This window comes from Pinus tabuliformis, chromosome 9 (genome assembly GCF_031772625.1).
Source record: "Pinus tabuliformis cultivar Carrire ecotype Pingquan chromosome 9, CPIR1, whole genome shotgun sequence".
NCBI classification, from domain to species: Eukaryota; Viridiplantae; Streptophyta; class Pinopsida; order Pinales; family Pinaceae; genus Pinus; species Pinus tabuliformis.
Genome location: NC_142307.1, coordinates 929,192,645 through 929,264,733, shown reverse-complemented (window position 1 = coordinate 929,264,733; position 72,089 = coordinate 929,192,645).

Below are 72,089 nucleotides of genomic sequence, written 5' to 3'. Positions count from 1 at the left end.
TATAAATACCACGGATGAATAAACCCAAATCATTATTAATATTTTAAACCCAATGCATTAATATTATAGAAACAAATGATTATTAAACTCAAGAGATAAAAAAACCGAAGGAATAAATAAACCCAACAAACTAATATTAAAAACCTAAACAGTTAGTAAACCCTAGCAGTTAATGTTTTAAAATCAAGGGATTAATAAACCCAAGGGATAAATTGATAAACCAAAGTAATTATTAATATTATAAACTTAAAGATCAAATAAACTCAAGCATTTAATATTATAAACCCAAGAGAAAAATATTATAAACCTAAGAGATAAAAAAATGCAAGGTATCAATATTAAAAATGAAAAGGATTGATATTATAAACCGAAGTTGTTTAAACCCCAAGATAAATATTAAAAAAAAAAAAAAAAAAAAAAAAAAAACATCAATGATCATGCTTAAGCATCGTTGATTTTCCTATTGAGACAATCTTTGTTACAGTGTGACTTTGGAGCAAAGCTATAAACCAAAGGAATTAATAAACCCAAGGCTCTAATAATATTATCAACCCAAAATATTAAAAAACCTAGGATTAATATTATAAATCTTACAATAAAAAACCTTAAGATTGTAGAACCTAAACCCAATATTATGAACCAAAATAAACCCTAAACCCTAAACCAAATATTATAAAACAAAATATTAAACCCTAATTTATTCAATGTTGCAGTTCGACATTGAATAAATTGCAATGTGATGTATCATTGTGAGAATGATCGTCACAGTACCCTAATATTAAACCAAATATCATAAACACTAACATTATTAAGCCCAACATTATAAATCCTAAGAATAATATTATAATCCTTAAGTTTAATATAATAAACCCTAAAGATTTTAAGGGATTACTACTTAATCCATACTTAATCGTGGGTTTTTATTACTATAGTTGACCAAGTCAACAATAGTTAATCATAGTCAACATGTGTTATCTATAGATTTATTTAAAGTTAAAACATTATGAATGTGTAGATTAATGACCAATGTGTTAATTTATAGATTAATATATTAATATATAGTTATTAATATATTATTATGAATTTGTTAAGAATTAAATAATATTATTAAAATATTAATATTATTAATCAAATTATTAAAGTTTATTATTTAATTTTAATATTTACCCTAATAAATATTTTATAATATTGTTATTATTATTGAGCTTAAGGAGTTTAATATTATTAACCTTAACCATCCACTATAGGCTTTTATGGTCGACCATGGCCAATCACCGTAGCTCAATATAGTTAATTATGGTTCACTATAGATCACCTTTAGTAACTATGACTCACCACAAAAGTAATGTTGACTATTGTTCACTATGAAGACCATGTTAGCTATAATTAATGATGTCAACAATACTCAAGCATACTTAAATGAGTTAATATATAAATTGATTTATAGTTAAGAGATTATAAATATGTATATTAATATATTATTAATGTATATTAAACTCTAATTAATGTTATTTAAATATTATAGTAATGTTATTCATGTAATAATAATAATATTATATATGTCTTAATATTATTTTAATGTTATAATTAAATATAAATAATATATTAAAAATGTAATAGTTTATATTAATTAATTAACTCATATTAATAATGAATTAATATTACCTTTTATATTTAATTAATAATTAATTTATCAATACAATCCTTCTTTAATGGTTAATTAATATGCATTTATTTTATATTTAGCACAAAATAATTATATATTAATTAACATTAAAGAAATATGGTATTAATAAATTAATTATTAAAAAATATCAAAGCTAATATTGATTAATTATTAATTAATATTAGTATTAATAAATCTAATTATTAATAAACATAATATTGGTTAATTATTAATATTGATAATAAAATTATTTAATCGCCTAACTTTACTTTATTAATAAACAAATTATTAATACAATCTAAAATTATTTCATATTTTAGGTTTTTGCGATCTTCATACTTGTGTAGATTATCTTCCAGATTCATCTCGCATTAGGTTTTTGTTATGATCAACGTTTCGAACCAACAATGGTGGTTCATCTTCAGGATGTGAAAGATTTATAGAAGACTAGTCTTATTATTCAGTTCAATAAATAGATGTTTGAGATGCATTGCCGACAGTGATCTTAGGGATTATTAATTTATTAAATTATTGTTAATTATAATTTATTAGGGTCATAATTATTCTAATTATATTTTATTATTCATTTATTTATTTATTTATGATTTATTAGGGTCATAATTATTTTAATTATATTTCATTTTAATTATTATGGGGTTAGTAAGATATGTATATTTCATAATTGTTTTAATTATATTTCATTTTATGGTCGAAAAGATATGTCGATGACACATTTATCATATGGCCTCATCGAAGAGAAACCCTGGAAACTTTCAGACAAGACCTAAATAGTTTATCCTTTTTCCATAAAATTCACTATGGAAGTCGAGGTCAATAATAGCCTCCCCTTCATTGATATCCTCAACCTAAATTGTGGAAAAGATATGTCAATGACACATTTATCATATGGCCTCATGGAAGAGAAACCTAGAAACCTTCAAACAACACCTAAATAGTTTATCCTCTTCCATAAAATTCACTATGGAAGTTGAGGTCAACAATAGCCTCCCCTTCCTTCATATCCTTAACCTAAATTGTGGAAAAGATATGTCGATGACACATTTATCATATGCCCTCATGGAAGAGAAACCCCATAAGCCTTCAAACAACACCTAAATAGTGTATCCTCTTCCATAAAATTCACTATGGAAGTCAAGGTCAACAAAAGCCTCCCCTTCCTTGATATCCTCAATCTAAATTGTGGAAAAGATATGTCGATGACACATTTATCATATGGCCTCATGGAAGAGAAACCCTAGAAACCTTCAAACAACACCTAAATAGTTTATCCTCTTCCATAAAATTCACTATGGAAGTCAAGGTCAACAATAGTCTCCCCTTCCTTGATATCCTCAACCTAAATTGTGGAAAAGATATGTCGATGACACATTTATCATATGGCCTCATGGAAGAGAAACCCTAGAAACCTTTAAAGAACACCTAAATAGTTTATCCTCTTCCATAAAATTCACTATGGAAGTCGAGGTCAACAACACCCTCCCATTCCTTGATATCCTCAACATAAATTGTGGAAAAGATATGTCGATGACACATTTATCATATGGCGTCATGGAAGAGAAACCCTAGAAACCTTCAAACGCCACCTCAATAGTTTATCCTCTTCCATAAAATTCACTATGGAAGTCTAGGTCAACAATAGCCTCCCCTTCCTTGATATCCTCAACCTAAATTGTGGAAAAGATACGTCAATGACACATTTATCATATGGCCTCATGGAAGAGAAACCCTAGAAACCTTCAAACAACACCTAAGTAGTTTATCCTCTTCCATAAAATTCACTATGGTAGTCGAGGTCAACAATAGCCTCCCCTTCCTTGATATCCTCATCACTGGGAATGATGATGGCTCCATATCTCACTAGGTATATAGAAAAAGGACTCACACCGAATAATATTTACATGCCTCCTCACATCATCGCCCAACCCACAAACTAGGAGTCCTCAACACATTAGCTACCAGGGCCCTCAGAATCTCTGACAAGGAACACCTAGAAAAATAAAAAGAACACCTTATTAAAGTTTTCCTAAAAAACGGATACAAAAAACATCAAGCTGTTAAAGCCATAAATAAAGCAAACACTCGACCAAATAAGAATAAAAATTTTGATAATATTATAGGAAAATTTAACCTCCCTTACATTCTAGGGACTACTGATAAAATCTTCTGCATCCTAAAAAAGAATAGGGTTCTAACCACCTTCAAACCTTTAAGCACCAGGCGAAGCTGCCTTAATCCGATTAAAGACAAAATTGATCCAAAATGTCATAAGCGTGTCTACTTAATTCCTTGCTCGTGCGGTAAGCCCTATGTAGGTGAAACTGGGAGATCCTTTAACACAAGAATCTAGGAACACTCAGCTGACATTAAACATAATCGATCCAAATCATCAGCTTTAGAAAAACATTCTAACAAAACCAAGAACCAAATTTGGATAGAAGATACCCACATCTTAGCTAGAAGTGATCACTACTTCATAAGGAAATTCAAAGAAGCCATAGAAATTAGTAAGCACCCTAATTAGTAAGCACCCTAATAACCTCAATAGAGACGACGGGTGGACCATAAGTGAAAACTGGATTCCAACTTTATCATCCAATCTAACCACTCCCTAATTACAATTCTCCTTTAATTAACCAAGGATAATATATTTTTTTTACAAAACATCTAATGAGCATATTATTAATTAAATGAATCTTAATACAATAATCCATTATAATTAAAACATCAATTCTAAACAAATATTAAATCATACAATTTTCCCTCTAAAAACCTTTAATGACAATAGAAAACTTTAATCATAATAAAAAACTTTAATCATATTATAAATCAATTAAAAATTTTAATCAAACTTTAATTTAATTATAAAAAATTGATCTAATAATAAAAAACATATAAATTTAAAACCACAACCACTAATTTCATAACAGGTATTAAAAGAATTTTAATTTGAATATTATTTTAAGAACCATATTTATAATTATTCAAGATAAATAATTGGAATAAAAATAATAGAAAATAAAGTATAATTGAAATAATTATAAGCCTAATAAATTATAATTTAACAACAATTTAACAAATTGACAATAAAAACTTTAAACTAACTTTAATTTAATTATAAAAGATATCCAAATCATATAAATTTCAAAACTAAAATAGCTAATTCCATAGCAAGTATTAATAGAATTTTAATATCATTTTACGGAACCATATTTATAATTAATCTTAATAAATAATTGAAACAAAACAATTAAAATGAAATATAATTAAAATAACTATGACTCTAATAAATCATAAATTAACATATATATATAATTAGAACAACTATGATCCTAATAAAAAATAATTTAATAAATTAATAATCCCTAAGATTACTGTCGGCAATGCATCTCAAACATCTATTTATTGAACTAAATAATAAGACCAGTCTTCCATAAATCTTTCACATTTTAAAGATGAACCACCGTTGGTGGTTCGAAACGTTGATCATAACAAAAACCTAATGCGAGATGAATCTAGAAGATAATCTACACAAATCTAAAATTAATTAATCATTGATATGAATTATAATTTCTATTAATATTAATATTAAGCATAAGATCTATTAATCACTAAACTTATTATTATTATTATTATTTGATTATAGGGGAATCAGCAACTGGAGTAGTCTCGCAACTCATGTAACATGGGGTCAATTCTGATAGCTACCACTATAACCCCTGGGAATTGTGCCCGCCCCTCTCCACAACTCTGGGCTAGTCCAAGGGATTTGAACTCGTGACCTTCATTATGAAGCCCGCCTTTCTAACGAAATTCACCGCATTGTGATTACCAACTCACCTACCATGTGGGGTTAATCACTAAACTTATTATTAATTATCAAAAGATAATATTAACTAATTATCCATATTAATTAGAAAACCTTTTATATTAATATTAGTTATTAATAACTATTGATATTAATAAATCTAATTATTAATAAACATAATATTAATTATTAATTTAAATAATATAACTTTTTAATCATCTAATGATGCTCTATTAATAAACAAATTATTAATATTAATATTAAGCATAAGATCTACTAAACTTATCATTAATTAACATAACTAAGATTTATTCATATTAATTATAAAACCTTTTAATAAATCTAATTATTAATAAACATAATATTACTTAATTATTAATATAAATAATAAAACATTTAATCACCCAAGCGTCCTAAATTAATAAAAAATTTATTAATACAATCTAATATTCATTAATACATAAATTATAATGTCTATTAATTTTAATACTAAGTGTGGTATTAACAATTTAATTATTAAAAACTATCAAAATTGATATTAATTAATTATCAATAAATATTAATATTAATAAATGTAATAATCAATAAAAATAATATTGGTTAATTATTAATATTGATAATAAAATTATTTAAGCACATAACCTTACTTTATTACTAAACAAATTATTAATACAATCTAAATTTTTTTAATTATTGATATGAATTATAACTTCTATTAATATTAATATTAAGCATAAGATTTATTAATCACTAAACTTATTATTAATTATCAAAAATTATATTAATTAATTATTAATAATAATTAGAAAACCTTTTAATATTAAGATTAGTTATTAATGATTATTTCTAGAAGAGAGATTGGGAGCGATGGCCTTCGCTGCGTTTTCAACCTGCGAAACCCTCGAAAAGTTGATCGACGGAGGCGGCGTGGGGGGCAAGGATGCAGTCCTCCACAGGATCGGAAGCAAGAAAGCATTGCGGGAGTATTATGGTCCTCCTCAAACCCCTGAAGCAGGCTTGATTAAGTGGCCAAATACCTGGAAGGTACCGGAGATCGTGGGTACAGTGCTTACTGTTCACCCATACCGCCAAATGTATGAAGGACCAAACGATTCCAGGGCCGATATGCAGGAGAAGCAAACAATTTCGCCCGAGACCAGAGATTGGCAGCTGGTCTTCGATTTTGGGCTCAGATTTCAGTTTGGGGGCGGATTCTTATCAGAAATAAGCCTGGAATTCCCCGGATCTGCCAACCCTGGACACGCATGCAAAGCTGTAGGGTTGCATGGGGCAGATCCGACTATGGCACCTTTTGCATGGCCCTTTTCTGGTAGATCCAGGACGGATAGCACAAAAATAAACTAGATGCAAGACCTCCACAATATACGAGCATAGCGCGACCCCAGGCAGCAGATCGAGGTCACAAATCATAGATCGATCAGAGTTTTAGCAGATCCAGACAAGTTCAAGGAAAAGCAAACAAAAACAGGGCCAGATCTGGAGGTCTGCTTACAGCCAAAATAGGTAAAAAGCTCTTGTTTTCAGATTCTGATTAAACCCCCTCAGGGAAAAACTCGTTTAGTATGGCTTCATGCAGGAAGCACCTCCCTGCAGCTAAAACAACAGATTTGGGCTGAAATGGGTTACCCAGTTCAGATCCAACATCTGGTCAGTGGCAGGCGGACTCTCCAGGACTTCAGATCGATTGATAGCTATGAGATTGGGCCAGGATCAATCATTACATTAAACTTCAGATGGAGAGGAGGGGCTCTGCCTCAGGGACAGCCAAGCTCCTTAGGGGGGGACAAGGGGAAAAAATCTACACCCCAGCACCAACCCAAAGGAGGTTTATCATACAAAAACATTCTTCAGGGCAGCAGAGACATAGGGTCTTCTTCAGATCAAGGCGGACACATACCCAGGCCATACATAGTAGATCAGTCAGAACAAACCCCAGCCTTAAATTTAGATTCCTCAGGGCTTGACGATTTTGTAAAGTCCTACGAAACGCAAGCTCTAATATGCCGCTTCAACAGCTTTTGGCCCAAACCTTTGGATTTATTCCATTGGATCTTCACCAGCTGGACCATGGAATGTGATATTCACCTATGCTCAAAGGGGTTCTTTATAGTTAAATTTACATCCAAGGAGGTCAGAGATACAGTCATCAGTACAGGGCCATGGTTTTGGGGAACATCGGGGCTATTTATGACCCCATGGTTTCCAGATTTTGACCCAAACAAAATGACTGTCACCAAAATGCCGGTCTGGGTCAGACTATACAATCTTCCTCTGCACTTTTGGAATGAAAAAGTCTTGGAAGGCATTGGGAACAGTTTAGGGAAATATATCAAAACGGACCTGGAAAGGATTGATGAAAGGATCTACACTTTCGCACGTATTTGTGTGGAAGTAGATTTAAGCAAAGGGCTGCCGGACAATATAAGGCTGATCTACAAACAAAAAAACTGGTTACAAGTACTAGATTATGAAAACACTGCTTTCACATGCAGGCTCTGTAGACAGACAGGACACCTGCAAAGTTCATGTCCAGGAGACAAGAAAGTAAACAATAAAAAGAAGCAGAAAGGGAAGCAGAAGAAAGGGTGGAAATTTTCACCCCCAGACTCAGAGGAAGAAGGATCTGAAGCAGAGGTGGAAGAGGCCCCTGCAGAGAAGACTGAGACATCTCAAGAAATGGAGAATCAGAAGGGAGTCACACCGAACAACAAGACAGAGATGACAAGAGTGGATCCAAGCATGGGAGGCATCAAACGGCAACACCACTCTAATACTTCAGACTCAGACAAAGAAACTGGCCCATAGAATGTAGAAACACAGATAGTCATTGCTTCGATCGAGCCCACTCCAGGAGAGTGGCGTAAGGTCGAAAAGAAAAAGGGGAGAAAAACATGAAGTGAGAGTTTTTACTCTCTTTCAGTTTTTTGCCTCTTTCTTTCTCTCTCCTCTCTTTCTCTTTCTTTCTTTTTCTTTGTGCATGTTAGCCTACTAACGTTGCGTTGGGTGCCATAGCACTCGGGCCCTTGTGGCAGCTTACAGAATGTTTCAGTGCATATGCAAGTGTAACTTTTCATTATCTTTTTAATAAAAAGTTACTGTTTTTTCCTTTGGAAAAAAATATTAGTTATTAATAAATATTGATATTAATAAATCTAATTATTAATAAACATAATATTAATTAATTATTAATATAAATAATATAATTTTTTAATTACCTAATGGTACTTTATCAATAAACAAATTATTAATATTAATATTAAGCATAAAATCTATTAATTGTTTAGTGATTAAGAAAACTAATATTAATTAATTATAAAAAAAATTAATATTGATATTAATTATTAATAAACGTTGATATTAATAAATCTAACTATTAATAAACATAATATTCCTTAATTATTAGTATAAATAATAAAACTTTTAATCACCTAAAAGTACTATATTAATAAACAAATTATTAATACAATCTAATATTCATTATTGATATAAATTATAATGTTTATTAATATTAATATTAAGTATAAGATTTGTTAATTACTAAATTTATTATTATTAATTTAACTATTAAGTGTAATAAATAAAATAATTAATAAAATTTAATATCAATTAATTATTATATGACCTATTAATAGCTTAATAAAAATTATTGGTGGCATTACTAGGGGAGAGCTACTAGTGCTTGAACGGGTCCATGTCAAATAGCCTGTTGGCCACGCTGGCACCTCACCCTTCATACGAGACGTTCCCACAACATGTAGTGACCTGTTGACTTGATATAGCCACCGGTTCGACAGGTGTAGGTGGGGCTTAGGGTTTGTAACGCCATCAACCTTGCAGCTTGTTTTGTGCTACATTAATTTTTGTTTGGGTCATGTTCTTGTCTGTTTGCTCTGTCAAGTAGTTGCACATCACTGCTCCAATGGTGATTACCACCATTACAATCATCAGTGATGCGGGTAGTGGTTTATGGACCAATAGAGATGGTCGTGCTCGAGGTTGTTTGGTTGTTTTTGTTCGTTTTGTCTCGTCTTTTTTACTGGTTTTTCTTCCTTGTCTGGTGGTATGGGCTCGTTATTCATCTGCATTTCTCCCTATGGAGGATTTAGCTCGGCTCAATGTTGGACATGGCCGTTTTGCGCTCCGAACGGATTTTTCAAGTTTGTAGTTAAATTTATGAGCTTGAATTTCATATTTTCTTTGCATTTTTGGGGATATCTAACCATGTTTGATGTTGTCTTGCAGGTTGTTGCAGGTTGCTGTAGTTTGAGCTACTATTTTGGAGCATCTAGGGTTCCTGTGGCTTTCTCACATGGAGAAAAAACAACAACTAGACATAGAAGGTAGGACATTGTCCTATCAGCCCGAATACCATGTTTTTTAACACATTTAGCTGAAATTGGATTATTGTGCCTTTGTTATGATTATGTATGCTTTTTTAAACGCCTTCACTTGGCTTTGGCTAATTTATGGGTTTTTATTTTTGTGGGTTTTGTGTGGGTTTTCAGTTTTGAGGGTTTTGGGTTGTGCGTTTTGTGTGGGTTTTAATTATTGTAGCACTATTGGCCTTGTGGGTTTTAATTATTGTAGCACTGTTGGCATTTTGTGTGGGTTTTAATTATTGTAGCACTGTCGGCCTTGTGGGTTTTAATTATTGTAGCATTGTTGGCATTTTGTGTGGGTTTTAATTATTGTAGCATTGTTGGTTCTTTCAATTCAATCGTCTCTACCACCTTAGCCTTTGGGTTTACTGGAGGTTGTGCTTAAACTTAAACTGGAAGTGGAATTGCTTGTTAATATACGCAGCCTGAGGCGTACTTCAGTTGAGAATGAGTGTTATTATGATAGGTCAACAAAGTTTTGTGTGGGTTTTTAGTTGTGTGGGGGGTTTTGGGTTGTGGGCTTCCTCCATTTAGAAATTTTGGATGAGAGGATGTTTCAGCCATGAATACACAATCTATAGTTCTGAAATTGCAGCTGTAGTTCTGTTTTTTAATGTAAATGTGATGATTTTTCCACTCTCATCTGAAATAAAAACCATTATTGGATGGTATTTCCACTTTAATTTTTTATTCTGTGAAGTTTCACTTGGCTTATCAATATCATACTAGTTTATGTAAAATCGTCTTTTCATTCATTTCGAAATATCTATGACGAATTTAAAAATAAAATTATTCTCTTCTTGCATTACATAAGCATTGCGTAAATCTTTTACATTGAGAACAACACTAAAGAAAAAGAATCAGGTGTGTGGCGATTGTTTTCATTGTTAGATAAAGTTCAGATTTATGAAATTGGACTTAATAGTTAGGTATGTGTATTTTCTTATAGCAAATTACAAGTTAAAATTCAAAAGGATAGAACATATACAACTTTGGTAGTAAAGTAGAAATACCAATCCCTTAACAAGGAGATCTCATTCAGAGTTTATATTTTCTGAGATACAATGACCCATGCTCAATCATAACCTATAATGTTATGACAATCAAATGCTCTTGAGCTACTTAATATTGTAACAACATTTTCAATTTTGCTCATTTTGATAGGAGCTCATTTAAATTCTAATATAAAAAATGATAATTTTTGAAATAAAGAAATAATGTAGCTATATAAATTAAATAAATAGTCTTAGCTACTGGTTATTTCAATTCAATAGGCTCTACCGCCTTAGCCTTTGTGTTTACTGGAGGTTGTTCTTAAACTTAAACTGGAATTGGAATTTCTTGTAAATATATGGAGCATGAGGCACACTTCAGTTGAGAATGAGTGCTATTATGAGAGGTTGGCAAAGTTTTGTGTGGGTTTTTAGTTGTGTGGGGGGTTTTGGGTTGTGAGATTCCTCCATTTAGAAATTGTGGAAGAGAGCATGTTTCAACCATTAATGCACAATCTCTGGTTGTGAAATTGCAGTTGTAGTTATGATTTTTTAATGTAAATGTGATGATTTTTCCATTTCTTATGTTATAGATCTTGTTAAACACAGTAGGAATGGTCTAGGTACTTATATTTTTCAGGTTTAACCTTTAGTATGAATAGCCATAGAACGGGGCGAATCCTTCATTGCATTGTGGATTTTGTCAAGAAGCTTTGCATTGTTTAACCACACTCTCATGGCTTTACTGTACATTAGATGTACATCAGATTTTCAAGTCTATTAAGATGCACATTTGAGGTTCATTCATCACTAGAGCTATTTATTTTTCCTTATCAAAGTGCAAACCATTTTTGGTATGGTGTGTTATTTATTTGTTGGAGGCTTGCGCGTTTCATCTCCTTTTATTTAGTGTTTCTTTGAAATACTTTTAGAAGCATGTGTTATTTTCTGTCTTAATGGTTGGGTCATAATTCCATTAAATATTTAGGACAAAATTTGATAGGTTTTCAAGTGAATGGACCATAATTCCATTAACAATGAGGATAGCATGGACCATAATTCCATTAAGAGCTATCGTGAAGCTTCTACTCAACAGTAAATATGTTTGTAATGATCCTAATTACAATGATAATTTTTTATCTTTATATGTGCAATATATAAGCTATCTTGACATAGGAACTGTCAATATATAACTTCTCTTGAAATATTAAAACAAATATCTTCCACAAGATAGATATTATAGATCTCTTTGTCTCTTGCTGAATCCCCTCATGCTTAGTTTCTCAATGGTTATTAGTATCTTCTATTGGTAACTAGTTATGATTTATGTTCACTTCTTTTCCTTGTTTATTATGTTGCCTTTCATCAAGTAATTACCAAATTAAGTAACTACTACTTCTTTCCTTTGCAATTTTGTTTCAAATTGGATTCATTTGATCTTTACTTTCTATTATTTTCTCTTGAATTTCCTTTAGTGAGAACAAAGGGATTCTTTTGTTTACTGCCTCTGCGAGCAGACAAAGGGTTGGTTTCTATTGCACTTCTCAAGCACATACTCCTCGGCAGATCTTTCCTTTGAAAATGAAAATGATCCATAAAGCTGAGCGGGTCCCCATGGTGGAAAGAGCTATAATGAATCTTATACCTATTATTCAACAGTGAATATATTTGTAATGATCCTAATTACAGTGATAATATTTTATCTTTATATGTGCAATATATAACCTCTCTTGGAAAAGGAACTGTTAATATATAACCTCTCTTGAAATATTAAAACAAATCTCTTCCACTTGATAGATATTATAGATAGATATTATAGATCTCTTTGTCTCTTGTAGAATCCCCTCATGCTCAGTTTCTCGATGGTTATTAGTATCATCTATTGGTAGCTACTTGTGATGTATGTTCACTTCTCTTCATTCTTTATTATGTTGCCTTTTATTAAGTAATTACCAAATTAAGTAATTACTACTTCTTTTACTTTGCAGTGTTGTTTCAAATTGGATTCAATTGATGTTTACTTTCTATTATTTTCTCTTGAATTTCCTTTAGTGAGAATAAAGGGATTCTTTTGTTTACTGCCTCCATGAGCAGACAGAGGGTTGGTTTTTATTGTACTTCTTAGTCACATGCTCCTGGGCAGATCTTTCCTTTGAAAATTGAAATGGTCCATAAAGCTGAGGGGGTCCCCATGGTGGAAAGAGCTACAATGAAGCTTCTACCTATTATTCAACAGTGAATATGTTTGTAATGATCTTTATTACAATGATAATTTTTTACTTTATATGTGCAATATATAACCTCTCTTGAAATAATAACTATCAATATAAAACCTCTCTTAAAATATTAAAACAAATCTCTTCCACTAGACAGATATTACATATAGATATTATAGATCTCTTTGTCTCTTGTTGAATCCCCTCATGCTTAGTTTCTCGATGGTTATTAGTATCTTCTATTGGTAGCTACTTTTGATTCATGTTCACTTCTTTTCCTTCTTTATTATGTTTCCTTTCCTCATAATTCAAATTCAAATTCAATATAGTTTATAGTTTAGCTTCTACTATGAAACCAATCAACATATTGCATCCTTACAAAATTCACATTGTGATGTGGTTACAAAAATTAATTCATGCCACCCCTATGCTTAATGGCCTCCATTTCTTGCATTGCCAAAAATTGTTGAGTCTCCTGCCTGACCCAAGTATGGTGGACTAACAAAGATTGGTTGATTAGGATGTGCTTGAATGTTACCATATCCTTGACTCCAATTTGCTCCTTGTAGCCATGGAGGGATAGAGTAACCCAAGTGTCCACCTATGTTACTAACCCGAGCACTGAGTATAGGTGTCATATAAACACAGTTAGGATTTAAACCTACACTGGTAGGGGTATATGAGCTGGGCACAACCCTTGGATGATAGCAGGGGATTTGGATGTTAATCAACTCTTGGTATGATGGTGTGTGCTCTGTAATGTGGTCCAACGTATTGGACATCATCCTATTTGCCTCAAACTAGCTTGGACCATAGACTTCCCTGCTTGTCACTCCTCCTCCTCTTTCCAGCACTTATTGCACCTTTCTTGCCTCCCTCTCTTGCCTTGCTAATTTTTTTTTTTGTTTCTTATCTTCCCTTGCTTTTTGTACTTCCATCCTTTCCTTTGATTGAGCTTTTTCTGCTGCAATCCTTGTAGCACTCTTGTCCTTGGCCAACTCCTTCTCTCTCTTTTTAGTTTCATGAATTTCATTTTTTTTTACGTTCAAACTCAAACAATAAATTCATATAATCTTCAGATGAGAGTAACTGTGAACTCCTCCTCAAACGAAGACAATCTAGAGTTGAGTACCTTGATGAGGCCTTCACTCTCTCTACTAGTAGCTTTAGGAATGCACTAAGTAATCTATGATTTGTCCCATGCTCCATAGGAACTGACACTTGGCTTTTAGCCTCCAGTACAATTGATTGGCCCCCATTATTGTCTTCTTCAGGTAATTCATGCTAAACATGCTCCTCTTCCAATGAACCATTGTCCACAAAATAATGAACATGTTAGGTGTTCAACTCTGATGGTTGTGAAGGCATGTCCATACTTTCCTCATTGGTGGTAGAGACATTATGTGTGTTGATATTCATCATGGTCTCTGCCAACCATGATGGTGGGCTTACCTGCATTGGCATGCTCAATTGTTCATTGTTTAATCTTGTTGCATTATCATTGGAAATCAAGTTTGCATTTTCATTCACTTCATCAACTTCCTCATATGGAATATCACATGCATAATTGGCATGTGGTTTAGGGGGTCAGCCTCCATGATATTGACAGTTGGTTCATGAATGAATTGTGTCTCACTCACATGTTCATCATCATCATCACATAAGTGCCCTTCATAAAGGGACATTATACCTTCAGCAGTAGCAACATGGCCTTGTAAGTTCTTTGCTTCTTTACCTTCCACATAAAATGCTTGGCTACAACAAGTATCGTGCACAAGAGCATCAACATTAAGTGGTCATATACCAGTCCTCCTAAATCTAGCCTTGATATTAGAAGGTGTGAGAGCCCTTTTTAATGCTTTACTTGCAAGCTCAGCTAGTTCAAACCTCTTTACTTCCACCCCTGGATTCTTTGCCATCTACGAAGCTCGCTCGACTGTGAAATAATTCTTGAAAGGCCAAAACACACTGACATCAAGGGGTTGTAATCTATGAGTGGTATGAGCTGACAATGTTAATAGGTTAATGCCAAAACTTTTGGCCTCCTCAATTTTCTGTAAATCCATGTGGCTTCCATGGCCATCTAAAATGAGTAGGTGTATGTTTTCAGGTGAGACACCACCTGGTACAGATGCAACAAAGTGAAACAACCAATTCAAGAATAGTCCCTTTTTCGTCCATGCAAGGGGATGTGCTTCCATGCATGCACTTGGTTCTCAGTTTTGAATATAGTTTTTTAGTTGTGTTTTAACTTTGAATAAGTAAAATCATGGGATTCAATAACAAATTGCGTTGACACAAGAAAGAATAATGATCCACTCCCTACTCTTAGGAAAAATATTAGGCACATTTATGCTCCCTCTTTTGGAAATTACCCGCATACGACAATTCCTTCCTACCTGTAAGCATGTTTCATCACAGTTCCATATATGGTCTAGGCATATGAGTGTTGCTCATATGTAGCATAAATAGTGTTATAGAACTTCGACACAATTGCAGGGCGTAGATTTAAAGACCTATCTTTGTCATGGCCCTCAGTTGTATGTAGCACAAGGTCTAGATGCCTTTTTTTATATCCACTCCACCATGATTTACTAGGAAACCCATCTTTGAAGGGGCTTGGCCTGCCCTGAAATATTTTAGCTACTATCGATTTAGGTTGTATAATCTCTAACCCATGTCCCAATTGCGCCATCTCCTTACACCACTCAACTGCCTCGGCTTCCTCCTCTTCAGTCATAACTATAATAGACCCTCTACACTTCGTATTAGTCAACCCATTTATCCAATACTGTATGTTAGAGGTAGAAATACCATGTTTTTAGGTAGAGGCATGGACTGAATGTCCCTTAAACTCGATGTCATCAATTGCAGCTAGCATGTCTTGTTTTGTCTAGCCTATGATGGCACTAATTTTCTTTGTTGAACTTGTACCTTGCATTGTGGTTGAAGGTGGCTTTGTAGTTGATGGTGGGATAGCATGATCTGCCACCACAATATCATTTTCAATGACATTACTGGGCGCATTAGGAGCATTCACATCATCCCCCCATCCTCATCTAATGAAATGGATTGCAGTTGGGTGCCCCTCACCCCTAACCTCCTCATGTTCCTTGTACGATATGCAATAGAAACTCTTGGCATGGCTGCAACAACCTACAAAATTCTGATTTTAAAAAACCGTATTAGAAAACAAGGAAATTCATTGGCATTTGCAATCAATGAGCAACAACAATCAGTGATTTATCTATATATTGTAACTGAATACATCTCGGATCTGAAAATCATTATTGGAAGGGTTTAAACTTCTTTATTTGATTCTTAGATGTTTTTTATGAGTTATCAGGAGGAGCTATTCCTTTTTAATTTTGTAACAAGTTTGACATAACATAATTTCTTTAACCAAACTATTTTTCTTTGTCCTCAAATGATTGTTCTTGGCATTCATTTTATTCCTAGTCGGTGAAAATATGGGTTATGAGGGAGAGCTATTCCTATTTATTTTTCAAACAACTTTGACATAACATAGTTTCTTCAACCCAACTAGCTTTCTATGTCGTCAAATCATTTTTCTTTTCATTCATTTTGTTCTTCACATTTATTTTATTCCTAGTTCGTAAAAATATGAGCTATCAGGAAGAGTTATTCCTTTTCCTTTTTTGTAACAGCTTTGACATAACTGAGTTTCTTCAACCCAACTAACTTTTTATGTCCTCAAATCATTATTTTTGGAATTCATTTTGTTCTTTCCATTTTTTATATTGCTAGTAATAGTTAGCACATTTTTATGTAAGGGTTTTTAGTTGTAGTCTCTTTATGTAGTTATGTAGCTATTTTTATTTCAGACTCACCTTAGGCACATATCCTTTTAGTTTTGTCATTCTTCACTCATTGTTATATTGTTGGACACATCTGATATCAACGAGCATTAATGTAGGTAAGAAATTATCCTTGTTGTTGGCTACTTAGGGGCAACAACTCACACTGAGTTTTCTGTGTGCCAATCAACTTTGATTTTTTACATATTTATGGGTTTGTTGGCTGCATAAAACACCTAGGGGACCCCCTTGAGACTGGAAAATTACCAGTCCAAACAGAGAGGCATAGTTGTGGTAAGGCTAGATGGACTGTAACTATTAGGTAGGTCCATTGATGCAGATTTTCATGATAGCACTCTGAAACATTCACTTTAAGTTTATGTGGGACTTTGACACACCTTAATGGAGATAATATAGCATGTTCTCACAGCTATTATAGTTTGGGTTTTTCACATCTAATGGTGCACTATATGCCTTCAATGTTGCCCCCACTGTGGTGTAATTTAACCTCAAATAATATTTGGTTTGGTTCTATTATGCCTTATCTCTTGTTCTAAGAATATATTAGCTCAATAGTTGTTAGATGTGTTGCAATGTTTGGTTTTCTTGATACTTATTTTGATTTAATATTCACCTCAGGCACATATCTTTTCAATTTTTTCATTCTTCACTCATTGTTATTTTGTTGGTGGCATCTAATCTCAACGAGCATTAATATAGGTAATCAATTATCCTTGTTGTTCACTTCTTACGGGAAACAACTGACACTGAGTTTTCTGTGTGCCAATCAACTTTGATTCTTTACAAATTTATGGGTTTGTTGGCAGCATACAACACCTAAGGGACCCCATTAAGACTGGAAAATTACCAGTCCAAACAGAGAAGTGTATTCATGGTAAGGCTAGATGGATTGTAATTATTAGGTACGTCCACTTATGCATATTTGCATGATAGCACTCTGAAACCTTGAGTTTATGCAGGACTTTGACAAACCTTAACAAAGATAATATAGCATGTTCTCACAGCTATTACAATTTGGGTTTTCCACACCTAATGGTGCACTATAGGCCTTTAATGTTGCCCCCACTATGGTGTAATTCAACATCAAATAATACTTGGTTTGGTTCTATTATGCCTTATCTCTGGTTCTTAGAATCTATTGGCTCAACAGTTGTTAGATGTGTTGTAATGTTTGGTTTTCTTGATACTTATTTTGATTTCATATTCACCTCAAGAACATATTTTTTTAGTTTTGTAATTATTTACTCATTCTTATACTGTTGGAGGCATATGATCTAAACGAGCATTAATATAGGTAAGAAATTATCCTTGTTGTTGACTATTTAGGGGCAACATCTCACACCGAGTTTTCTGTGTGCCATTCAAATTTGAATTTTTATAGATTTATGGGTTTGTTAGTAGCATACAACACCTAGGGGACCCCCTTGAGACTGGAAAAGAGAATTTCTAAACCAATGGGTCTATTATTCATTTAGAAATGATTCTCTAACCAAACATTGAATCTACCTGACATCATAATTTTCTCTTTGAAATGATATTATTTTATATTATAGTAGTCTAATATTGAGTTGCAAGGGTCAGATTTGAGGTTATAGTGGCAATGAAATTGGTTGCTAAATCACTGGGTATGTTATTCATATAGAAATTCTTCTCGGCCTTGTGATCTCTTTAACAAGTGATATTGGATGTAATGGCTTTAATTTACCCTTGTTTCTCAACAAAAATAACATTATTCATTATTCAACAAAAATGGTAACATTATTCAACAAAAAACATACTTGTATGTCTCGAGTAACTGATGAATAGAATGAATTTAACACTGTGCACACACTCTGTTTGTATGTCTCTAGCAGCTAATGAATAGAATGAATTTAATAGTGTGCACACACTCAGTTTGTATGTTTCCAATGACTTCATAATAGAATGAATGTAATAGTTTCTGAACACTTTGATTGCATGTCTCTAATAGCTGATGAGTAGAATGAATGTTTGAAATGAGAATGACTAAGAGTTGATGTTTTATAGTTTTTTCATATAGAATTTAATTGGTAGGGAAGATTGGCATGGATTTCCATCTCCCAAATTCAAATGTGTGGCCTGGATTGATTTGTACATGGTCAAATGGTTGATAATCTTTGATGATTGATCTAGGTGCTTTCCTGTTTTTAATTCCTGAATTGAAAAGGTTGGTGTGTTTAATACTTGAATTTAAAGGGTTGGTGTCAATTATTGCATCCTCTCAACTAATTCATGAATTAAATGTTGTCATTTACTGTCTTTAATCCTGAATTAAATGTTGTCATTTATTGTCTTCAATAGGATGAATGGTTAAACACACATGTACATATGGATGACAGACATTTGACCTATTCTTGTGCAGGTATTACTTAGCAATGGGATGTGTTGCTCGAGTGGAAATCTGTAGGTGATTGTTTGATGGGATAGGTGTACTCATGAATAGAATTCAATGGAATGTTTTGTAGTGCATTTTGACTTATTTGGTAATTCAGAGCTGGAGATATTTAGGAGAGTATGTCTTGTCAACATGTGATGTTAAGGTTTGGTATTTGACACTTATTAGCCCAATCAATATGTGGGCCCATTTTGGACTAAATTATATAACTTAATATAAACTATTTATGTGCATATTTTTGATTATTTATGAAAATTTTTTGATGGATGCGTGGGACCAATACTATAACTAGTATTGATCCCTGCACAACAATATAAGGCTCTCCCCTTATATTTAATTTGATACCTATTTTCACTCTACACTCAAATCCCTGCCTATAATATTTGGTAAATGTTAGGTTGGTAAATGTTGTATCTTTAATATTATTTGTTGTTAACAAGAAGCTCTTGAATGACATGGAAAATGCCTCATTTATGTTACTTGGTTGGTGATTTACTACAACAAAAACTAAAAAAGATAAGCAAAGCTATATCCTGCCAGTTTTTAGAGCTTTCTGTTTACTAAAGATGAAGTCATTACTTATTCTAGGCGTAAAATTTATCCTTAACTAATTCATTGAAATACACATTCATCCCGTGGAACCACAAGCGAATAGATTCTGAGGCATTGAATACAACTTTAACATTAAACTAATAATAATAACTCTATGCTTTGAATCTTATGTTGGTCACTCTCATTGTTTCTTAAAAAAAAAGTAGGAGACAAAGGACATGTTTACATTTGTTTAAAAATGTAAACATGTGAGATCATGCAACTATCCATCTAGATATCAATGTTATCAATTGAAGCAAGGTAATTTTGAATGATGTCCCTTTATGGTGCATTTCAGGAAGCACTCCAACCCTTGCAATATAGATAAATCCACTCGTCATGAATCCCCCTATCCATTATGAATGTCAGGTATGTTTTCCTATTAACAATGCAAACAAATGAAGTTCATGCTAATATGACCAATGCAGATAAGAAATTGAAGAAAAATGCTTTGAATAAAGGGAAAATTGATCCCAACAGTATTCCAAAATCCCCAATCTCCTCAACAAACGCAATTCATGCTAATATGACCAATGCAGATAACAAATTGAAGAAAAATTCTTTGAACTACAAGGAAAATTGATCCCAACTGTATTCCAAAATCCCCAATCTCCTTAAGAATCTCGTGTGCAAGAAAAAATAGTGTCCACGACCGGCCACCAAAAGTATCCTTGAAGTAGAAATGCAATTCCTAGAGCCAATATTCCATTTGTAAAATGATGCACTCCATCTGAAAAGAGATTCAAATAACCAATGACCATTGTAGAGTATATACCATTTTGGAGCATGTAAAAGATGGTCTTCTTCTCCCTACATGCATTGACCCAATTTCCAATTAAATAAATCACACCCAAAATTTTTTTAATAGCAATCGATAGAAAAACCTTGGACTGGTTGTGAAATACCATGCCATGGATGATAACTACGATTAGAAATTCAATCTAAAAAACCACATCAAATGATTTTGTTTATGTCGGAATATGTGGGTAATTTGATAAAAGATTTTTTGCATCTCTGGACAAGGTTTAAACAACAAAGAAAATTAATATTAACAAATGTTTATTTTGCACCACTCCAAAATAAAAGATATTAAAATATTTCTGTCTTGACTAAACCTACAGGTTAAGATACTTTGAACCTGAAAAGCTAATCCACATTTTTCTATTTTTCTTCTAAAATTTACAATATTTTAAATAGATTTTCCAGGTTTAAAATTCCATGCCCGATTGCAACAAATTCCAATAATTTAACATTCCATTTAGTCGTGCTTACACAATTTTCCACTATATAAAACCTGGCATGATGTTCCCGCTAGACCTCGCAACTCTTGGTGGAAACATCCAAGGAAGAAGACAGACGCAGGAAAGCAGCTTGAAGTTGTCATGCAATATGAGATTTTGCTTGAAACCCTAGGCCATTCTATGTTGTCAATCCACTCCCACAGGCTCCCATCCATTTAGCACACATTTCAAATTTTGAATTCAGGGAGTCAATTTAACTTTGAAACCATATATGATTCTCTGTTTTCAATCTATTCCCACCGGCTCTGATTTGAATTTTTGAATTGGGTGAGTCGATTTGGAGTATTTTGTTTGAAGAGCGGAGGATAATGCCAACAGTAACACAGTTCATCATTGAATACCACCATAAGTGCATGGATTCCAAGTGTTTGCCCTTTCGTTATTGAACAAGGGAGGCTGCGAAGCAGCGAGTCCCTGCACTAAGTTCAGCCTGCATAATACGTGATGTGTCATAGCTATCTTGGCAAGCTCTTAGTTCATGCTAATCGTAATAGCTTACAAAAATGCAGGAGATCTAGTGGAGTAAGTTACTCCCCACAGATTTGAAGTAGTTCTCAGCAAAAGAGAGTAGACTAATGCTCAGCAAAGGAGAGTAGACGGTGCGAGCTAAAGCACGGAGCTGCGTAAGTATCAAGGGTATGTTCCTGCAAGAGGGAAGAATTAGTCAAACTTGAAGGAGTAGGCCTAACTCTGCTTCTTCAAAAAGCACAGTCAAGCACGGGAGTCAACTAGCGCTAAAAAGAATATGACAACACTGCTACTGGAGTTCTTTAGAACATAACATACTAGTTTCAAGGATGAACTATATTCAAGTGCCCCAACCGTCAGCACCAACACTTTTGTCCAGCTGACTAGTCAATTCTTTGTTCCAGATTAATATTAAAAAATATGTAATACCTTGCAAAAATAAACAACTTGAATGCCAAAAGTAGGCATCTACTTTTCTTTTCACTGCCTTCCTCTTACCACAATGTTGCAAGCATGCTCTCCCCCAATCCAGGAACGCTATAATGATTGTAACTGACTTTATTACACTCAAATGAGAATTCTTTGCTTAAGAAACAACAGGTCCACCAAAGCCGCACAGGACTAGCTCCTGGCCTGAAGTGGATGGAGTGATTCATTGACTGGGTGATCAGCCCATGCAGGGTGAAGCACACACCAGCCTGTTTGCACATAGAAACTGGCCCATGAGGGGTGAAACATGTTACTTTGGGGATTTGAACCTTGGTGAGAGGATTAACACTAGCACTGGTTAACTATTGAACCATTACCCCATTGACAATAGACATATACATAGAAAGACAACTGAAGAAACAAATACAAAAATGAAAAGATTTGGCAAAGGCATGTTTCATTTCTACAGTCAGTTTTCCCATTAAAAATTTGGAAAAGGCATATGAGGTTTCAATGCGGCCTTTTGCAGTGGTTTCAACGATCTCCCTTTGCCTAAGAAGTTAAATACAGGGTTTTTTACAGGTTTCAAGAGATGAAATTTTACAACCTTTTGCTATTTGAAAGTTCGGCAAAGGGATATGATGTTTGAATGCCGTATTTTGTAGTGGTTTCAATGATTTGACTTGCCTAAAGCTTCAAAGCCAAACTGAAATTTAAATGAACTAATTCATTGATACGTAAACTGAAATTTAAAGGAGCCGATTCATTGATTTATTTCAGAGTAAACTGTAGAAAACAAAGTTCATTTCACACAAAGCCATCCTTATCCCGACTATAGAATGTGCACATTCAAGAAACTGCACTATCTTTCTAGGAGAAGCAGTGCTGGGCAGCACACAGAAAGCTGTAATGTTCTGCGGTCATTCATTCACATCCGAGGCATAAAATTTCGCTGCACCTTTTGCATAATTTCACCTCACCTTTGACTACTGATCTTTGTTGTTTATATAGTTCTCCTTGAATTTCATTTCAAAATGTGTAAACACAGAAAACGAACTGGGATTCGTAGGATAAGCAGAGACATAAGTTTGGCAATGAAAAACTTAAAATAAGCTTTTTCTCAGTGTTCCAAGCAATTATTCATTTTGTCTTGATTCATGATATGTATATCCATGTATTTCTACGATAACCATATGCTTGACTTTCAGTTCACAAAAATAACATCTAAAATATAAGAAAATAAGAGCGAAGGAAAGCTTCAAGTTAAAATGGCTCTAACCTGATATGACCACCTTTGTGAGGACAAGTTTTCCATCTCAAAATGGGGCCCAATATTCTTTACCACAAACAACGAAATTCTGAGTAACTTGAGAGAAGTGTAACAGTAATAAGTAATTATACACCATCCATTTGTCGGTTAATATATTAAACAACCAACAGTAAAACCTAATTATCAAACAGTTCAAGTTTAAGTTGTAGCTCATAGACACACGTGTCTGTCACTAGTTTGAAATCTACCCAACAAAAAATTGAAGGCATGGAACATGAGCAGCGGCTTAAAAGGTTTTGAAGCCAACCTGTAGACCAACCGTCATATTCAACAGAGAAATTTTGTTTGTTCCAACATTTAACTTAACACTATAGTGCTGACCATTAAAGATGACTCTCTCAACATTATTTGAATCAAAATTTACAAGAAATGTAGCGGCACAATTTCCAGCTCCTGCATAATATGCATAAGCCTGAATAGACAACACGTAAGTAGTTCTGTCTTGCATAGCATCCTTTTAAGAAAGTAGGAGAAACTTCTCTATGTCTACACCGAAAATATATATGTATAGTGAAGTCAAAGAAAACAATCTGCAGTAGCCACATAACCCTGATAAACCAAACTGTAAACCATCCAAGGTAATGATACCAGCAATGCTCGAATCAAATGAAAACAATTAGTCAAGAAACACATTCAGGATATGGCTGGGCAGTCTAGCTAGGTTTGAAATCCAATTAAGAACTCACAATCTATTAAATACACAATGGATGCAGATAGCATGAAACAAAATTCCGAAGGGTAATGTTACCTGATCACAAAAATAGGGAACCATATAACAAATATCAGATTGAATGTGTATCGATTGATAAATTAAGTAGGTAACCTTCTCAGAGAGCCAGAGGTTAAATCGCTACAAAGAACATGTTGCAACCATTGCCTTGATTACCCATTAAAAGAAAACCCAAAACAGATGAATAACCCATAAGGGAAAATCCCCATGGTGGATTAAATCAATCAAATTCCCTAAAAAAACCCTCGAAATACAAAACCCCAGTGTTAATTAACGCCAAAATAACTTCAAAACCTTCCTGTAAATTCTCCATAAAAACTCGAAGCCCCCTCTCAAAAGCCAATACACGTATAAACCTCGAACAGAGAAATCAAAAATTGGGGAGTTAAAAACGTATTAAAAAAAATTCAGAGGACAGACCTGTACAGGGTTCGAATCACGCTAGCCGATAAGCCCCTCCGCCAATTACAGGCTCGACACTCGCCAAATTACAGGCTCGATCCTTGAAGAGGTGCTTGCGCTGCCAGGCAGAGCGTTTCCTCCAGCGCCTGGGCGCAACAGAATTCTCAAATTCCAGATAAGAACAGACAAATCAGAGCCACCAGAAGTCCATTCAAGCCCAATCAAGCCATTGCATTCCCAAACCTATTTTTCCCCATTCTCTACTTATTCTACTTTAATAGTGTATTCGAACCTCAAAAAAAAAATGGCTATTTTGCTATAATCCGGACAAAAACAGATAAAATGGTTCAATTTGTAAACGCTCGATGCTAACCTCGATTCCGGGTTTATTGGACTTGTTAATAAACATACCTGCTGGTAATAAAAAAGAAAAAATCTAATAAGTAAAAGTTATATAAAAAATTATTAAATAAAATAATATAACAATTAGAATATATAAAAATATAAAATTCGTTGCAGCTGGACTTCATGCTACCGCATGAATACCAAGTGTCAGGTTAATCAACGTCCAGCGGAACATACCAGAATCTTTATGTCCCCACGTCAGGCGCAGCTACCGTTTCTCACCAATTTAAGCAATGTTAAGAAGTGACTCGTATTCGATAGGGGTGTAGTGGCCAAACATGGTTCCACCGGTCGGGCGCAGCTACCATTTCTTGCTGATTTGCAGGTACCATTTCTTGCTGATCTCGGTCATATTTGATTTATAGGCCTCCCATGCGCCCGACCATTTCTTGCTGATTTGCAGCTACCATTTCTTGTTGATCTCGGTCATATTTGATTTATACTCTCCTGCAACCAAAGTGATAGCGGCTGGTTCAGAATAGGACCCTCGCACCGAGAGAAAACCAGAGCTCTTTCGGACAGAGCAAAAAAGGCTTTCACCTGGGCTTTTTAAGAAATTCGTTAAGGGCTACTGAGCAGGCAGCAAGGAATGGGAAATCCATGTTCAGAGTAAGCACATCGCCGTCCATTGCTTAGAGAAGCCCATGGCTTATAATTGCAGGAAAAAAGTAAGCTTTTCCAGTGTTTCGAGGCAGGAGGAGTTCCCAACTAAATCGAAAGAAAAATTCTTTCCGATTTATAAGGATCTTGACTTACTTTCAGCATAAAAGATGATTTATTGAGCTCCAAGTTCGCACGATTAGTTATATCATCCGGAGATATGCTTGCGGAAGAACGGAATGAAGTTAGATCCACATTGATGACGAATGCAATAAACAGAGCGATTCCAGTTTCTATGAGGAAATATCTGCACGCCGCCTGTAACATAGATACCATTCCAAATCATTTCATATATGTTTGATTTGATTAGTGGAACATCAACATATGTATGGTTTCAGAGCTGTATAAATGGTTGAAATGTACTTACATTGATTGCAGAAGCAATAGGTTTTACTTTGCACGTGAACACCAAGGCAGAATGAAGATATAGATTGTGCCTGGACATGGTAGATAATATTATGAGTTATATTGTTCGTCGCAGGTTCGAACCCAACCTGATCTCGGCCAACAATCTGTGACTCTGCTCCAGAACTCTCCACCGCAGCGACAGGACCAGGTTCAGAACTCTCCACCGCAGCGACAGGACCAGGTTCAGAGCTCTCAGCATCATATCGAGCTCTACCAGCATTGGTTTTCATTCAATCTCCACAGCGATACACCGCAGCGATACACCTGTTGATGAGGATCATGCCACAGAGCACACGTGCACAACACCTGTTAAGACCAAGCGGAAGGGAGCATACCCTGCAACCTTAGCATATACCTGATTGAAGATAATACAAATTAAAATCCCAAACATCGCAAAGTAATGCTAGCATTAATCGCCCAATGCCTGCAAACCGTTGACGGTCACGCATAAGAAACTCGGCCTAAATAGCAATTTAGGCTATGGTCGGGCCTCTTCTGCCTCGGGAAGAGGCCAAATAAGATGGCGAAGGATGGCGAAAGATAGCGAAGGAGTGAGTGCTTTAGAAACTTAGGATATCCGCGCTCTAACCGCCGTATAACAGAGAAGCAAAGGGGTCAACTAATGCTAAGTCGGGGTCCCTGCGATTACTATAGTCCCTGCCGGATGCCAGATGGCAGGGACTAATAAGGCCATGTTTCACAAGCCATAGAAAGCGTTATATTGGAAAATTTTACATTATAAACTTATTATGATAATGCAATGGACATGTGGATATTTTTCATAATTTAATGGATAATTTTAACAAATATGGTTTTTAACAAACATGACACGTTTCAAAAATTTTACATTATAAACTTATTACGATAATGCAATGGACATGTGGCTATGTTTCATAATTCAATAGACAATTTTAACAAAGATGGCTTTTAACCAACATGACACTTTTCAAAATAAGTTATGAATGAATCTAACTTTTATTAATCATTATATGTGGCCAATTATTAATGTCATAGTAAATTCTTAATCATAGTTTAGTAAAATAATAATTTAAGCAGGTTTTAAAACCTGACTTAAATATGTAAGGAAGTTATTAATTTCAATTTCATTCATTGATGGAGTGGCGAGGACGGGAATATATCAAAATCTTTCATACCATCAGATCAAAAAAATTAATTAGGAAAATGATTAAAGTTCCTAATTCCAATAGGAGGGATGCCTATAGGCGTAAATATTCAGAGAGAAAAAGTTTACAGTAAAACGGAATAGGCCAGATTGAGAACTTTACGTATACAGATAGACGCAGATCCAAGATTTTGCATGAATAAGTACAGGTGGCTTGTGCAATATATAGTTTAAATAGATAATAAACTAGCATTTGCACCTGATGTTGCAAAGGAAACGCCGTAAGGCATAGAGTGTGGAAGAATAGGGACATGTGAATGGGCATTGTTGAAAGCAAGGATGGATGACAATGAGTTGCAATTGAAACTGTTAGTTATGTGTATGCTGAATATAGATATTTTGTAAATAATAGTGTGTAGAAGAATAGTGACATGTGAATGAACATTGTTGAAAGCAAGGGTGGATGATATTGAGTTACACTTGAAACTATTAGTTATGTGCGTTTTGAATATGGATAAGTAATATTAGTGTGTAGAATAATAGCAACATGTGAATGGACATTCTTGAAAGCAAGGGTGGATGATAATGAGTTATAGTTAATGTCATATAAAGGTTATCCATTATTCATGTACCAATTGTTGTTTATGTGAACATGTTTTTGTATATTATTTTAAGTTTTTTTTTTTGTATTTGGACATTTTGTTTTTCCATATGTTACATATTTATGAATGAATTGTCAATTTTAAAGAGGGCACACAAGGTTGCTAGCTGTCACAAAATATTCCACTGACTATAAATATAATTTTATTTGTTGTATAATTTGATTTACCATAGTGCGAGTAAAAATTAAATGTCCTTTTCCTACTATGTGGTTCTGTCAACTAGGGGTTTCCAAAAATACAAGTGAATGCCATCAAACTCCTCACTAGAATCAAAAATCAAACTCTCGGTGAAATTTTCGCAAATATAGGGATGCACAAATTCCTTAACTTGCCAAAACTCTATTAAAATGACATTTTTCACTACTAACTTCATATGAGATGTCATGAACTTTCTTTTGGATAAAACCTCGAATGTGTTTTTAATATCCCAATTCATGTTCTGTAATGCTCTCTTTTAAAGGCTTGAAATGAAAATTATGGTTCAAGCCACAACTTTATAAGGAACATATGCACAAAACATGCTTAGGACAACCAATGCAAATTATATCTGCATTATTTAGCAAATATTGCTTAGCAGAAACACTCGTGACAACTATCAAATTGCCAATTTATCTATCTTCAACTAAAACCCTCTGACAATACTGAGATTGCCCAAGAAAGAGCAACTAGCATGAAATAAAAAGTTGAAATATCATCGAAAATCTATACCTCTGATTGTATATGATGGCTGAAATGTATCATAAAGATACACTTTTGTTAAAGATAAATAAAAATAATGTTAGAAAGTAGCAACCACAAGCTTAATTGACAACCTCTACCCACTCATTTTCATTCAAAGCCCATGGAGGCAAGGCCTAAAGTGCCTACCAATAGGAAAATTGCTTAGATGAAATAAGTTGAAAAGTCCCCATCCGAGAACATACGATACGAATACTATCTTCCCCTACCTGTCATAGACCAAAAAAGGCCACATATCATATACAGTAAATGTAAATGTGTCAGCTGAGAGACCCAATTACCCAATATTATAGATCAAGTCCTAACACAACTCCAAAAAAAGACCACATATCATATACAGTAAATGTGTCAGCTGAGAGACCCAATTACCCAGTATTATAGATGAGGTCCTAACACAACTCCATTGTTCTACAAGTTGGGTAGAATGGGAATGGTCACTGCACCAAACCCATTTTTCTTGAGTACAATATATCCATTATAGTAGGTTTTAGATTAAATTTAAAACATGTTAATTCAATTTTAATACGAAATTTTGATGGTTATGAAGATGAATCATTAATACCTTGGATGTGGGTGTTTAAATAGCTATCACTTTGGATGGGATAGAGGTGGCGCGAGGAGGCACGAGACCTGCCCACCCAGTACAACATGATCAACCGGTTCATAAATGAAGGCTCTCAAAATTTGGTGTATGTAGAGTTCACTTGCTCGCTGTTCATCGGCTCTGATACTCCATCCCTGTCCGACACCCTGGTTCACTTACTCACACGCGCTGGCTCGATTCAAACCTTCGCTCCATTCACTACTACAGTTATGTTGGATGATTCTCGAGACCTGAAGGAGATTGATGTTTTAAGGCCGAATTATGAGTCGGCGAGGGAGCAAATCCCGACGATTCACTCGCAGAATTCTCCAAATTCTGGTTGGAGCTCTGATTTTGGCATTAGTTATGCGGGTCTCATCCTCACTGATGCTTATGGTGGAATCAATGGGGAGGCAACTCTGTATCCAAGCTCTAGTCTTATGGCAGAGCTGCCTCTGTCCTCCTTTTGGTTTTTATCCCGGGCACCAGGCCTGCGTACTGTAGCTTTCCTGTGTTCTGCTAGCCTAGTCTTTGTGGTCACGCGCTCCACTGGCTTTGTCATCATCGCTGCCCTGCCTCGCTCTCTTACCACTGCTTCGGTCGTCCCAATTCCTTGCCGTCACCATCGAATGAGGTCTCGACAAGGTCAGCTTAGGCGGGTGCCTTCTAGCCCATCTGCCGAGTTGCCCTCCCCTTCAAGCAACTTCTTTGTTGGGCACTATCCTCGCACTCGAAGTGGAAGAGGGCATCCCCCATATGGCTCTGCGCTCTTCACCTTCTGCAGCGCTCTGAATCGTCCAAGAATCACGGTGCATATTTCAGTGGTATTCCAGGAGGAAGCCCAAGAGGGAGAGTCGAGTTCCCATCAGGAGTGCCTGGGATCTGTTTTTTTTCCGACATCGAGCATCCAGTTGGAGATTGGCAAAGAGTCTTTGCAGGTTCCTGAGGCACCAGCCAGCAGCGCTCCAAACGTGGCTATGGCGCCGGTCAACCCTGGTCCATCCAACTCAGCAGCAGCTCTTGAAGGGAACATGTATGATACAGGTTGATGCCAGATTATTGAAGAACCTCTTGATGTTTAGCTTGTTTTTTGTTGTCATGATAGCTCGACAGGCGGCCCATACTATTGGGCATGTTTTTGTTCAGATGGTGATATGGAATTTCAGCTCTTCTTTTGTATTTTGTAAACTCAGTAAAAGGTTCAAGACTGAGATCCCTGAACTGGGGCAGTCTCATTCCATGTTTATCTTGACACATTTGCCTCTCTTCAGGGCAATGTATCTGACTTCGGTATCACTGTAATTTTATTCCCCTTTTTGTTAATAGACTAATCTTACTTAGAAAAAAAAAGATGAATCATTAATAATATGATTCCTTTCTAAAAAATTGTTTATAGTTTTGTTAATATAAAAATGAAAAATTAATATAATAAATTGAATTAAACTGTTTTATTCTTATTATTTTAATTTAATGTTTCGTTATGCATACTAAATATTTTTTTCATATAAAACTAAATTTTAAATGTTTACTCATTTACAAATACTACAACAAAAACCCCTTTTTCAGATTGATGTTTATGAGTAGTAGGGCAAAACTTGCCAAATGCTTCAATTTCTTTTCCAAAATTTCAGAGATGCCTATTTGAAAACCCTTGATATATTAGTGTTTGATCCGAACAGGTTTCAAACATACTGGTTGTTGGGTTATAGAGATTTCTGTAAATAGCTACCAAGCAAGGAAGAAGCCAAAAGCGGATTGGTATTAAAACCATGGCCGCAGCTCAAGGACTTGTGTTCTTGTCCCCAAATAAGACACTGCAACTAACATATGAGGGTGAGTTTTATGAGGTACTCATAGCGAAAGCCCAGCTCTCCGCCATAGCAGACAAAGTGGGCATACCCTCATCTACAGATATTGTAAAGAAAATTTAGCCACATTTTGAATATTGCTACAGGGGCTTAGAGCATACTATATTGCAGGCTGTAAAGACTCCACATTCAAAACAAAATGGAAAGATAAGATGAGAAAAATATTGGATCATAAAGCAATAGAGAGTATAGTGGAAGCATGGGTTCCTTATAGTTATTGTTGGTCCTCCTTAAGCCTTGCTAGGATTGGTGGCTTAGGCAAGAAGAGTGATTTTCTAGGCATAATTTTCATTTTGTTGCTCCTATGGGGCTTCCTAGATTTAGAATTTGAAGGGACCCAACATGGGAAAAGTGTTGTTTGGTGGCTTAGGCCTGTAACACATGCATTGGTACTTAGCCCCAGACAACTCGAGAGTGTACAAATTTCAGAGGACAAAGGATAAAAAGGAGTTACTATTAGAATTTAAAATGCCCTCTTAACAAACTCTACTTGGGATTTCATGGAAATTTTAATTTACCAGGCTCTGCATTTCATCAAAAGATAAGAGCCTTAGTGTAAAAGAAGGATTGAAACTGAAAAGCAATGAACTGTTATCATTTTTTTCCATTCTACCAGAGTCACAAAACATGTATGTACTAGTTCACTCTAAATGATGCATGATTTATTGCAGAGATGGTAAAAAACTCAATGCTCATTTCTTTTGATCTAACCGGAAATTCGCATTTTGAAATCTACTAAATCTATTAAAATAGTAACAATAGTACAAAATTATATCCTATTTTCCACTGATCAGGAACTTTATGGCCCTCAAAGCTTTATTATGAGTAAAGGCTTCTGATTTCATTGTCTTCTACTAGTTTTGTGTGAACGAACTCCAAATTTCTTGCACCATTCTGACTTGAAGTAAATGCATAGGTGTTATATGGTAGGTAGACAGAGTAAACCTGCAATTGTTGTGGAGAAATCTGTAGAGCTTGTCAATTAGTAATCCTTCAAAAGGACCAATGCTCTTATTATTCTTTAATGTGATTTTTCCTAGAACATACACAACCCTTGTATTCTTTGCCAATTCAAGCTACTGAAATTCCTCATCTAAAGAGTAGTTACTTTCTGCCACTGTATTTCTGCTTCGATAACTTCTGTCATGTGAGGAGGAATGAGTTCCTCTGAGCTTGAGATAGTCTTTTATGCTTTCAACAACCTAGTTGATAAATTCAGATCCTTCAATGTTTGGGGCATCTTTGTAACCATATTGGGCTACGCATTTATATACACCCTTTGGCTCTAGTTTTCCAACCATAAATCTCTCCGAAAAAAGCATTGTCTTGACTGCAATCATTCTTATGATGACAATGACAAGAACTTCATGCAGAGACCCCACATTCTTTTCATAATGTTCAATAATCGGTGGTAAGCCAGAAATAAGGTCACTGTAGAAGAAACAAGTTCTCGGTACATGTGAATTCACTCGGGTAACCAATCCATTCAAAACTTCTATGCTGAGTTTTCTTCGTGCTAAATATTTATACTTTTTCTGCGTTCCATAGTTCCAAGAGAACATTACGGTCAGAAAATTAGGAAGGGACACCAACCTCCCTGTGGAAACTTATTCAATAGAGAGGATAGATAAATGCCTTCAAAGATAGAGAAAAAACAGAGTGAAGGGTATTATAAGCAAAACACGTATGTTCGAAACCACAAGCATGACCAAGGTTACTATGCACATCGTAATGAAAATAACTGCAACCCCTGAACCACCAAATACCTAAAATTATCCTTGGAAACTCAAAAGAATCCATAAAATCTACCAACCACCAAATACCTAAAATTATCCTTGGAAACTGAGAAGAATCCATAAAATCTACCAAATTCTATTGTCAGATATAAATTTGGATATTCTTACCATTTGCATTACCAATTTGTGTTCCATCCCAGAATCCTACGATAATTGCAATGTAGATAACCATGAGAACATAGTTAACTTCAGGTGAATAGATTTGACCCTCGTAATTTTGGGAGGTATGCACAATCTTCACTCGAGGGAAGCATCTAAGAGCCATGGACTATTTTATGATTGAGAATGTTGTTGTAATCAATGCTTTACTGGCTACAATGGATGCTAAAGTGACAACAACGAACATTGACAAATACACAGGCTATGGTATTTCTTTGTAAAATGTAGAGCCTATGTCCCCTAGGTTTTTTATCAAATAAGCCGCTTGTCTCGTATATGTGTTAAGTAGAGATGGGTAAACCAACACACAAAAAGCAGGCTTCAACAAAAAACCCAAATTTCTCATTATGTTACTAAAACTTAAGGAGGATGAAGCACACAGGTATGATGAAATACTAATAATTTTGTCCTTGACATATAGCTTGGACTTGGATTGATTTCCTGTTGAAAAGGCCCAAGTTTGCAAACATGGCCTCACCACTTGGATCCAGTCAAAACAAAGAACTGATGTTAGTGTTTCTATTTGTATAGCTTTAGCATAAATAACTGGGATGAAGTTATGAATTGTGTTTGAGAAAATCAGTGGTATGGATTTATCAATTGAGTTAGAAAATAGTTCCAAGTATACTATATGATAAAATGAGACACATATCATCAATCAATACCTGTTATACATAAGACTGCACCTCCAAGCATCACCCATCCTTAATAGTGATATTCATGAAAGTAATAGTATATATAATATGGGTTGAATGCCTTGAATGCTCCACGATAATATTTTACAACATTATACTGTCCTATCATGATGTTAATATTTTACAACATTATACTATCCTATCATGATGTTGGTCACGAACCAGGCAATCATTATGGTTGAGAACATGAAGCTAAATTTACTTGTACCGAGTTTTTGAAAAAGGAACAGTAGTAACAGGATAAAAAATGACACGAGTACAACGCCTGCATGAGTTAAAATATGAAAACATAAATTATGTCAGGAAGTGGGATGCCATAATTCACATTATACACACGAATGATATCATGTTTATGATAGGGAGCTCCATCCCTCCTTCAAATAAACTAACCCATACCCAAAAACTTGATTACATCCCAATATACTCATGGAAGACAAGCTAATAGTGTCTACTTCGTATTCTTGTATCATCTCACCTTGGCTCATGTTACTGTTCCTTGACTCAATTCCTTCCATAACTGACAACACTGCAGGCTTAGAAAGGCATCATAATTTGGAACAAAATCAACATGTGTGATGGATCATTGTAATTTTAATTAAAAATTCTATCAATTTTATTAAAATACCTCAAACATGTTTTATAATTTTAATTAAAAATTCTATTGATTTTTTTAAAATACTTCAATTTTGTCTGTGAAGGTTTTTGAGTTTTTGAAAGCCAAAAATAGGCACCATTGAATTTTATTTGGATCACGATTAGTTACAATGAACAATTATTTGTGAAATAATTTGTATGTTAGGGTTTTGCAATATGTTGATAGTAAGAATATTATAGGGTTTTGCAGTATGTTGATAGTAAGAATATTATGGGCCTTTGTGTGCACCACCACAATATAATTTTAATTAAAAATTCTATTGATTTTATTAAAATACTTCAATTTTGTCTGTGATTCAATATCAGTAAAACTACCGTGAAGGTTTTTGAGTTTTTGAAAGCCAAAAATAGGCACTATTGAATTTTATTTGGATCACGATTAGTTACAATGAACAATTATTTGTACAGTAAAACTACCATGAAGGTTTTTGAGTTTTTGAAAGCCAAAAATAGGCACCATTGAATTTTATTTGGATCACGATTAGTTACAATGAACAATTATTTGTGCAATAATTTGTATGTTAGGTTTTTGCAGTATGTTGATAGTAAGAATATTATGGTAAGAATATTATGGGCCTTTGTCTACACCACCACAACACAAAAAATATTTCAATCCTTATCAGTAAAACTACCGTGAAGGTTTTTGAGTTTTTGAAAGCCAAAAATAGGCACCATTGAATTTTATTTGGATCACGATTAGTTACAATGAACAATTATTTGTGCAATAATTTGTATGTTAGGGTTTTGCAGTATGTTGATAGTAAGAATATTATGGGCCTTTGTCTGCACCACCACAATATAATTTTAATTAAAAATTCTATTGATTTTATTAAAATACTTCAATTTTGTCTGTGATTCATTATCAGTAAAGTGAAGGTTTTTGAGTTTTTGAAAGCCAAGAATAGGCACCATTGAATTTCATTTGGATCACGATTAGTTACAATGAACAATTATTTGTGCAATAATTTGTATGTTAGGTTTTTGCAGTATGTTGATAGTAAGAATATTATGGGCCTTTGTCTGCACCACCACAACACAAAAAATATTTCAATCCAAATCTTTCTTTAGAAATTACAAAAAAGATCTCAGCAAATTTGATATTGCAAGCAATCCAATGAAATATAATAAAATCTTGTGCAAGAACACTACGCCACCTTATATGCAGATACATGGTAAACATTTACTTTCCCCACACAAAAATTTGTGAGAAAGGGGACTCTCGTTGGGCAAGCCTGCCACTGATTTGAGGGGAAAATTTTATATTTGATGTAATTTAAAAACAGAAAAAGGCAAGAAGATTTAATTTATTATGATTATGATAAATCAAAGAAGCTCTCCCTCTATTAAAGTGTGATAAGGGGTGAGTCAATAATTGAACAATGAGTTTAGATACTCAAATTTAACTATAACGAAATCTAATTTTATACACATAAGCATCAAATATCGGTGACTGCCGATTCCAAAATTTAATAGGTGTGGAGGTATCCTTTGGCTACTAAAAAAGCTCGTAGGGAAGGAGATCTGCGGCCAGATTTGGGGTTTTTGCCCTGTTTATTTGATGTACCAGCATGTATTTCAGTCGAGATTGTGCTTTGAATTTTTTCCATCACCACTGCTCAGATTTCACTGTACTCATTGAAAACAATATTGTTCCTCCATCTCCAGATCTCCCAAAGAACAATGGGTGGAATGAAGCCCCTAGTGCCATGCTACTAACTCCACCATTCAAGACACTCTGGAATATCAGACAACAAAGGGAGCTGTAACCCAAATGAGACATCCAAGGTATTCCAAATTTTTGTAACCTTGGGGTAGCTTATGAACAGATGCAAATTGTCCACTTCTGCTTTTCTACATAAAACGCAAAACCAGTCCAGACCAGCACCTTTTTTTGTAGATTTTCCCAAGTCAAGTTTTTGTTTCTCCAAACTAACCAGAGAAAAAGAGATTTTTTTGGTAGAAATATGGGAGCTCGAGAATGTAGAAAACCAACCTACCTCAGCCTGGTTGGTTTTTAAACAACATAGTGGATTGTATGTATCTGCCACCATTATATTGTCAACCTTCATCTTGCCGCGCCATATCATCGAGTCTCTATGGATGCTATACCGTTGGAGTTGCAGACAAATCGAATTCCAACATTACCTTATTAAAGAAATCACCACATCAATCTATATTACATAACAAATTTCGTTAGATTCCCATGGAATTTATAATTTATAAGAGTCAGGTACGTGAAATCTATTTCTATGCATAACAATGTTATTATGTTGCAACTTATAATATGGAATTTGATATTATTTTATTTATATAGGAAGCTCATAAACGTAGCATGGAGCTTTGTCCATGGAAATACTTGGATTACATAATTATAAACGAATTGAAAAAGTAGGTGGGGTTATATGTTAATGTTGCATAATTGTAAACCAAATAAAAATGTGAGTGCAGTTGTACTAGATGACAACTTTACCTTATTAAAAATCACCAAATCAATCTATATTACCTAACAAATTTCGTTACCGAGATTCCCATGAAATTTATATAGTTAGAAAATAACTAAATACTCGTGGACTTGTAAACATATTGCCAACGTACATGATGTACATTACCAACTTTCTACTCTTCACGTCACATATAAGATCCGTCGAGAGATACACTTCATTTTTTTTTAATAAAATTATGAATAATCTATTTACAATAAATGAAAGAAAAAAGAAATTGCTCAGCAGCTCCAGCCTAACAACCGAAAAGATGTGAAAATGGAGGCGGTGCTTCCTTCTGCTCACGGTGGTACTCAAGAGACAATGCGTTCGTTCGCTCAATTTAATGTCGATGAAAACGATTTGGTTAAGATTAGAAAATGCCGCCTGATGCCATTAATGGTCAATACCATCCACCCACATCTTAAAATCATTATGATGAGCAAGCCAACGAGAAGATGATCTGGTCGACCGAATCTTTCCTGCCTTTCCAAGGAAATGTCACCGGCTTCATCATGGTGTAAGGAGACACCATGTTAATTCTGTACCAAAAAAATTCATCTTTTTAATACACATTTGCCTACTCAGTCATCTAAATTTATACTAAATATAATTATCGTAATTGATTTAAATGTTGGATTTGCTATTCAATCTTCTGAATATACATCATTTTTAAAAATGAGATAGAGTTTATTTACCTCTCCGTTATCTTTTGGGGGAAGTGTTGCACAGATAATTTTGGGACAATTTGCAGGCCTGCCCGCGAAAAAAGTTAAAAAATAATGTTAAAAACACAATTTTCAATCTTGAAAGTCTTTCAGGCTGATCTTCATTGTCAGCATTCGATGCAGGCTTATGATGCAGCGGTTTCCATATCTGTTATGATATTAATCTGAGGTCTTCTTGTCTTCCTCGAACTTATAGAGCCAGCAAGCCTAATATGTTGGCTATTTTTACATGGAGAAAATACCAAAAACCAAGATTCAAACAAACACAGAGACAATGCTCTGTTCTTTGACTCCAGGATCTTTTATGCACAGGGAGACTTAAAAAAAATTTCACTGAGAGACAGAGTATTTCACCATCATAAAACATTCTATTCATTAAAAACTGATACAAACTTCATCCTCTTTTACTGAGAGGGATTTACCACTGTAAAATCATTTTTATATTCACTGTTGTGAAAAACAACTTACTGCTGTAATAAAAAGTTTACATAAGTTTACTGCTGTAATAAAATTTACACAGGCTTACAAAAATTCGATCCACCATTTTCTTTATGCACTTTTGTGCAAAACCACACATGGTTTTTCGCTATGGCCAACACAAAAAAAATTACATCACCAAAAAAAAACTCACACCCCTGTTCTTGTTTTTCTACACACTGCTGTGCGTTTCCCCTTTGCAAAATACAATGAGCAAAACTCGAGCATATATGTTTTGCTCGCTATATAAAACATAATGCGTAAAAACTCTATATTACCGTGGCTTTTTTTTACATTACATATGGTCAACGCTTCATAGAAAAATATAACACTTTCTTTATCAATATTAATATGTGCCGTATGAAAAAACTTAAATATTTTACCAATGCATATGACATTGCATTGATAGCAGGTATGGTCAACCAATCTTTTAATTTACTCCATGCAATATTTAATTTGATGCAGGCCCGTATGCAGGTTTGGACAATCGATGGTGGAGAGCGTTCAATCAAATCGGACGGTGGACAACAATATCGGAAGGTCATTTGTCACCTAACTTTATCGCCCGAGAAAACTACGTTGCATTACGTCAGTGGTGAACCACGTGTCAGCTCCATATTATATCGGAGCTCCTTGCCGGATTATTCCTTCGTCGGCAAATTGCTCCGAGAAAATTTCGGTGAATGGTTTCTGGCTTCGTACATCGGCGTTGAAATTAGATTTCAACACTCCCCTTTAATTTCAACAGCTGGGCATTCAGTCATACCGAGACACTTCCTCAAAAATTCAAAGCTCTTCTGATCCAGTGGCTTTGTCAAGATGTCTGCAACCTGTTCTTGAGTCTTGCAATTTTCTAGGACAATTTCTCCATTGTTCACCAATTCTCTGATGTAGTGAAACCTTGTATCAATGTGTTTCGTTCTCTTATGAAACACTGAATTCTTTGACAACGCAATAGCTGAGCTATTGTCACAAAAGATCACTGTCGCTTTTGCCTGCTCTTGGCCTAAGCTTCTCAACATTCTTCTCATCCAAACTTCTTGACATGCTGCTGCTGTAGCTGCCACATATTCAGCCTCTGCTGTAGACAATGCTACAATGGACTGCTTCTTAGAAGCCCATGAAATGGCTCCTGAACCCATATGAAATACATAACCGGAAGTGCTCTTCCGATCATCTACACTTCCAGCCCAATCACTGTCAGTGTATCCAACCAAATCTAAATGTTCTGAGGCATGATATAAAATTCCAAACATTTTGGTACCTTTGACATACCTCAAAATTCTCTTTGCTGCCTGCCAATGTGCCTCCTTCGGCCTCTCCATGAACCTGGAAATTAAACTAACAGCATACATTAAATCAGGCCTAGTTGCTGTTAAATACATAAGACTGCCCACAATGCTTTTATACAAACTAGGATCAAAATCCTTGCTGCTGTCCTCTCTGCTGAGCTTTAATCCCATCACTGTGGGAGTGATTGATGCCTTGCATTCTTCCATCTTAAATCTGCCCAAAACTTGATTTACATATCTTGCTTGAGATATAAAAATTCCTTTTTCATTTTGATCTACTTCTATGCCTAAGAAGTATCTCAACAAACCCATGTCAGTCATTTCAAATTCATCCTTCATGACTGATTTAAAGTTCTCAATAAGATAAATATCATTTCCAGTGAAAATAACATCATCTACATACAAGACAACAATTAAAATTTTATCATCCTTTTCCTTGATGTAGACTATGGGTTCTCCTTCACACTTGTCAAATTCATTATCCAATAGATATGAATCTATTCTGCGGTACCATGCTCTTGGCGCTTGCTTCAGCCCATAAAGAGCTTTCTTCAATTTGCACACTTTGTGCTCTTCACCTTTCTTCTCATATCCGAGAGGCTGTTCCACATAGACCTCTTCCATTAACACTCCATTTAGGAATGTTGATTTCACATCCATTTGGTAGACTTTCCATTTGTTTTGTGCTGCTATGGACAACACTGCTCTCACGGTTTCCATCCTTGCAACTGGTGCGAAAGTCTCCTCATAATCTCTCCCATACTGCTGCTTGTATCCTTTGACAACCAGCCTTGCCTTATGTCTTTCTATTTTGCCTTCAGCATTGCTCTTGGTCTTGTAGACCCATTTCACACCAATGACTTCTTTGCCTTTTGGTAACTCAACCAAATCCCATGTTTTGTTTCTCTCTATGGCATTCATTTCCTCATCCATAGCTTCTATCCATTTCCTATCTTTAATTGCATCTTCGAAATGAATAGGATCATCAACATGACAATACAAGGCAAATAAGGAATTCATTCCTTCATCATAAATGTCACTTAGATTTCTAAATTTCTTACCTCTTTCACTTGGTGTGCAAGTGCTTGAAGATGCACTTGAATTTCCTCCTTGTGGTGTGCTTGGAGAATCACTCTCATTGATCCTCAATGGTGTCCCTTGCTGTCCTTGTGTTGGCATTGCTGTTTGGGGATGCATTTCAGCCACCTCCTCTTCATCTTCATCATGAGACAAACAGTTCTTGACATTCACTGTTTTCTCTATGCTTCCATCCCAAGCTTCTTCCTCAATGAATTGAACATCCCTGCTTACAAAGAACTTCTTGGTAGATGGGATGTACAGCCTGTAGGCTTTGGATTCATCACTGTATCCAATGAAGATGCATTTCTCCCCTTTGCTGTCCAACTTCCTCCTTAGCTGATCTGGTATGTGTGCATAGGCCACACACCCAAAAACTCTCATATGGGTGACTCCTTGCTTTCTCCCACTCCATGCCTCTTCTGGCACTTTGTTCAAGACTGCTTTTGTAGGACACCTGTTCAATATATAAACTGCACAATGTACAGCTTCAGCCCAATACTCATTTGGCAAATGCTTCGCCTTCAGCATGCTCCTCGCCATATCCATGATGGTCCTGTTCTTCCTTTCAGCAACTCCATTTTGCTGCGGAGTGTACCGAGTTGTGAACTGTTTATGCATTCCATTTTCTCTACAAAACTTTAGGAATTCATTTGAGATATACTCACCTCCTCTATCAGTTCTCAATACTTTTATGTGCAGCCCGCTTTGGTTCTCCACAAGTGCTTTGAAATTTTGGAATTTCTCAAAGACTTCACTTTTGTTCTTGAGGAAATATTACAAGTCTTTCTTGTAAAATCATCAATGAATGTCAAGAAATATAGGCTGCCAGCTAATGATGGAGCTTGCATTGGTCCACACAAATCTGAGTGGATAATCTCTAAGGGTGTCTTTGCCCTTATGCTTTTCCCTGATGGAAAACTTTCTCTATGTTGTTTGCCCAATATACAACCTTCACAAACGCTGTCTGGCTTCTCTATCAATGGTAATCCCTTTACCATTCCTTTTCTGCTCAACAAATTTAGACCTCCAAAATTTAGATGCCCGAATCTCAAGTGCCATAACCAGTTCTCATCCTTTGGCACGCTTTGGAAGGCCTCTTGGGTGACTACTGCCATTTCCTTCTTGTTCTTCAAGTCTGCCCTGATCCTGAGAGGGAACATCCTGTTCCTTGTCATCTTCACTTCAACAATGCATCTTTTACTGGGTGGTATATCCATGATGGTGCACACATCATTTACAAAGTAAACATTGTAACCCTTTTGGATAAGCTGTCCAACACTCAATAGGTTACATCTAATTCCGGGGACATAGTAGACATCTGCTATGGTTTTCCTTTCTCCTTGTTTTGTAAATATTTTTATCTCCCCTTTTCCCATAACAGACACTTTACAATCAGTTCCTAGTGTTACCTCTGATTTCAAGTTCTGATTTAAGGCTGAAAAGAGGGCTATATTCCCTGTCATATGGTTGCTGCAACCTGAGTCTAAAAACCATATGTCCTCACTATGTGTTTCAGCCATGTTACAAGCTAACAGGACATTCTTTTGACTGTTGTTTTCTCTTGTAACATTTTCATTTTGTCTGCTGTTCATATCATGTTGTTTCTTTCTACAATCACTAGCATAATGTCCATACTTTTTGCAATAATAGCATTGAACATTAGATTTATCATACCTTTGTCCTTGAGCATGATGTTGTCCTCCTTGTTGGGTGCTGCCTTGGCCTTGGTTCTGATTTGGATTGCTGCCTCTACCTTGTGCATTTGATGGGCTGTTCCTTCCACCTCTGTTCTGGCTTCTGCCTCTTCCTCTCTTGTTTCCTCTGCCTTGACCTCTTCCTCTTCCAAAGGACATCTGGGTCTTGAAGGCTTGCTCAAGAAATGAGTTTTCATTCCTACTCAACCTCTGCTCATGTGTTATCAGTGATGCATGTAGCTCATCAACTGAATAGTTTGAGAGATCATTTGTCTCTTCAATGGTGGTGACTATGGCATCAAACCTTGAGGGTAAGACCCTCAATATTTTCTCCACTATTCTTCTATCTTCAATTGTTTCTCCATGAGTTCTTATTTGTGTGATTACACCAATCACATGAGTGAAGAATGATTCAATGTTGTCTGACTCCTTCATGTTCAAGTTTTCAAAATCCTTTCTCAGCAATTGTAGTTTTGTTGTCTCCACTCTCTCCATGCCTTGATAGGCTGTCTTGAGGGTTTGCCATGCTTCATTTGATGTTTTAGCTGCTGCTATCCTTGGAAATATACTCTGGTCTACTGCTAGATGCAACAATAAAATGGCCTTTGCATCCTTCTTCCTATTGCTCTTCAGGAGATCTCTCTCTCCCTGAGTTAATGCATTGAACTCAGTTTCATCTGCTGGTTCTTCAAAACCTTCTTCAACTATTTCCCATAAATCTTGAGAGGCAAACAGGGCTCTCATAGTTATTGACCAGTAGTCATAGTTCTTCCCATTAAACTGTGGGAGCTGGGTGTTAAACATACCCATACCAGTGCTTGTGCTGGCCATTCCTTGACTGTGTATTTAAAAAACACTGACTGTTTCTTTCAGCAGCAACACAAAGAAAAAACTTTGAGAAATACCTGAACCCTTCGTTGTCTGAGTCTTCTGTCTGCCTGAGAAGTTTTGCTGCAGCAACAACCTTCTCCCTTCAGCTTCTTTAACTTCTTTAAAGAGCTTGGTCCTGCTCTGATACCACTGTTGGCTATTTTTACATGGAGAAAATACCAAAAACCAAGATTCAAACAAACACAGAGATAGTGCTCTGTTCTTTGACTCCAGGATCTTTTATGCACAGGGAGACTTAAAAAAAATTTCACTGAGAGACAGAGTATTTCACCATCATAAAACATTCTATTCATTAAAAACTGATACAAACTTCATCCTCTTTTACTGAGAGGGATTTACCACTGTAAAATCATTTTTATATTCACTGCTGTGAAAAACAACTTACTGTTGTAATAAAAAGTTTACATAAGTTTACTGCTGTAATAAAATTTACACAGGCTTACAAAAATTCGCTCCACCATTTTCTTTATGCACTGCTGTGCAAAACCACACATGGTTTTTCGCTATGGCCAACACAAAAAAAATTACATCACCAAAAAAAAACTCACACCCCTGTTCTTGTTTTTCTACACACTGCTGTGTGTTTCCCCTTTGCAAAATACAATGAGCAAAACTCGAGCATATATGTTTTGCTCGCTATATAAAACATAATGCGTAAAAACTCTATATTACCGTGGCTTTTTTTTACATTACATATGGTCAACGCTTCATAAAAAAATATAACACTTTCTTTATGAATATTAATATATGCCGTATGAAAAACTTAAATATTTTACCAACGCATATGACATTGCATTGATAGCAGGTATGGTCAACCAAGCTTTTAATTTACTCCACGCAATATTTAATTTGATGAAGGCCCGTATGCAGGTTTGGACAATCGATGGTGGAGAGCGTTCAATCAAATCGGACGATGGACAACAATATCGGAAGGTCGTTTGTCACCTAACTTTATCGCCCGAGAAAACTACGTTGCATTACGTCAGTGGTGAACCACGTGTCAGTTCCATATTATATCGGAGCTCCTTGTCGGATTATTCCTTCGTCGGCAAATTGCTCCGAGAAAATTCCGGTGAACGGTTTCTCGCTTGGTACATCGGCGTTGAAATTAGATTTCAACATAATAATGGCTTCTGCCTGCCACGAAAATGACGAAATAAGCCTGCGAATAAATTAAAGAACGCGAAGAGGACTAAAGATGCAAATGTTTCGTCAAAAATGTATACGAAATTTGTTGTGAATGTATTAAATTTGTTTCTCATATCAATATAATACCTTCTCAGCCGGCACATTGTAAACATGTAAACATTCACCATTCCGTTATAAAAAATAACAAATTGACCTGTGGACTGCTGCTCGGGGGTTTTTGCTGGAACTGATCTGCTTCAAATAGTGTGAAAAACACAAAGTTAGCCTTATCATACATTTAAGCTCGCTCAGCTATCAAGAATTAGTAAATATATCAAATTACAAATGTCTGGAGATGAAAATACCTCGAAACCGGATCAGTTTGGCTGATTGCAAAGGGCATAACAATGTTTATTTCTGCAACTCTACTGTTTGAACTGAAACCGGTGCATACTGGAAATAATTCCATCATTTCCGCGTGACTAGATGCCTCAGAGCGTCCACTAAATCCCTTGGCCAGATGATTGACATGAGCCAAATCGCCTTGCTTGTCATCTGAAAGCTTGATTGAAGAAAGCACCTTTTGCATCATGTGCGGTTTTATCCGTGACAGATATTGCACTCTTACATTCATCAAAATAAATACGAAATCAGCCAAAACATTCTGCTAAAATAAAGACTAGTTTCATAAGTTAGTGCTCCATCACATGAACACCCCCGTGGCAGTCCGTCCATCCCACACATTTCAATTTTTAGAGGAGGAGTGCTAAGTTTCAGCGTTTCGGCTGGTGATAATCTTTCAACTGATCAGTTTCATAAGTTAGTGCTCCATCACATTCTATCAAGAAACTAGAACCGCCGGTTACAACTGCCCTCTTCTAGTCATTCAAGTTTCTAGCTAGTCACAACTGTTACATGTAAATCAACGGATGATTATAATTCAATCGTCTAATGAAAAATCGAATGGTGTACTGTGAAGACTGGTAAACAGCAGGGGAGTTCGTCTCAGAGGGTAACGCCTTACTGCATAAATACTTAGTTATAGGCATTAATTTCCCTAAAATGAAATAATAATTCTGAAGACTAACCAAACTTTCTAGCTGTGAAAATTCCACTTAAATGAAGAATTACAATAATATTGTTCTTAGCTGTTTCTGCGATTGTTGTCTTATGCCTTCATTTCTCTACAGTGGTTCTGCAATCAATACTAATAAGGGTAGCTGGAGTTATTTCCTATGCGTTCAAAGATTGAAAATATTGTTTCCGCACCTGCATTTCCAGCTTATGGGTTTGTAGTAGGAATACTCTTGCGTGCCAACTACACCTCGACTTATTTTCCGATTTTGAGATACTGCAGGAACTTTCACCGCTTCACATGCGTGGCATGAATTGCATTTGATTTGGCATCTTAGCCATCTAGATCCTATTTGGGACTTTATTTTTACAAGCTCATTTTGTCCATATATTGTCTTCTGCACAAGTATGACACAATAGGTAATTATGGATTCAATACATTACAACAACGGAAAAAATGGTTTAGTTGAATTTACCATAGTTTCGGAGATGATTGTTTGCCCAAGTTGAGGCCCCGCATCAACAAGCGCAATAAACGAGCTTACGTAAGACCAAAAGGTGAGAGTTACAGCTACCCATTGCCATGGGTTCAATAATGTATTTATTGTATTCATTGGTCGGCTTAACCTCAAAATCAAAATAGAGTTACATTCACCTAACTCTTGCATTATAACTACCAACTTATGAGAAGGAAGAAAAATTTCAAGGACAACCATACCTTGGTCATCTTCAGCTTGTTGAACACGTCCTGCAACTCTACAATCACACCTTGCTAATCTTCAGCTTGTTGAACATGCCCTACAACTCTTTGTAGTTTTAAATTATGTCATACGTTGTCTTTGCATCAAACTGGACATGTGACTGAAGCAAAAAAAAATAATGATGTCAAGATCTTCATGATGTCAAAAATCAAATGAAATATTTTCAAAGGTTTAGAATGGAAACCTTGTGCATGGGAACCACGGTGGGGTGTACAACATTCAGAAGTTTACATTTAACGATAGCGTTCAAGGAAATCGAATTAGTAAGTTTTTCATTATCTTTTCTAATATCAGAAAATCGTTAAATGTAATGGGTTTGAAGAATAGAATAGCACTAAATGATTTGATATGGTAAAGCTCAAAGCTCAAACATAACTTCTATGCTTTGAATCGGTAGACCCAAATTTGTGACTATCATTTTCTGTTTGAAATTTCATTCATAGTGAATTCAACGACCTGCGACACTTCAATGGATAATTGTAAAGATACGTCAAGCCCTAGTCCCAAGAACATTTTAGCAATCCCACCAAAAGTTATTCACTTCCCTCTCAAAACCCAGAGACGCAAATAAAGGAACCATAAATAAAATGGAAAGATCGATCTCATTTCTTCATAGAAAATCAAGAATAACCACTTTTGCACTCACTCCAATACAGAATAAATCAGTCTGCGGAATATTGGACCTAAAGCGCTCTGCGTCTCATGGCAGAAGTAAAGTTCCTGTCTGTAGAGCTAGCATCCACAATAATAAGCCAAGGAGAAAGATTTCTTGCAGAGGCAGAATCCCCATCATAATTCCCCACTAAGAAAACAACAGTAATTCCATTTCATGTTGCATGGACTGAGCCTACTAAGATCGCATCACTGAAGTATTTATTTTCAAGAGGATCATGACCTAATGAGAGAGATACGATATCCACTCTATCTTTGATGGTATCATAAAATGATGCCAATATGTCTAAATCATAAAAGCCAGATTCCGAACATGATTTGTATACTACAATTCGGGCTAGTGGAGCTAATCTCTTACCACTGCTACATACAAAGGGGTTTTAAGACAATATTTAAGACCATTTCTAAGTAAATTGTCTTAACTTGAGACGAAAAAGAAACTAGATATTGTTTTAAATATTGTCTTTAAGTGGGTGTCTCAAATTATTGTCTCTATAAAGACAATATAGAACACAAATATTATTGTCTCTGGAAAGACAATCATTTTTGTTTCTCACTAGACAATAATACTTGTGTTCTATATTGTTTTTATAGAGACAAATTTTTAAGACAATAATTTGAGACACCTACTTAAAGACAATATTTAAGAAAATTTCCAATTTCTTTTTTTGTCTCAAATTAAGACAATTTACTTTCAGAGACAATAGTTACTATTAAAAATATATTGTCTCTATAGAGACGGTATGTCTTAAATCCCAATTATTGTATTTATAGAGAAAATATGTCTTTAATACGAGTTATTGTCTCTCTAGAGACAATAAAAAAATCTATTGAGAAACAAAATATAGAATATGAATCATTTTGTTTCTTCAATGATTATTTCATGTTAGAGCACGATGGAATAGAATCACCAACCTCCTGCCTGCAAAGTAGTTTCTCTTCCATTGAGCTAGCACCCTTTAAAGAAATGTGTTGAATGAATTCAACTCAAAGAAAACCATTTGAGTTGAATAAATCTATCTTCAAATACAAGATTAAAACTACATCCCAGACCTTTTTCAGAATCAAACATTAACAAATCCAGGGAAAAGTCTGAAATAAAAATGCCATCAAAGGTGATTACTCTTCTTCTAAGTGGTCAAGATCACTACCTTCAAAACTTAATGGTATATGGTTGCTCACATTTGATAGTCAGATGGATGGTAGATAGATATCAGGTCTCAAATTCAGCTCAAATCAGTGACCTGATTTTTGGAGGTTAGTGTTTCAGCAGTGTCAAATCTTATCCAAATTATATGCACTAACATGGATCTACAATATCTAAGCTTGACCATCCAGTTGTCATTGTTAGTTTTTGTTCTAAAGTTTTGAAAATGTATGTTCCAATACCTATACATATTTAAGAAATTTTACCTCTTTGTCCTTCCACACAGTTTAGTTTTATGTAATTCCTCTATTCTAATCTCTAAGCATTGTTTCAACTAAAAACAAAGATATAAAACAGGAATCAACAACCAACTTAAGGGTTGCTTCCCAAAGAGGATCTTGAAAGGAAACATATATTTTCACATGAGATAAGTCTACTCAAGGCATGAACTTTTTTTGATATAATAATAAACCCTTATATCCACATACAAAGAGGTAGTGTTGTGCATTGAAAATTACACTCATAATTGTGGCTTCCATTTATCTATTTCCACTCCACTTCAGGTAGCTAAGTACTACCAAACAATTCTTCATTTGGACTAACCATCCAAAACAGAGGTTTGATGAACTATTTACTTGTGTATGAAGTATGCATGAATCTATTTTCTTCTTGTAGAATGATGCACCCCAAAAGAGAATTGCATTGGTATATATATAACACCATTATGAACCCGTGGCCAGTAATCCTTTCATGTACAGCCAAAGGCATGCATTCACCCCTATCCAGAGACTTGAATGTACAAATTACTCATTCTTATCATGAACTGGGTTCTAGGTGCATTCATTATGAGTTCATACTCCTCTACAACAATTCTTTAAGTAGGGCTCTCAACGGAGGTTCTAGTGGAGATTCAAATTTTAACAAACATAAGACTTATATTTGAAGCTTTGAGCACCCAAAGATTTAACAGGCTCGCCAAATATAAATAATATAATATTTAAGCACTTATTCTCTCTCATAGCTAAGCACTCATAATCTCTCAACTTACATTATCTTAAGTTGTTCAACCATAAGTTTCTTTTAAGGGCATACACTGAAGAAAACTAAACCAATAATAAACTCACATTCATTAAATAAATATCAGAAATATAGAAAAACCAAACATGGCAGAAAAGGCCTTAGCCTTACAGCATTCCTCACATTCTTAATATTAATGAATCCAATGTAAAAAGAATGATAATAGTGCAAATAAATATATGAGGAAGTTGGTCTCAAGATAGTATGTCTATATTGGACACTATGGTTGAGAAAATATCTCAACAACACACTAATCTAGGAGCGTAACTACCTGGAGAGAATCTCTCAACCAAGTAAGCCTAAACTGACTCCTAGCCATGAGGAACAGACTCAATCTAGAAAGATAGGATTAAATCCTAACTTTCATGATTTTAATTAATTTAATTATTTGGACTTACAATTTTTTTTAATGTTGGAGTGAGGCTAACATTCCCCCCACAATGATAAGTCCAAATTAAGAACCAGGAACCATCTTCCATGTTTTCATGCTAAAACTGTTGATCCTCAAAAAACATTTTCCTGAAAAATTGCCAAAGCTGGATGCTGAAAAAACTCAAATATGAAGAGAACATGAATCAACTACATGTCTAATTCATCTCCAAATGTCACTCGATAGCTCCATCACGTGCCAAGTTGCAAAAGAATCCATATTTTCTTTGTTTGCAATCAGCATCCTTTTTCCACTAACAACATATAGAGAACGCCCACTGGCTGACGACATTGAAAAACATCTCACTGTTGCTTTTGCTGTGTTTGAAAATTGTTCACTACTGACTTTGTTGTCGATTGCCCACTAGCGAATTTTTTGATGCTTAATCGCTGATGAAAATGCCCACTGGCTACTTCTCTAATGTTTTCGAGACTTTCAATCTGACAACCACTGTCAATTTCATTAACATTTCCCCCCCTTTGTCAGATGAAAGGAGAGACAATCTTCTTCAAATAATTTCGGAACTCCCCCCCTTCAGGTGTAGGAGTGTTTCACTGGTGTACTCCCTCGTTCAACGACAAGAGAGTACAATCTTCATTTTTACTATTTGCTGCAATATGTGTGAGTGAATTCAATTGTAAAACTTATACAATCTTCTGATCATGGATGACCATTCCCAGGGATCAATCCATGAATAATTTATCTTCAATCTAGTTGATTGTTGTTGTTTGTTGCATTGTGCTGATGAATTATTTGACTTGTCACAACGGTGACAAGGGTGGAGATCAAAAAATTGATCTTCCAGATGATTGGTTCTTTGACAATGAAGGCATTTTGGTTTGACTGCAACTTCAGTTTGCATGTATTTTTGTTTGTCTCCAACTTTCTCAGAACTAGCCAATGTGATTTGTGCAAGAAACCCTACACTGACAAACTTAATGGGCCTTGAATAATCTGGGATATGCAAGTTGGGGTCATCTTTGACATATCCTAAGCCTCGTCGATTTCTATTACTTTGAAGTTCTTCCCATGGCTTGATGATTGGTTTGGAAGAAAGCTGAATTGGATCAGGGACCACTTCGACACTTAAAGATGGTTGGATCAGTGACTTGGAATCAACATCTTTATCCTCATTTGTATGGATGAAAGACTTGGAAACATCACTCTTCATATGAAACTCATCTCTTTGAAGTTGCAACTCCAATTGAAGGAACTCAAGCGTTTCATGTGCTTGTTGTAGATTCATTAAAATATCAACAATAGTTTCTTTACTGATTTGTAGCATGTCTTCAGCAATTGAGAGGATCAAATTGTTAAGAATCTTTAACAACTGAATTCTTTTCACCATGTGAACTTGTTGGAACTCACGCTCACTTTCTTTTAATACTTGTTGGATTTGTAGAACTCACTCACTTGATTTTAATACTTGCTAGATTTGTAGAACTCACTCGCTTGATGTTTGATTGATTGTTGCATGCTCGCTTGAACTTGTTTTAACAATTGATTTTTTGAACTCACACTTGTTTGCTTTCACGCTCACTTGATGATTGGTTTGAATTAGTTTTAGGCTCGCTTCATGTTGTAAGATTTGCACTTGCTTGAACTTACACTCTTGATTGATCAAAAGAAGGGTGTCGAATACTATCGAAAATGCACCCAAGAGAAATGCTTACAATGATTTGAATGACTCAGTCAAGAAACAAAGGATTCACTAGGTTTAATTGACTCCCTATCAATTCAAAGCGTGGGTGTTGGTTTCAACTGAGAATGCACCCTTACAATTTAACTTAATTTGGCTTTGATTACAATCCAACTTACAAATTATGATTTGCAAGTTACAGTTTTGTATTGAGCTTATTAAAAAATGGTGCAAGTGCAATTTCCAAAAAAATGTTGTTGAATTGCTGCAAAAATTGTTGATGTAGATGAAAACTTGATTGGATGTTGATGTAGAAATGTCGTTGAGAACTTGATTATGTATTCATAAATTTCATGCTCTACCACAAATCACCAATGAATGCCTCACATTTCACAAAGGTCCAGCGAAATATCACATTTGAAATCCACATAAATTGTGAAGGACCATGCACCAGTCATTTCTCATGCTCTCCACCACTTGATAATTTATTTTTTAATAAATAAGTGGTGGCATACCCAACACACTAAATGCCAGGAGTTTCACCAAAAACATAGACTCCATACAATTTCTTGGAGCCTACGTGCCTTTGTGGATTTCAGCTTTTCTCATATAGGGTGAACTCACTTTTAATTGTAAACCTTTATAAAATCTTTACATGCCTATTCCACATGCACAAATGCTTCTCTACCTTTTGATCATTCAGTCTATGCTCTACACTCCTCAATTCAATAATTTAGAATTGGTTTTGCATAAATCAATGAAAAGTCACATACCTTTCAACGCAGGCTAAGATCTTCAATGGATCTTGTCCTGGTGATTTTCCTTCAACTTTTAATACAGATCACCATCAACTATGAAATCTTGACTCTCAATCTCCACTATTAATTACACAATCATGTCATTATCATCACCCTCTTGATTAAACAGAGATTAAATATGTATTCATAAACAAATACAGTCCAATGAATCTTGCAACCAGATTCATGTGCTTGTCTCTCTTCACACACAATCATCTAGATAAGGTGCTCTCTCTCATTCTACAAATTCATTGATATGGAAGTTGGAAACACATAAAATAACCCACAAACATCAAGCATTTCACCTGAAACTAGAACTTGAAATGTAAAAAATTATGTTTTATATTAGAAAATATTCCAACAAAACAATCAAATTTCAAAGCATACCAAGATGATTTCCAAAATTATCACATAATATCTCAATCTAAGAACAAATCTAGAAAATATAAGCATCCAACAGTGACACCAATCCACCAAAAGCATACTCCATTGATGCAGGGGCATCCTTGGATTTGAGCAAATGGCATCACCCAAGAAGATTTGTTTTCCTGTTGGTTTAAATGTCTGAGTTAGTTTGTTTGGCAGGTCGAAATGAGGAGTTCAGTGGTTATGTTGTTGTAGAAGACTAAATGTCATAGCTACCAAAGTTTGTAGCTCAAAACAAGTCGAATCTTGCTGAAATCCATGGAACCAACAATTATTGTTGTGGAAGCAAGATATGGGTGTTGGAACCTTGTGCTAAGCATTGGGTGGAATTGTTATTTGGAATAATTCTGGCAGAGAACTAAATTCAAACCATTATAATCATGACAATGCGTGAAATTCAACACAGACGGGAGTAATTCTCTTTTGAAATCTTGTGTCATGTTGTAAATTAAGGTGTATTTGACCATGCTTTGGCTATTTTTTCAACATTTTAGTATTTAATTTCATAATTGTGTGCTCTGTAGTTTTTGCAGGATCATGTGTTGTAAATTGATGTGTATTGATCGTATTCGGCAATGGTTCTTAAGCATTAACTAGGCATCGAAAACAATAAAAATTCACATTTAAGATGCCTCCTCTATGTTGTATATCTCATGAAATAGTTTCAAGCACATCTTCATGAATACTAGTCAACGTTAGACAAATTTCAGAGTTCACCATTCGACATCAACGGCCCATGAGTACCTTAATCATATAGGTACATGGTTTCATATTTTTATTCCATCCTTACCTTATTCCAAAATTATTATATATGACTTTTGAGTATTCAGATCAGTGTTTTAGGGGAATAGCACATCCTCTACTATTATTACTAGAGTTTTCATTTTAAACTTCCAACATTATTTTTATAGCAATTAGTTTCATGCATATGGTTCGTGAGCTGCTCAGTCGTTTCATGATGGGACCAGTTAGTTTGTACCAATTTCATACCAAAATAGTCAGACCAGTCCAAGTTGTCCACCGGGTTGATCCATGGCTCTATCCAACTGTCTAGTTTGGTCGGTTTCGGTTTGGACCAGACAGGTTTCTAAGACATGTTCTAAGCATTATGACAATTACATTGTTTTTGTAACAATTGGCAACTGTAAATGCTTTTTGAATTTGTGAACACTATGCTCGTAATGTCGACCAAGTGGTGCTACCCTTCTCTTCTCTTGTTAGAACACACTTTTATATAAGCAAATATATGAAAAATAGATATATGTACCAGAGCTTGTCCCAACTATAGGAGTTGGTCAACAAAACCATTCTCAGGAGCATCTTTGGTCTACAGTCCTCTTGAATATCTTCATTGATTTTACTATGTTCAACGTTGTGAATATAGATGAATCTAGTTTTGTGTAATGCAATTTTCACTATTCGTGTGTGCATGCATACTTCTATTTGCTCATTGTTTCCTCTTAACATAACCATATATGCTTGACCTCCCCTAGATTCATGGTCATGTCTTGTGCCTTCTTATGGATGCAAAGGTCATTTCATATCATTGTAGAAGATTTTTCAACTTTATGTATGTTTGGAATAGATATGCATACAAGAAGCATAAAGTCTAGCATGTGGCTGAAATGTGCAAGGTACCCTTGTGATTTAGCTTTTTATTTGTCTGAATATTCACAACACTGATAAGTTCAGGTTAAGCATAAAACAGGTCTAAAAAAGTGAATAGGGAAGAATCCTGAGTTTATGACTATCAACATGCTTGGAGATGCGTATTGCTTTCTGGCCAAGGTAGAAGAAAATTAGAAGGTCAAATGATGGATGAATCAAGAAAATTCATCTTGGTTCAGAAGCCTACAGACCTCAATTTTACTTCAGGTAACTACAACCTCTACAACTGCAATAGAAAGCACATAAGAGAATGGAAAGAAGTTGCAACATAATTGTCTACAATGGTGTCATTGCCATTTCACGTTGCAATATCAAGAAGCCCCTTATGCAGCTTAGCAAACGTAGAATTCACAATCGCAGGTCATGGTAGTGTAATTATCACAACAGAAAAACACTCCGTTAACTACAAGCAGACCCTCAAAAGGCTTGTCACATAGACCATTTATGATCACAGGCACAAATATGTATGCTTGTATGTCCAATTAGTGAGGAGCCTAGTGAATTAAATAGGAAGAAATTTCAAGTAGTTGTCACAAAGAATTTAATGCAAATTGATGACACGTATGAAATAAGTTAATTTGGATTTAACTAATGACTCGTTCCAAGACAAGGATGCAAAAAATCAAATAAGAGGAAAATCACCCATGTGCTGCGAAAGGGGAATTGCTAAGGAAGGGTGATTGGTCTTCAAGTTGGAGTACAAAGGACATGAGAGAATTTTATAATAGTTTAATCTTGTCAAAAAGAGAGTTCAACTCCTGAGACTTGCAGAAAGATATGCTTTGTGATCTGTGTCTAGTTTGACATCAAGGAGTTCAAGACCAAATTGCACCCAAAGAAATCATGGGTTACATTGTACATGTCTGAGAGAGACTAAGACCTCTAGACCAAGATGTAATAGGCAGATTCAACCCTATTGTTTGGATGAAGTTTGATTTCTATTCATTCTCCTATCTTGTTTTCTGTTTTCCTATCTCCATGATAAATCTGACTATCATGGATGGAAGATGTCTCTTGATTTGTCCTTGGAATAAAAACAAGTGATGGACTATGTGCAGGGTAAAATCCTTGAACCTCCTTCAAATGCACCGGTAGCTGTGAAGACAAAGTACAATAGGGCTGAAGTCAAAGCAAAGAAGATTATTAGGGATTCCATTGAAAAACATCTGGTAGCATACATCTCTAAATTGAAGACCTCCAAGGAGATCTACAATAGGTTGGTTGACATGTTCACGGTTAGTAATGCTAATCAAATTCTATTTCTCAAGAATAAGTTGAAGGATATTAAGAAGGGCAAGGAGGAGGATATTAAATCCTATTTCTTGAGGATTAATGTGCTCAAGAATGATCTACTCTCGATTGGAGAAGTCTTTCTTGATAGGGAACTTACTCTCACCATCCTTGGAGGACTCCCACCTAAGTGGTATGTATTTAGAGCCACCATCCTCAACAATGATCAAATTCCAGGGTTTGAAGAATTGATGTAAGATGCATTGAAGAAGAAAGAAGAATGGTGGAGCAAGAAATGCCTTCTAATAGAAGCAACCCCACTACATTATCCACTCATGCCAAAAGGAGAAATAATGTAGGGTCTAAAGGTCATTTCCATGGAAAGCCTGGATCTAAGGAAGGAAGGAAATGTGCTTTGTTTGCAATAAGTTTGGCCACTATGCAAGGGAGTGTCCAAAGAGAAGGGACACATCGCATGATGATGATCACAATCATTACAGGGGAAACTTCAACAACAATTATCAAAGGAATGGCAGGTCCAATGGAAAAGGAAAAAGGAATGCGAGACATCAAGGAAATGGTCGACCATTTAAGAAATCAAGGAACTCTAGGTATGAAGAATAAAATGTTGTTAACAATAAGAAAAAAGAGTATTATCTTATATCGGCCCTCTCCACTGCCTCTCTTCTGAACACTTTGGGAAATTTCCTGATTGATAGTGGTGCCTCGAGGCACTTCACCAGATACAAGGAAGCCCTCTCTAATTTGATAGAAAAGGAGACAAACTTGGAGATCATCCTTGGAGATGATGCTACCTATCTCGTGAAGGGAGTAGGGAATGTTACCCTTCAATTGAATCAAGGTAACACTATTCATTTGCATTAAGTACTATATGTACCTGATCTCAAGAAGAACCTCGTGTCCATTTCAGCCATGGAGGACAAAGGATTCAAGGTGGAATTCATCAATGGAAAGGTACGTGTTTGGAAAATAAATTTTAAAGATGCTTTTACTATTGGGTTCAGGGTTGACACTTTGTATCAAGTTGGAGGAAGTCCATTGGGAGCCATGTCTTGCGACACATCTCTACAATCTAAATTATGGCACTAGAGGTTTTCCCATCTTCATTATAAGGTCCTACACAATGTGAGACAGATGGTGACAGTTATGCCTGAGTTCAAAGTAAAATGTGCCGAAGGAAAACTTATAAGGGAACCATTCCCCTAAAGTAATAGCAAGACCACAGATATATTGCAATTGATCCGCTGTGACATATCTAGTATGATGTTCATAAACTCTTGGGGAGGATATTTATATTATCGCACTTTTACGGATGATTGTTCTCACGATATATAGATCTAGTTCTTGATGCCCATAAACTAGTATGATGGCCATAAACTCTTTGGGAGGATATTTATATTATCTCACTTTTACGGATGATTTTTCTCATGATACATAGATCTACTTCTTGAAGAAGGATGAAGTGTTCACCTGGTTCTGACACTTCAAAGCCTTGATCGAAAACCAATCCAAGAAGAAAATCAAGATATTGAGGACTGATAATGGGATTGAGTACGATTCTAATGAATTCCAAGATTATTGTAGACAAGTTCCCATTAAGAGGGAGACTACAATGCCATACACTTCTGAGCAAAATGGTGTGGCTGAAAGGAAGAGTTGCTCTATTGTAGAAGCAATTTGTGATATGCTTCATGATTAAGGCCTTCTGAAGTTCCTATGGGTTGAAGCTGCAAGTATCGCCGTGTATGTTCAAAATTGATGCCCTCATCAAGCATTAGACTCCAAGACACTTGAAGAAATGTTCACTGATAAGAAACCTGATGTATCTCATTTTAGAATTTTTGGACGTCCTGTATATTTTCATGTGTCGAAAGAGAAAAGAAGCAAATTGGGTGCATCTGGGAAGAAAGGAATCTTTGTGGGTTATAGTGAAAATCCTAAGGGATATAGAATTTATGTGGTTGGTCAAAATGAAGTTGAGATAAGTCATGATGTCACCTTCAATTAACATATGGCCCTCAGGAAGATCAACAACCTTCCTATCCTAAGGAAGGACAAAGAAGATGACACCGGAAATCAGGGTGCAAAAGAAGGAAAAATGATGCCTGATGTTGATAAAACCTATGGATCTTATTGACCCTTCTCCTCATGAGCCCTCCTCCAAAAGGAGAACCTCATGGCTTAGGGAGGCTCTCGAAGATGCCGAGAGACACATTGCACTAAGGGGGACTTTCCGTGAAAGCAAGAAGCCAAACATGTATCAACTGAGCACTATCATTCAAAATGAGCCTTCATCATTTGAAGAAGCCGTGAAGCATCAAGTATGGAAGGATGTTGTGAATGAAGAATATGATTCAATTATGAATAATGATGTTTGGGATGTGGTCCCTAGACCCCAGGACAAATCGAGTGTCACCTCTAAGTGGCTCTACAAAATCAAGCATGGAGTTGATGGAAGTGCAAACCCTTTCATTCACAAATGTAAGAGGGAGTTGGCTTATGAATTTTAGATGAAGGACCTAGGACCGATGCACTATTTCCTAGGGTTAGAGGTCTGGAAAAAGCTAGGTAAAATTTTTCTCTCTCAAGGAAAATATGTTGTGAAGATATTGGAAATATTTGGGATGGTGGACTGCAAGCCTATGACTACTCCGATGGAAATTAACTTTAAGAAGTTATGTTGTAGTGTTGCTGGACCTAAATTGGGAAATGATTCTTAGTATCGTCAACTCACAGGAGCACTAATGTTCTTGGTGAACTATCGTCTAGACATATGTTTTACAGTTAACACATTGAGCCAATATGTGGTTGAGCCTCATCATATAGATTAGATTGGTGCCAAGAATCTTCTCAGATATCTTCGGGGAACAATCACTCATGGACTGAGATACACTACCAAAGATGTGAGGCTACATGGTTATTCTGATGCTGATTGGGCTGGTAGTTTGGTGGATCACAAGAGAAATTCTGGATGTTGTTTTTCTTTGGGTTCTACTTCGATATCCTGGATGAGCAGGAAGAAGAAATCAGTTTCCTTGAGCATTGCTGAGGCCGAATACATAGCTGCTAGTGTGGCCTCCTGTGAAGTTGTCTGGTTGAGGAAGCTGTTCAGTGAGCTGTTTGGACATGTGGTGGATACCACAGTGATCCTCTGCGACAATCTAAGTGGGATCTGATTATGTGAGAATCTTGTGTTTCATGATCGCTACAAGCATATAGATATTAGGTACCACTTTATTCGGGATATGGTACAACGAGAAGAAATAAGGCTCCATCACATTAGGACTAATGAGTAGGTCACCAATATTCTGACAAAGCCCCTATGGGAGGTCAAGTTCTTGGCCTTCCAAGAATGACATGGAGTCATGGAGAGACCCTCTTATGAGGGTCCTATATAAGATGGACATTGAGCTCTAGGAGCTCCAGTGGGCTTGGGGTATTTCTTGGAGCAATGAGAAACCCTAGGGTGAGTGGTTCAACCTTCCCCTAGTGGTTTGTTGTGTACATGGTGAGTGGTTTAGCCTTCCCCTGTGATACCCCTTGGTGACATGTAGGCAGGATGAGTAGTTCATCCTTCTCCTGCTAAGACATCCTACCCATGCAGTCTGGGACTCATGCGAAGTACCTCTAATCTGGCCAATGAGTGGGTAAATTAGGATAGGGACAATAGTACTACCGACGAACACATCATGTACTAACATACTCCCTATTCTAGGATGACCAATATTGATCTAGGATCAATTGGAACTAACTTTGGGTTAGTAAGAGTGGTACAAGACACTCTCTTTTGATTGGAACTAACTTCAGCTCAGTGAGAGTGGTATGACACACTCTACATTCATTGGGACTAACTTTGGGCCAGTAGAGAATGGTATGATACATTCTCGATCACTTATTCTTCTTCATAGTTTAGTAGAGCAGAACAGAGCAGTGCATTGATGGCAGAGATAGTATAGATTCACAGATGGATTAGAAGATGGATTTCTCCGTAGTTGAGAGGGAGTGTTAAAATTGGCAACTAGGGCTAAAATCCACATGGGTCATCTTATCTATGATCGCTGATATTTTTCTCAGATTCCTCTCTCCGAGAGGTGTAGGATTGATCTAAAGATCATATGATTCTGACATGTGCAAATGAAGTTATAAATTTATTTTGATTATGGTCAAATTTTCAAGGTTGGCCAACAAACTTATGTAGGCTCAGAAGCCCAACAGTCGCGTCTATTCATCCTCAACGTTGCATATAAATAGAAGGTGAATTAGCCCCATTTGGACACGCTCATCTTCACACTTTTCTCTCTCTCTCCTCATTGATTGGGTATGGATTTCTCGGCCTCTCTCTCCCCACACGTCCGAAATTTTAGGAGAGAGAAATTTTAGGAGGCTAAAATTTTAGGAGAGTGAAATTTCAGGAGAGTGACATTTCAAGAGGCCGAAAGTTTAGGATAGCGAAATTTCAGGAGGTCGAAATTTTAGGAGACCAAATTTCTGGATAGTTTGACTAAGCATTGACCAGCATGCTTGACCTCCTTTTATTGTGTTTTTGTGAGGGATATCTCTATTTTGGAAAGCCACATTTCTGGGCAAAGAAATTGAGGCTAAACGTTGATTGTTGACCAGTGTTGACTATAGCTAGGGCTGACCGTAGGTGGGTTGTTTGACCAGACTTTGACTGGGCTGAATTTAACTGTTTTGAGGGCTATATTATATTGTTGTTTGGAGGCCTGACTTGAATGAAGTTGAATGATTGCTGAGGGTCAAATTTGCCATGTTGATTAATGTTGACCTTTCTTGGTAGGGCTCTTTTGTTACTGTTATAAATTATAAAATTTGTAAATTGCACTATCACTCTTTGTTGAACTATTGAAGACTAAAAGAATATTTGATTAAGGGTCCCCACATTGGGGTTTGTCCTTGGCTAGTGCCACATCTTGTGTCCTCTTGTCTTGGCTTGTCTTTTACTATTTATTTTTATGTTCTATCTGCATTTTACTATCATGTTGATGGGATTGCTAATCTGAATATTGATACTGGGCTAATAAAGAAATTGAAGTAAAATTTCTCTAAAGAGTAGAACATACCATTGTTGTCTAAAATTAACACAAACATCATATTCTATAGGCAACAACGTGACCTCCTTTAATAAAAACACCTTCAGTGTAGAAAGGGCAGTTTAAGACAATTTTTTAAGAGAAAAAGTGTTTAAGACAAAATATTATTTTCTTCTTAAAAAAATAGGCTTAAACTACCCTCTTGTGTAGTAGCGACAAAAGTTTGGTTGTTTCCCAGGGTCCACTCAAACTGCTTTATTGGAATCAAAACATTCATTTGTTAATCTAGGGACCAAGCTCATTAGAAATGGATTGAGAGAAAATATGCTTTTCTAAAGCTACACTTTTTGAATAGGAAAGTAGCTAGCATTCATTTTAGCCGAAAATAGATGGGGTCAACTAGTCACTAATATTTATCCTATCTTCTCTAATAATCTTGTTGATCACTAATCTTTGGTTCTGTCCTTGCGCTAAGAAATTTTGACTCCCTATAATCATGGTATTTGTTAGTGATGATGTTGAATCTAGGTTAAATCAATGTCAGCATAATTAACTTTGATAAGTTTATTTCCTTAATTGTGGCATAGCTCAAGGTTTTGGTTTGAGAAATCATCCTAGCTAAGGAATTCATTTCTTTTGGCAATTCAAGTAGTCCTATAACTATGATTTTGCATGTTGGTAGCATGACCTTCTTCCCCAAAATATTTTTTCTCTTCTCAGTACGAGATAAGAGGTCAAGTCTAGACAACAATTAAGGGCAGTGATATATTATCAACACTTAGGATTTAGAGACAATTTTCCTAAGCTTATCTGTGGTTAATGGGATTTGTTTTCACTTGGGTCTAGGTCATTGTCCCAAGGGGTTTGGATATCACTGAATCCATCCTAAGCCTCTAAAAACCCTAAATCAGGCCAATTTCGTTAGAGTTTTGAACATTTGTTTCATTAGAGGCTAACGACTAGTGACAAAACTAGACAAGCCTTACAAAATTTTAGAATAAACTTTGTTATATCAGGACTAATTGCAACATGTATGATTAATCTACTTGTGTTTGAAGCTTGTTGAAAAAATTGTGATAATAAAGTAGTATTAAGTCAAAATTTATCAGTGGTTGTTCAAGCTTCACAGTGTCTATGCAAAAATCAAAACTCAAATTTTCCATCCACCCTCATCAGAATTCAGTAAAGAAAATCATCAAGATTTACACTCCACCTAGCTCACAAATGGATTTGATGACACTAAGAAAAACCTTAGTGCAAAGTGTGAAAAGATCACATTTCAGAGGAAAAACATAGGGTTTCAGAAAATAGTCTGTGGGAAAATGCAAGGAGGCTAATTATCAAATTATCACACACACCTAACCCAATATTTGCAACAAACACATTGAACCTAACAAAGAAGCCTAGAAGCCCAGAAACCTGGCAGAGTTTCTTATCCAAACAAGAAATTGAAAGAGCTTAACCCATATAATTTAAATAGACAAATGTTTAAAGGAAATTTCATAAAATCCCTTGGGAAATAGTGTGTTCAGATTAAATATTTTGGATAATCAAGGGTTTGAAAAACAATTATCAAAAATATCATATGGAGCTAAGCTAAGGGTTTATGGACAATTAACAGAAAAACTTCTACTAGAGGAACAAACAAAGAGAAATGAAATGAAAAATCCTTACCACCTAAGAAAATTCGATTATGAGAGAGCTACCTCCCTTGGCCAAGGCATTCAAACCCTCTTGGTCACTTTGGCATGCTCATTGTGCTTCAAATACACAAAATCATGGTTCTGTTGCAACTACACCATTATATTGTTGATCCGCCCAAACTTAATGAACTTTTCCATGAGCATAGGCTTTGTGGTCTCACTGGACACATTACCTAAACAAGAGGAGCTTCCTCCTCCTCACCTCCCTTCGCCTGGAGGGAATTCCTTGGCGGTGTCCCCCCATGAGGGCCGTGGTTGAAAGGAGCTTCACCGATGGAAGGAAGCACATTCTGCATTAAAAAAAGGTAGCTTGAGTTAATAGGAATCAAAAGAAAAATCAGTCCAAACGAATCCATATCTACACTTACTGATTTTCACAGACCAAGTTGCAGAGTAGGGCCTCTTGGATTGGAAATCCATTGGTTAACCTTGAGGATGCATCTCACAACGATTCCTCACTAATTTCTCTATCACCTACCAAGAGGTATTTCTCTATCACCTACCAATGGAGGTATCTAAGAAGCACATCAGCAACCATGGGCTAACACTGGCCACGGCCAGCCTTGTTCTTGTCCTCCTACCAGTCCATGCCCTGATAATTCTCATGAGAAAGAGGAGAAATTGTATAACCCTCATACCATTCCACGCTCTGATAGGGAAATGTGAAATTTTAAAACCCTCTTACTAAAGGAGAAGAAATTCAAGCAACCAGCAATGGAAAAAAAATGAAATTGTGAAATTATAAAATCCCCTTGCGAAAAGAGAAGAAATTCAAGTAACCGTCATGCCAAGAGGGGAGAAAATTTGAGGAAAACATTTATAAGTTGAGACAAATAAGTAAACTGTCATTTCTAATTTATAATAATTAAAAAGTGAATAAGTTGAGACAAAATTTTAATTTAAAGATAAAAGGATATTTTTGTCTTAAATAAATGTTTTAAAAGCCTCCTTTCGTGTAGTAGTGTATTTTTTGGTGCAATTTTATGTTGGATATTTTGATTATGTGAGGATAGAAATGTTGCATGAGGTGGAAGGGAATATTTCATGTGTATATATCATTTTCTCTTGAGGACTGGTTGTTTTGCTCAATATGCCATTTTTTTAGGATAGTATTTCTATGTGAATAGTTGGAAATATTAGTTTATGCGTCAACCTTTTAGCTCATTATCACTCACAACTCTTTCTTGGAGAAAGACCTCATAACTAGTGAAAACATTTTCTATTGCATTTAATACCTCTTCACATTTCTACTCTTTTTCCTTAGATTGTGATGACAACCCTGGATTGTCAAATACTTCATCATTTGTTCTCTTCCCTAGTTGTGTTCGTATTCCTTCGAAGTTTGTTGTGTATTTTTACTTTATATATATATATTTTACTTCCCACCAATAGGCCATGTCCTCAAGGCTAATTTTATTTTCCTCCACTAACCTTATCAAATCATCAATTACAGGATTAATTCAATGCTTCCTATAGTAAAAAAGCAAATGTTCTTGCAAAAATGTCCTTCAATTTGCAATTGAACCAACCTTACATAATACCTTAAAAGCACAAGTACACTGCTCCTCACCATCCACCAAATGGTGCTCAGATCGATGAACCTACTTCATAATGACATTGAAAAATATATTATCTTCATTGTCACTTAAGAAAGAAGCACATATTATCCATTCCCTTTTTCACTCCACAATGGTGATCTTGAAGTTGTTTCGATGAGAATCGAAACCACACCCTCACATCATCTATAGTTTTGAACTCTTCTTCCTAAAGAAGGTAGTCACCCTTTCACACTTAGACTATTTGGCTATCCTTTCATGCCTAACTCCACACTTGGTGCCTATTGTGAGTAGGATGATGACGGTAGGTGTGCAAGTGTCTTCCTTGTGACTCAGTAATAGAGGAAACTAGTGGCATCCAACACAAATGGACAAGGAGAGAAGTAGTTGAATGACCTAACACTACATATTGAGAGACATTAGTAGTATTAAAGTGTCGCATTAATAATATTGAAGATATCTTGGAGGACACGATTATATCCATGGAGATGCTAGCTGATGCACATGACTTTCACAGTAAGTTTAGATGAATATTGTGGACGATATGATGTTAGAATGATTTGAGGACCATATAGGTGAATAGATCGCATAATGATTGTGTGACGAGGTGCATTTGTAGCCTTAGTATAGGCATGCCAAACAGGAATTTGGATTGAGCACAAATATTGGAAATGTTGACACCCAACATTTTGGATTAGGAAATCTTATATAAATATTCTAAATAGAAACAAATAAAGGAAGATAGAAGACGGAGATACATTGCAAGATGAAACCCAATAATCTCCTTCTCCTTGTATATATTCATATTATATTTTAATGAAAAACACAATTTGATTTGGAGTTACAAACCTGGCCTGACATACTATCAGAGCAACAGGTCCCAATTTAGCTCTCTCCTCTTGTAACTCATATTCATTGACATATTCCTTACCATTATTTCCATCCATATTTTGTCCCTCTATGCTCTATATAGCTATGTGCTTATTCCAAGCATGTGCCCCTAGTGTATATTCCCTATGATGTCATTTGAAGTCCTGAGAAGAACGTTGAATTGTGTCTAGAATTCCTACAAATTGTGATTGATTCTTTCAATGGTGTGTGCTCTCCTGCAACAAGGTTGATTTGCTGCATGAAAACCATGTGTTGAAATGTGTTGGATAGGTATGCATTAGAATGTGAGTTGTTAAAAATGATCACTTTTATAAAAGAGTCGTGGCATATATATTACTTTCTTCATAACCCCTGTTAATCCTAAGTATTATTTAAGTTCTAAATAGGCTTGCAAGTCATGTGTATGGATGGTTGTTTAAATGTTGTGGTGAGTCCTTTTTAACGGTTGTGAACCATGTTGTTTGGACCTGCATTCAATGCTCTATGTGTTGGAATGTTACCCCTATAATCTACATCGATATGCAGTTGGTTTAGTGGTTCATCACCGTGCGTTGGTTCATCATTGTGTGTTGTTTGGTATCATAAATTTATTGCAGTGGTGCACTGCCTATGGCAGAAACATTGAACAATCCTTCATTGAACATGGTAAAATACCTGGTAAAAGGAAAGGAAAAGCATTTGAATCTGCTAATTATGTTGTGGCACATTGCAACATTGGAGTAATTGAAGACTTATTTAATGCTTCATGGAAAGATTCTTGGTTGCTTGATTTAGGAGCAACATGCCACATGACTTTCTAAACAAATTTCTTTGAAGAATTCAATGAGAACCAATGGATAGGCTATATACTCTTAACATTCTCCTCAATTACTAGTTGACGAATTTGACAACTGCCTACAATGGATTTCAGATTCAAAAGGTACTTCATAAGGACTTGTTGGAGAATAAGAATTGCATGTTTGAACCTTGGGAAGTATCATCCCTTGTACTTGGTTTCAATTTGGTTTCCTTCTACATTGGGTACTTATTGGTTTTGTCAATGAATATTATATGTGTTGTTTTGATAAGTTAAGTATGCAATGACTTCTAGGTTTATAATAAACAATCCTTAAATATGGATATATGTAAATTTCTATGAGTCCATCACCTGAAATTTTCTCATCAATTTCCCCATTTAAATAGGTTAGAATTCTTGCATTCTTGCATTTAGTATAGCTACTAGTCCAATAGGTACACCCATCATTGTAATGATCAAACACATCTCATAGTACTTACACACAACTAAGCATGGGTGTTGAGGCAAAATTTGAATGGTCGTCTCATACCAAATTTTTTGAGGTCCTACCAATGAGAGTCACAAACTATTGTTCGGAAATTTTTTGTTATGAAAAAGTATGTGAATTATGGAATCAAGGTCCATAATAAGGTTGAGAACAAAAAATGTGGTCATTTAAGGCCTTAAGATGGATCCTAAGGCTTTTCTCTAGAAATTTTCAAGGTGGGAGAAGTAGTAAGAATGACACATAAAGTTGATTCCTCCAAATATTCTACTCTAAAATATGGCTGAAAAATAATATATTGATCCAACCACAATAATTTATACTTTCCCCTTGGATCGTATCTAACAACATATGAACAAATTTCTTTACCTAGAAAATCTAAGGAAAAGGCCTACTCACATTGCTTAGAAGAACATAATATGCCATCCTCAAAATTCTCCACCTCCTCAAGTTAAAAAATAATATTAGGGGAAGGAAAAATTACTTTGAATCCTAACACACCAATAGGATTTTTGCTACTTGTTTTATCAAGAGATATAATTCTATTAATGAAACAATATGACTATGTAATCAAAAAATGTTAACGCTCAAAATATTTTTGTGAAAGAATTCCATCGCCTAACGAGAAAATATAGATGAAGGAGATACTAAAGATGAGGCTCACATAATAGGTACAACCTAACCTCCACCCATCAGTATCCCATTCTAGTAGTTTGAGTTAATTGTATTATTCCTCTTTAATGCATCCATCACTACAACACATGAACTCTTGAAGCCTAATATTTTCATATATTGAAATGGCTTGGTTGATCCAATCCCTCTACTCTAGTACTTTTCACATGGATATGTTGTCAATCTATTGCGTGTAAACTTAAGATAATTTTTTATCCCATTTTTAGTATCATGAACTAAAAATTCCTATCCATTCTCTACTTTATTTTGTATAAGCATAAGAAGGAGACATGAAAACCTGACTTACTAGTGATGGGACTTCTGAATAGTCCACAATGTCATAAGATGATCGATAGAAACATCACTAAAAGTCAACCCATATTAAATAGTTATCAATTTAATAATTGATTATATAGTTTAATATATGTTATTTTCTAAATAAACCATGGTTGATAATAATTTTGTTAACAATAACGAAAGATCTTATATAATAGAATATGTTTGTGTGTTTTTTTCTTAGCAAAAACAAATTTGATCATATTTCTATTTGATTTGAAAAAAATACACATTGTAGATACTTATAGAGTTCACAAGGAATTGAGGTTATTATATTCTCGTTACAAATTTCTATCTCAATATTTAAAATTCCAGCAAAAAAATTAAGTAGCCCATAACCCTTTATAAAATGGATTGTGAACATCTAGTATTTTAAATATTTATAATTAAATTATACCATGATAAAAGTGTAATTACTTATAATAAGAAAATGATGTACTCTATCATCACCTAGAATAGAGTACTCTCACAAAGGTCTATGTAGATATGACATTCTATTCACTCAAGATTTATTATTGCAAAAAATATTTGGAGTTCTACTCTTCATCTAGCCATAGACCTTATTGCTCCAGATATTTCAATAACAAGTCACACATGAGCCATCAATCCATTACTATGTTGTCTCTTCTTATCCTTTTCCTCAATTACACAAGCAAAAGTGATGCCATCTTCTCCTTCTTCTCCCTCCTTATATAGAATACATCGATGATAAGGAACCCAACCCGTATGGTCCACCTATCATTATATAATTCTTCCTATGTCTTAACATTTTCCATTGACATAAACCTACATTATATATTATTCTTCATTTGTCTTCAATTATGTAATAATTGATATAATAATTAATTAGTAAAATTTATACTTGTTACAAATTTCAAATTTATGAATGGCATGCCAAGAAAAGGTATCATGTAGATATTGAACATTGTATGTCTTAAATCAGTATAGAATTTGCATATCTTTAAAAATTTCACCAATAAAAGATGCACCAATGATCATTTTTCACATACCAAACAAGATTTTGGAGGGAGACCAAAATTCCATATGAACACCAGCAACATAGAACTTTAATTTGAAAATTCCAAAAACCCAACTTTCCCATTCAATAAGAAAACAATAGATAGGAAATGTAGGTGAAAATGTTGAAAAGCATAACCACTTGGTTCTTTCTCATATAACTTTTCTTGATGAATGAAAATTATGTATTCCTTTGTAGAAAAGTACGAGCTCTAAAATGATCCATGATAATTGCATATTCTTGGGGCTTTGTTTTCAAGGCAAAGTCCAACATTCACTCTAAACTAACTATGATCATCAATAACCACTTGGTGAATGCTAGTAGTCAACTAGTAAACCAACCACACTAGAATTTGAAACGGAATAGGTCAAAATTAAAATTAAGTATGTTAACACAATATTTCAATAAAAAATTGAATTTGGTTACTCGTGCCTACTAGGGAGATATTTCCATTAAAGGAAATCATAACACAAGCAACAATACAACAAAGTATATGTTATTTGAATGATGACATTACCAAAGATGTAAGTGAAGAACTAGGAAATTTATGGTGATAAAGGGACTGATAGATCTTGAAGACAACATGATGATGTTTTTGGAGAGGGCCATACAACTATGGAGGGAGGGCTTTAGTTTCTAAAAGGGTCTCAACTCAACCTACCCAGTTGGATGGGTTGTTTATCTCAGATACAATGAGATTGGTTAAATTCATCTTATCATGTTCATGAGGGTAGGAAAGGGACGCGGAATAGGGATGGGAATCTTAACAGTCCTCCATAAGAAAAATATATTATTGCATGTAAAGCTAAAGGAAATGATATGGGGGAATTTGTTGCAAAGAAAGGGTGAATTATGCCTCCTTGAATGCACATCACGAGACTGTGTTTAAGATTTTCCATTCTGAAGCTACGAGAAGACTAGAGTGTAAGCACAAGAGAGAAGCTAAACATATTGTGGGTTGAGAAGAGGGACAAGAAGGCCCTTTCTGGTTCTTCCTCTTTGAGACTGGAGACATAAGATTTAAGAGTGTTTATTAGGAAATCGTAAAGATGAGATGGATTTTCAAGCATATGCTGGTAGGGGTGTTGTTGGACTGTCATAGTGGAAAAAATGGTCTAATGGATAAAATGAATGCCTATTTCCAAAGAAAATTTCAATGTTTAGGAGAAACTTGGGAGGGGTAGTTGAAGGTTCCCTAAGCTATGTCAAGTGCTTGCAATGGATTAAAGATCAACTTCTTCTGCAAAGTCTCACGAGGAAGATGATTATGCAATAAATGCACATGAAAAATTGGAAGTCAAAGTCTAGGACTCATTACAAAGAAGCAGTCCAAACAGTCACCATAAGAACCTGGGGCAAGCAACACCAACACTGAGCTTTAGAGATAAGCATATCAATGATAGTACATATTTGACGAAGATATTGTAGAAATAGTAAAAAATGTTATAGTTTACAATGGGATAGTTGGAACATTTGACAGTGTTTTGTTGAAAGGTATCTACATAAATTTTGAATTCTTAAAAGAACTTATTTTTTATGGAATCGGTAATGAGGGCCAAGAACTTTCATATGGGCTCGAAATTAAGGAAACTATAGGTGTTATAACCAAAAATATCATAATGTACTGATGTAAAATTTTCTGAATAGAAAGTATTTTATTTACCAGAGAATGAAAAGAAAAACAAACCCCAAAATATGTTTGATACTTTTAAATGAGAAACTAATTACACATTTTTTCTTAATTCACCACAATTATTTCTCCATGAAGATAAGGTATGCTTGATGGGATTTATAAGGAAACAACATTGGTCATGGGGAGGTACAATAATGGGCCTTCCATTTCAATGTTATCAAAAAGAGACGAGTCATCAAACTGGTCAACCCCAAAATTTGAACCAAACTAGAGCCAACCATAAAACATTCAAATTTTAAGGAAAATCATGTACATTCATCTGCATCCATAAGATCAACCCAAAAATGTGAACCAAAGTGGAGCCAACAAAAAATAAGGAGCAAAAGGTTATTCAAAAAATACATAAAACATTCAAATTTTAGGAAAAAACATATATATTCATCTGCATCCCTATGAATCCAAATAATTTATACACAAATATATAATGTTTCTCATTTTTATAGTAAGTAGGAGTTCATATAACCAAAACAACACCAACTACATACATCTTTGAACCATAATACATCAACAAAGGGGCTCTAAATGAACTCTAGAGTCCAAAAATAAGCATAGTACTAATGAGTAACTATAGCGACATAGTTGAGAGTCTAGAATTTAGAATTTACAATCTTGTCATATGGTACTAGTGTTTGGTTATGGTTGCATTGATTGTTGAACCCCTCTATCATGACCCTGGTGAAAATGTACACCTTCACTCAAGCCATGGAGACACTCGTGTCATGAAAAAGGAGTTCACTAATCAATGCAACCAACATCAAGGTACATTGGTCTAGTGGTATTGAGTCAATGCCAATTCCATACAATCATACATCATAGAATCCAATGGAAACCTTGCAATCCTACCAATCCTGAAATCATAAAAACTGTTTAACCCTTCTAAATTTTGAATGGGATCTAAAATTTGACTTTCTCCAACTTGAATGAAGTTGGAACCACTTTGAAGCAACCTGAAACAATTAATGTTAATATTAAAAATTTAAGTAAAAGTTCACATTATCCTTATCTTTCCTTTTCAAAAAGGAAAGATAAGGAGAATGACAAGTTTTACTTTAACATTAAAAATTAAATATTACCATTAATTACTAGGGTTAGGTTTTGTAGGGCCCTATGGTTAAGATATTTTTTTCTTCCTTTTAAGTATTTTTTATTCAAAAATTAATATTTGGTGGTCATTAGCTATGTTGCACTACATTATTCAGAATGGGTCAGTTTAGTAGAGAACTAGTCACTTTGGTGTTTTAAGGTCATTTCAATACAAGACCAACCTTAGGAAATCTAAACCACCAAACTAGACTGGTACAACTCTAAAGCCATTGGGACCAGCCAATTCCACTAGTTCTAGGCTAGTTCCAATAAGAGTGTGCCCTTCTCATCTTCCTCTCAAGTCATTTTGTTCGATCCTTTCAGGAATGGTGATTTGCAAAGTGACATAAAATGTTGGACTGTTGTGAGCACCTAAGATCATAAGTAGTTAACCCTTGACAAACAGAAATTTTCAAGGAACTAGTACAGACCTCCTAAAACATATTTAGTGAGGACGTGCATGCAAGGAACTATTACACACTTCCCAAGATAGTTAGTGAGGACCTGCATGACCAAAAGCATAAAAAAAAATTATCCACCCTCAAAAAACCTACCCGAAACATTGAAGTGTGGTTCAAAACAAATTGTTGGTAGGCTATTAATCCTACCAACAATCATACCCTCTCCAATTTCACAAGAATATCCTACTCAAGCTACCTCCTCCACTATGGTTATAGTAAGTTCTTGCAACTATGTGAGCTACAAGAAATTAAAACTGCCTTGGAATCTCCACCAATCTTAGGGAACTCGACTTCTCTGCATGCCACAACTATTTTGGTTTGATTGATCCATTAACTGGATCATCACTAACTTTTACTGAAGTCCCACTACTTAAATGACCTTCCACTAGTTCCTCCAAAAGTTAGAACTAGTTTAACTGACAACAACCTGAGATAAATGTCCTTTATTGCTACAAATTAGAAATCACATATGCAGAACTGAACTCTAACTCCTCCAACTTGAATTTATTGAGTAAACTAGGTGACACAAGCAATGTCACACAAGTTAACATCATCCAAGTTGTTTGCTGATGTGAAAATTCAAATTTTCTCAATTTAATCAAGGAAAAATGAAATTGAGAATTTCTTGCTGCATTTTTCAACACATAGTTCACTGGAATGTATTACTTTCACTATGAACTTGTCATAGTTCACATGTTAAGTTCATAAAGTTTTGGGTTGATGTGGTTTTATGTTGTGTATATAAAGAATATGTGTCCATCTCATGCTATCAGAAACAAGACTCCCTATGAAATGTAGTATGGCCACATTCCTTTGGTGAGGCATCTCAGGGTTTTTGGTTCCTCCTGTTATGCCTTCATACCTAAGGAATAGAGAAACAAAATCATTGCAAGGAGTCACAAATGTATCTTCTTTGGGTACTCATACCTCCAAATCATACCGTCTCTATGATGAAGTGAATAATAAGTTTATAATATCTAGAGGTGTGATCTTTCTTGAGGCTTCCAAGACTAACAATGTTGTTGAGTAGCAGCTTAATCATTTGGATAGATTCGAACATGCAAAGTATTTTCAAGAGTTTGATAGTGACATTCCACATCTCCTTCTCTTAGCTCTATACTTTCAATGAAGAGCCTTGAAGAAATCAGGTTGAAGGAAATTCCTTCCCCTGCTTTGTCAGGAAAGAGCTAAGAGACTACTCATAGCAGGTAGCCAAATCTGACAAGTAGTGAGGGTACATGCAAGATACAAAGCAAGGCTTAATGCAAATGACTATACT